The sequence below is a fragment of the Dermacentor variabilis genome, chromosome 1 (genome assembly GCF_050947875.1).
Source record: "Dermacentor variabilis isolate Ectoservices chromosome 1, ASM5094787v1, whole genome shotgun sequence".
In the NCBI taxonomy this organism is placed as follows: Eukaryota; Metazoa; Arthropoda; class Arachnida; order Ixodida; family Ixodidae; genus Dermacentor; species Dermacentor variabilis.
This window is the reverse complement of record NC_134568.1, coordinates 252,707,092-252,770,337: the sequence shown is the minus strand read 5'-3', so window position 1 is coordinate 252,770,337 and position 63,246 is coordinate 252,707,092. Positions and strand designations below refer to the sequence as shown.

Sequence of the window (63,246 nt, the reverse complement as noted above, 5' to 3'; positions counted from 1 at the left end):
GGCTCATTCGCACTATATCGGTGCAAAAGAATGGAATCAATCGTTTGATTTGTTGTTAGCTATGTTCTCCTGTTTTTGCTACATATGTTATTTCTATTGCCCCCTCCCTCACGCAATACTCCAGTTGGAGCCTGTGAGGTATCTCTATAAATAAATAAATAAATAAATAAATAAATACGTATGGCCTTTCGAAACTCCATCCCTCCTGCCACAAGGCTCCCTTCCTATGCCTTCGAGAACTTTTTACTCGCATCCAACTGTATTTGGTTAGTCTGGCAACCTTCCGATTGCTCCAGCGCAAGGCCTGGATCGACCTTGCTATTTGTGGCAAGTAACTTTAATGCTCACCTCCACTCAACCATATGCACAATCGCTCCGCTTCCGCGTGCAATATGTCTTTGACACATCCCATTTCTCATGGTTCTTCCTTGTTACCAGAGGCTGCGACCGTCATCGCGGCGTTCAGCATGCTTCATGCTTATGCTTAACTGCACATCATAGACTGGTAACGTTCTAGGTTGCGCGCACTCATAAATACTTTGATATGTTTTTCCCGGAAAGTTGCCCTTAGGCATAATGTACTTTCGATATGACCTGCTTCATTTGTACGACAAAGGGAGATTATAGAAGTGGGCTTCTCCTCATAGAGACCCTTATTGTGGAGAAGCCAGCTTTGACAGCACTTTTATTATTTACGCTCGCACGCACACGTGCATGGAAAACTTGTAAGGCGAGTCGCAGGTATCACGCGCAGGACAGAACAGCCGAACCACCTCCATATCCTTTTCCGCCAATCAGGTTAAGTGCTGTCAACATGCCTTCCTCATCAGTGCTCCACTGCTCGCTTTCATTCTCAAATTTTGGGTTTTATACAAGAAGAGCCCGTTGAAAACGCAAGCAAAACAAAGGCAGTACCCGGAACTCGTAATGAAGTGATCAAATAGATCAGGTGCACGCATTGTAAATAAAGGCATACATACATACAGATTATATGTATTACGACACCCTCCCCCCACCCGCCCCCCATTGCAAGGCATAAACAAAACAACGAGAGTAATATATACTCGCAACTTAAATGTTATAGCTGCTAACCTCATTTTTAGTCTTCTGCAGAACGACGACAGCTCTGACAGTTGTTAAATCTTGCAGAGAGGCGATTACATAACTTCTCCAACAGGCGCGGATAAAAGTACTTCTTGAACAACGTAGGTATGTGAAAATAAAGATGCATCTTCGTTGGTTTGCAAAAAACGCAAACGTTGACGACACGAAGAATGGAACGCCACGTACGTCCACTAAAAGAAGACACACAGAAACTAACAGCTCGAGCGTTGCTATAGCGCGCCATGAAGATTCTTTTTGGAGTCGTTAGTATTCGAACCCCACTTGCGTCACGATGCGTCACGATGCATCGAAAGGACTCTCGTCTTCATGTGACACAAAAGTGCATCAGCTTAATCTCCTCAGTGTCCTGCGGTGGCGCAAGAAAAAGCACTGGCCGCCATGCTGTCTGAGTATCGCGTTTAAATCGCTGAGCACTGTACAACTGAGTAATGGCACTCCAAATAAGGTTGCACTAAGAATGAGAACAGGGAATATACATGGCGTCCACCAGCGCAGCAAAAATTTTGCTGCGAGAGGCCAGTGAAACTATAATGAAGAGTTAAAGCCACCCATTAAAAAATAAACACTGTCAACAATCACTCTCAGGAAACATTAGGCGCCATTAGTGCGCCGCTGACAGCTGACGATATAAATGTATCTGGAAGATAATTGGGCTATCGCGCAACACTGGCGATGCGTGGGCAATCTGTGCAGGGTTTTGTGAGCCACGCAAACTCCGGAAGTGGTGATATGTGTGTGTATATTTTGGAGGCCGCAGCAAGCGAACTGTATGTCGAATGAAAACCACGTCATGCGCGTTGCGCAGTTTATGAGAAGACAGCGGTGCCCGCTTTTGTAGTCTGCTGCTGTCGCAATAAATGAGCTCAGAACTGGAGGAATCGCTGCCTCTGCAAGTTTTTTTTTCTCTCTCTCTATTACAAACGAAAAAAGCCGCAGTTTTGTCCGACAGGCGAAGCATCGATTGCGATAGCAAATTAGTAGACAGCTATACGAAGTAATGGTGCTAGTTTTATCAGTCGTATAAACTTGTAAACATTCGATTACTAAGTTAACAAGCATGATGTCACGTGCGCACAAGCATACATGAAGACATCTCACCTGATGACCGCGGAAACTCCCTGTCGCAACGCTGGAGTGAGGAAGCGAGGCAGCAGCAGCGAGCGAATTGACCTTCATGCTGCCTCTCATTTCAACGCGAAGCGGCGAAAACAGCGCACACGAAGCTATCAGCGCTCGGCACACTATGTCCCCGTCGCAGATCACTTTCAAGACAGCACATACGTACACCGGCCCGCCGGAGTAGAACGCCCTCCCCCTCCCTCCCCTCCCTCGATGCCTTGCGCTTGACGGAAGACGGCACGCTTCCTCCCTACTTTCCTCCCTTGGGCGTGCGAGATTGAGCCGCCATCGTAGGCTCAATCTCGTACTTTTTCACTCGCACATGCAGCATACGGCGTGCGGCGAGGATGTCATCGCCCTTGGACTTTATACGGAACATCACGGCGACGGCAGAAATGTGTCCGTACTATCCAAATAATTGTTATCCAAATAATACTACAAACTGAGAGCAATAGCTAAACGCAGTAAACATAGGCGGAACTTTCCTGAACGGAAACTGTCTAAGATATGCGTAGCATTGATCACATGACCATGATGATCATGAGCATAGCATTGATCTACTTCCTCCACCCAGTTTTATTTCTTCACGATTTGCCCTTAATAATATAGTCGGTATCAACACATGTCGCATTAAAACTTCCTTCTATTAATTTATCCCACGAAGTTCGGAGGACTGGAACCACCTTCCCGGATCAATCGCCTCCATACATGAAACTGTTCGTTTTCGTGAATCATTAACATCGTATAACCAGGAATTTTCATGTACAACCGAGAAATTCGTGCAAGACATCATTAGCTGTGAATAATTAGCTAATATTGTGTAACCATGAATGTCATTCGTTCTCCTCAAGCCTACCACTCCCCGCTGTAATGTCCTCACGCCTTGAGGGTATAAATAAATGAAAAGAAAACAAATTATATGGCTGTCGGCGTGGTGTGGAATGTGTTATGCGGAACTTATGACATACCACAGGAACTCTCTTCAACAGCCTGTAGCCGGCCTCGCAGTTGTAGGAAACGTTTCGACAGACTGTAACGCTTTATCTCAGAAACGCGGCAGCTACTCGTGTATCGAGCACGGCTGCTCGATACACGAGTAGCTGCTGCTGCGCTGCCCTTTGGCAATATTTTTGTTGTCAGTAAAACATTAGTTGCTTTTCCGGTGTAATACAGGGACTGTCTTAATTCTTATCGGTCAGCGCGAGCTTCAACTCGAACACAAGACAGTGAGCGTTACCTTTCCGGAGCACATATATTGCTAATCGTAGGGAGAAAGTGCACGATCGGCCTCATTACCGCGCTCCCTATGAGTACAACTTACCTGTTTGGCTTACACGAGGGAAAATGCCTGCATGGACTTACGTATATACGTAACGTCAGCAAACAACTTTCATGAGCTCGTGAAAAGCAAAATTGCCAATAAGTTCTCCTTGACGAAGTGCTAGTGCGTTCAGTTTTGGCCATAATGACTGCACTGCAAATTTTTCACTGCCTTCTGTGACGCATAGGAAACGGTATCCATGGCTGGTTTTTCCTTTTCAACCTTTCATTTGTCGATGTAGTCATTACGAATTAAGCTAATTGCTTGATTAGCTGTAGTGTTTTGTCTATAAATTGCGATTTTTCATATATGCAAATAAGAACATCGAAAAACACCTAGGTAACTGTGCCAGAGTAACCCGACTTTCTGCTCATGAAACCTATTCGGATCGCCCATGACTAGAGCAGGAAGACAGAAACCAGCTTGCGTTATTTTCTCTTCGTGAAATAAATGTAATTTCCTCCTCCTCCTCCACTACCACCACTAATACTGAAATCAGCCACCTGGCGAAGCGATGTAGTTTCATGTGAAACGAAACATTTCGAGCCTTACAACCATCTTGAAATATACTGCGATCATGCGAGCTCTCACAACGTGTTCCCTGCCAAAGAAAAAGACGCCAGCTAGGGCTGTGTAGCGTGTTGAGGTCACAACACAAGAACCTCTTTGCACCGCCTACAGCGAAATAGCCGATGTGCTATGCGGTGAAGTGGCTGTACGGAACGACGCATAACGTACGTGGCGTAGAAGCGAACTTCAATAATCCATATCTCGCTAAAAATGAAAACAAATATGATATAATCTCTGAATTCAAACACTTAACGAACGTATCTATTTCGTATTTATACTTATAACACCTCAATATGCAAATTTAAGCTGAAATGTGGTACACAATTAATTTGGGCAATTTATTTGTCAATTTCCCTTTTCTTTTTAGATGTGGCACTATCTTAGCCCAAGATGGTTTTTACTCAAGAGCAGTTCCAGGGCAATCTAGGAACAAGAGAGAAAGTACTCGCCTTAAAATGCGAATTATTTGTGTCGCAATGAAGTAGTACTTTAAAGAAATCTTTCACTGTCAAAATAAGCAACAAGCACTACTGTATATGCAAGGGGAATCTATGTAGATTTTTCAGGCAAGATTGCGTAGCGTAGGGTGCCTCATGATTTCCCCCTCCCGGCGGAGGACGAGTGCCCCTAGCATATAAATATGAATATGAAAGCTAAATATGAAAATATTCTCGATAAATTTTCTTGCAGCACCATCCTTTAGGTACATCAGCAAATTTTGAAAGGCCCTCACTTACCGAGAAATCGGTTTTCGCCAGAAATATTTGTGGGAGAAGGCTGACGCCGGAGAAGACTAAACAGAGACCAATATCTCACCGCGACGCTTGGAATGACCCTGACACAGAGCTGCAGCGAGCGATTGACCTGAAACCTTTGCTTTTCGACCAAAGCGACCATCTGTGACCGTGGCTTTGCGACAGACCTTACACTGCTTTTATCGTTGCCGCGACTCGTCGGCTCACCACTTGAATTTTTGGATGCTCCCTATGGCTCCGCGTAACTGCAATCCGTAACGCTAGATGCCAGTAAAAGCGCGATGCAATTAGGTGCTATGTACCGCTAGGCGGCTACAATTCACGCGAGCGTAGTCTGCTTTGCTTGGTGCGGTTTGTGTGGCGGCGTCGGCGTGGTGTAGCGCTTATGCCTTCATTACTGGAGTCAAAAGTTTATTTCTACTATTAAATCGACCATCAGCTAGGTCCAAGCTTTGTAACAGCGAGGACTGTTGGGTGATGTTTGCTGCTGGAACTTAATATGGAATGTCTGCGCTGTGCATCGCCCGAAATATCGTGAAGAAGCCTCTCTTGAGCGGGATAGGCGACTGCCTTTTTAGGGCAGCCGCGGCACAGTCCGTTCAGCCATCCAATAATAAGCCTGTCGTCCGATCTGTTCACTTCTCAGGTACTTGAACTTTCCAAACGGGTTTTTGTGTGGATCTAATGTTGTCTAGCGTCAGATTATAGTCTAGTACTCGCAAGGTACTTCAAAAGCTGCAACGCTCAGCTGTATTTACAGCCTAGCAGCTCCTTTACATAGTTGCTGATGCATCAACTAACTGCTCATAGTTTCGTCAATTCACTGTTGCAGAGTTGCTCAGAATGGCAGATCAGAAGGACGTCAAGGAAATGACTGAAAAGGACTGGCGTGAGAAACTCACCCCCGATCAATTTTATATTTGTCGTCAAAGGGGTACAGAACCAGTAAGTTACGCACTCTCTGTTTTTTATCCATAAAAGTCAGTTATTTGCAGCCTTACAAGATAATATCAATGATTTTAACGTGTCTGTTGTTGTAAATAGTGCCTGGTGGTAAACTCTGTAAATTTGCGTGCACATGTGTCTGTTGTAATTACGCTGTAGCGTGCTGCTTCAGTACGGCGCTCGTCGGGCGTGGTTTTGACTTGCGCAATGTGCCACGGAAGAGTGTGATTGACCATCGGTATTGTTTTAGTTTTCGACATGTACGCGTGTCTACAAAGCTACAGTGCTATACCTGACTGCATTTCCAGCTTTGTGTTTTTGTTGCGTATATATACCGCAGCTGTAACTTCATTTAAGTTACCAATATTTCCAGGCATACAGGGGCCGGTGGGTCAACCATAAAGCGAAGGGAACGTATACATGTATTGCCTGCGGTGCTGATTTGTTCAGGTAAGTGTGGCATATGTGTGTGTGTATATGTAGCTCTCTTTTAGTGATACATCTCCAACAGCTCGTCCTGGTTAAACATGTCAAGCACCCTGCATGAAACACCATAATTTCTTGCACTGTAGTGTCTTCAATCACATATAGTCCACCAGCTTGTTGTCAGCATTTGCACACCATTTTCATGTGCAACAGATCAGCTGTTGAGTGCTGTTTAATGCATTGCTATTCATGGAGATGCAGCATCATTGTAATTAGTTACTAGTGATGTAATAAAATGATTACGACAAAAAAAATGTTTTAAATATTGCAAGGATAAAGTTAAACTTGCTAATGCAGTAGCCTTTAGGAGCGAGTCTACAGGTAGAACTCGGGAGAAGGCAGAATAAAAAATGAGGAGCTCGTAATTTTTTGTCATTTGTGCTTTACAAAAAAGTGGTGGTGCACATATTTTATCATAGATATATGAATTATGGCCATATCAGTATATGTCTCATAGTCTTGCCGATTGTGAATATGCCTAACTGCAGCTGCTGGAATTGGCAAGAAAGAATTGTTTGAGATGCTGGCCTTTCTCATATTCACGTAGCTGGCAGGCGTACACATCAAACACAGTGAAATAGCTCACGAGAAATTAATGGCTATGCTTGTGTGTGTGCAAAAGCAAGGGAAAGTAAGTATCTGAATTCCACATTAAGAAGTTTGTGCTTTTTCACAGAACTTTGATCACTAATGACTTAAAGCCAGTCTTAAAGCCACCATATATTCATTTCTTCCTCAGCTCCGAGCACAAATTTGTCTCGAATTGTGGCTGGCCATCATTTTTTATGGCCTTAGGTACAGTGGATGGCGATGAGTCAAACTCAAGCATTATACGAAAAGAGGACACGTCACATGGCATGGTACGAACAGAAGTTTGCTGCAGAAAGGTAAACAGAGCTTTCTTTTTCCTTTTCTTGTTTTTTCTTTTTCTTTTTGCAACTTCTGGTCACTGGAATTTGTTGTCAAAGGCACAGCAAAACCAAAGGATTGAGAGGTTGTAACTAGAGTGCAATTGGAGTAGTACTAAAGTTTTAATGCAAGTGTATTATGCTGACACAGTGTAGCTTTTGCTGCTTGGTGCAACATAGTGGTGCAGTATAGTGTGGTGTTAAAAGAAACCTGCCGGAGAACCATTATTCTCTTTGAAATGTAACCTATTTTTCAGCTTCTTAGAATCAAGCAATGAAAGGAAAGTGTCATCCATAGGTCTCCTCAGACCGTACTAACGCTAGGCTCAGGCAACATATGCACTGCTGCCAATGACAAAATGCAAAGCTAACTTTTTCTTGGTGAGATAATATGTTGTAAAGCGTCACTTCAGCAGTAAGCCACTTCACAAGCAGACAAGCAGATAAGCGTTGATAAATGTCACTAAGCAGTTTCAGAATGGTTGTGTACTTCTTTAAATCGTTTTCTTTTCTCTGTCTAGTGATAATCTGTTGGTCGCTTGGTTCCTACAGTTAGGGTAATGAAGTAACCAACGCATGTTTGCTGGTAACGCTAATATCAAGTATTGACAAAATAACCCTGCTTATTTGAAGAAAATGTGTTGGAATGAGAAGCAAGAAGGTCGGAATTGTACATTGATTATGCTCCAATTGCATTCCTTTTCACATTTCATCACTGGCCTAATCAACACACTACCTACATTGCCACTGGTATTTAGCTTGGCTGATACATAAGTGGCAGAGCCCCTAGGAGAACAATGATCTAGTCAGCTCGCCCAAAATAGTTGAGAGGTTCCTGTATATTTTTCAATGGAGATGAAAAAGAAAAGTTATGCTCAGCTGAAAGTGGCAAACTATTAGTTATGTGGCAGGTTATATTAGTTTCATTCAACCATTACTGAAGTAAATTCTGTCCAGTTAATTTGAGTTAGTTGAGATAATATGCACAGGCTGTAAGATAATGCAGACGAGGGGCTGGAGACAATGCAGAATGGAAGGGAGTGAGAGGTTGCAGCCATGTCTGCAACCTCACACCCTCGACTCCTCGCACATGAAGCCAAGTGAAGTATGTACTGTTTTGAATGTCCATTTCATTTGCACATGTCGTTTTGTGAAACAGGGTTAAATTTCAGTTTCTTTTATTTGAACACCAAGAAAATACAATGGTACCAAGATTGCAACAAAAAAGCCATCTAAAGCCTTGACAAAGTTGACGACCCTACATGACTACTGGCGACATGCAGCAGTTGCTTCCATTTGTTATAGCTCAAGTTATACTGCTGAATAATGTGTAGGGGCTTCATCTAGCAGCCTAATTTATTTGCAGTGACCGTAGAATTTTGTTATATGCATTATGCTTTAAAGTTGGGTGCACTTCCTAGAAATCTGTATTTTTAACTGTGTCAAAGATCACTTACACAAAGTAGGTGAAGAAATAGTATCAAAATGGTAGCAAATTTGTGTAAAGTTGAAATGTATGTTGCTCCAAAGGCAGATTGCCCCCCCATGTAGGGAGCAGCAGCCAACAGAGTTGCAGCATAACTACTACAAAACATGTTCTAAACTCAGTGACAACCCAAGAATTCAGTGCAAGCACCATCCACAAAACGACACTGCACCTGGTCCCTGCATTCCCACCCTCTGGAACATAGTTCCTCAAGAGACTTAAATTTCATATAATTATTCTGAAGGTCAATCAGGCAGTGGAGAGGGTTGGTTTGAACATAGACAAAACAAAGCTTTATTACATTCAAGTTTGCCAAAGGTGATCGAGGGCTGCTGTTTTAAATTTGAATGGATCCATGATGGAGATGATGGAGGCAGGCAGGTTCTTCCAGTCCAACGCAGTATTTTGAACAAATGCGTTATTGTACTAGTAATCAGTTGTGTCTTTTGGGATATGAACTCTGTCGTGGTCTCTGCAGTATGAAAAGTACATTGTGGTAGCAAACAATAGCTTCTTTAGATTGTCATTAGTATATCTTGTGGAAAGTACATAAATTAGAAAGAGGCCAATATTGGGAGTTTGCCTCTGTAATGAGGCCACAGAAATGACTGAACCTAGTTCATTGACATATTCTATAGTTGGAAAGCAGTGTATTTGCCTCTGCATTCCTGGGTGGTCAATGACCGTAGTGTGAAATACGGCTCTATTAGCACATGTACCGCAGACATATCTAACATAAGGAAAACAAACGAGAAGAAAGGGGGTTAACCGAGGGGCCTGCTTGTTATTAGTCATATCATAAGAAGCCAACAAACACTAACACCAAGGACAACATAGGGGAAATTACTTGTGCTTAATAAATGAAATAAAGAAACGATAAATTAATGGAAATGAAAGTGGATGAAAAAACAACTTGCCACAGGTGGGGAACGATCCCACAACCTTAACATTTCGTGTGCGATGCGTGTTTGTTGGCTTCTTATGACATGACTAATAAGGAAAACAAATGGCAAGACTGTGATCCTGGTGCCATTTCTTTAACAGCTTTGCACAACTTCGACACAGTGTTCATGCGACACAGAGGTCACAGCACAATTGGTGCATGTTACATCTGCTGTCGTGTGAAGGTAGTGCCTCTTCATGTGCATAAATAGCATGCAATTCATCCCAATCTTTGCAGTGCAACTCTCACCTGGGACATGTGTTCAATGATGGACCACTCCCAACACGTCTTCGCTTTTGCATCAACAGCATAGCACTCAACTTCAGGCCAGCACCCAAATGAAGACGTCCTACAGTCAGCATTAATCAAGCAATATGGACATGCTTTTTGTGTATACAAAAACAAAGGCAGCTAATTTAGCCAGGAATACCGACAGTGTTTTCCTCGCAGCAACATTCTTCACTGCTTTATACTACACAATGCTTGTGAGGTACCTCTACTGCAAATCCATGCATCCAGCAAATTTTAAGTGAGCTCCCATGAAATATGAAAACCTTCTGAATCATGCAAAAATGGATTAGACAGACCAGACCGGTGATTTAAATTCCTCACAGCGGCAAGAGTGCCGAGTGGTGGACAGTACCAGTTGGAATAACTCGCCAGTACTAATCAAAGAGGTAGCTGAGCTCAAGAATGCTGAAATATGTTTGTTTGTCAGTCATAATTAATCTACAGACAATGCTGAACTTACTAGGGCTCTCTTATGGCTGTAAGCTGGCATTTATGAGAACAAAAAATGCACGAAGCAGTGCTCTCGTTTTTTTAATGAATGAGAGAGTGGACCACAAATGATTATAATAAATGAGCTAATATTTTGGATGCGCAAGTAATTCAACTTTGCTAGCAGCAAGTGTATGCTACAGGGTTACATGTGAGAAAGAAAACCTGGTAGCCCAGCTACTGCAGCTGCCTTGCATGGTAATGTTAGATTTCTGGTCAGGCCCATATTATTTATTGCTGTATCAATTGTTTGTTCCATGCCACCAAGAGGTGCAGGCATTGTACTAAACCAGTGAAAAGAGGTGTACAGGGTGGTTCTTGAAACATGTCGCAATGACTTCATCATGTGTTGCATGTTTTTTTTTTGTGTGTGATCAAATTGAGGTGAAATTTTATGCAAGCAAATTTTTAAAAACCACTGCATTAAGGTAGCTCATGACATCTGATGTGCTTCCCAGAACGTAACAGATCATGCTGCTAAATACTATGTATCATTTTTTTGTTTTTTTGTGCGATATGCAGGTCTTCTCAACTTCATATGTGCTGTAGAGCCATCCTGTACGTGTGTACAACAACCAGAGTCCTTTTTCATGTGCCGAAAGACTGCCACAGTCTTGTTTGGGTCCTGTGGCATGTTGTGATGTATAGGAGGATTTAGTTTGGTTGCATGAAGTGATGAATTCGTTTGCACGTTCTGGACGTGGGCACATAAGTATTTAATATAACTCTTGCCATGTTTGAGATGAGTGCTCTTTTTTAAGGGAGTGATAAAGGTGCATATATTGCATAATTGAAGGTGGAGCAGATGCTAGGACTATCTATGGTATACACTATTGCTAGAAAAAGCCTGCCTATGAGAACAGCATTCTTTAGTGCATCTTTTTTTTTTTTTTTTTTTGCCTTAGTGCAGGGTAGTTCATATCTGTATGACTGCATTCAGTGTGTCGACCATGCCAGCCCACCATCTTCCTGTATATGTGTGTTTGTCAGTGCATCAGCCACGAATTGCTAAAGCAATTTTTATTCATAATTTATTTCAAAGGTTATTTTTACAAAAATTTTACCTTCATGTCTTAGCTGCAAATGTTCACTACAAAAGAAACATCTCTGAAGTGATTGCCATGCCATTGAAAATAAAAGTTGTTCAATGGCACATACTGTCCTGTAACCAACTTGACTTTCTGAGCTGCACAGCCACCTACAAATGCTGCCGTAGTATGAATCTCAGCTGCATCATATGTGCGCATACAATAAGAAAAGAATATGTGCTGACGCATACAGGCACACTACCAGCACAATGAACAACCGGAAGCTTTTGATAGGCATAGGGAATGCACCACGACATTAAGTTTGGAAGCAGAACTATGAGCCACTTAGCAAACCATTAGGAACCTTCCAGATGGACATAAAATGTTGAAGATAAAGAGCAGAGCAACCGACTGTCTCTGGTTGGTATGACTTGGTGCATACTGTTAAGAGGAAATTTGTGAGCACTGACAACTCAAAATTTGGTTGCTTTCTTAGGCTTTCCAAGCATTTTCATTTATCCCTTCATATGAAAAGCTTTCCTAATGTCCAGTGCTTCCCCAAACCTGACTCTATATTCAGCTGGCTGGCAACAAAAATTGACTTCTCAATACTATAAGCATTTAAACATAACCCGCCATTTCAGCCAATGTGTTCCCCTCAACTTGGATTCTGGGCAGCCATAGCTGTGTCCCATCTTCTTCGGCACGACACTGTGGGATTTTCCGAGCATTGTCTACTTCCAGTTGATTTGAATGGAGTGCATTTCCGGATTTCTTTTCGACGCAGTTTACCCCCATTACTGTTGTGATGGTGGCCTCAAAATGAAATTCACATGCATTGTTCACGGCTTCTACTGCATGCAATTGCTGCAGTTTACTATTCGCACAAGCTTGTAGTGCAAGATGACGAGTGCTTGCTAATGCCATTTACAATTCTACCACGTCTTGCTGGTGGCCGTTGCCAGTGCACTATTCTTAACTTCTGTCTCTCACTTCCTGTGTGCAGCCTGAGATCTCTAAAGAAAGCTCAGCTTTTTGAAATAAACTTTCTTTCACTCCTTCCCTCACACACGTGTGCAAATGCATATGTGGAAGCAACAGCTGCTGCAGATGATCTGTGTTCTCAGGCAGAAATGCACCATTGGTTTGAGGAAACATCTACTGTATTTACTCAAAGATAAGTCGAACACGAATATAAGTCGATCCCTGTGTATTAAACTCGCCGAGAAATAGAAAATAATTAGAATATAGGTCGACCCATATCTTTAAAAAACTGAACGACTATGAACTTAGCACACCTTTATTAGATCGACAACTAAATCTCGCTAGCCAACACCACAAGCTGCATCTTCGCCGGAGAAGTCGCCCTCGTCGGTTGCTTCACAGGCGTTCTCAGTGCCGTCGAGTGCATTCAATACGTAGCATTTCTTAAAGCCAGTCTGGATGATCTCTAGACCGGCTTTACGGCAGGTACAACAGGGGAGCTCTGTTAGCTCAGTACTTGTGCTAGGTTTGTTCACGAATATAGGTCGAAATTCTTTGGCCATAAATATAGGTCAATAGCTCATTTTAGAAGAAAAAAGAAGTGATGACTTATAGTCAAATAAATATGGGACATTTATTGCATTTATGTTTTTATTTTACAGGTACACAAATTACAATGCATAGATATACTATTGAAAATAATCTTAGTGGAGGCAGCATGCTTCAAGTATTCCTGATGAGATCATGTAGCAAGCCAATTAGAACTGCTCACCCAAGTGACATAACCTATATGTTCTGCATAAAATAGGCTGAGACAGGTGAAAACGTGGCAAGCAGTGCCGCTTCTATCTGCAGTGATGCAGATGTTTAAAACCTAATAAATTCCATGGTTTGCACAGAGCATAGATGATCACAAAGACCTACCCTATTAACCTGGTGCACTTGTGCACAACCTTCAAAATCATTTCGGGGCCCCTTTAGTAATAATGAATGACACACGGCAAAGGCAGCCTAGGTTCCAGGAAGCTGAAAAGCAGTGAACCGAGTATAATTTGTTTCAGTAACTAAACTGCAACTTTATGCACACTTATACTCTACAATATTTAAATGAGAACAGAATAATGGATGCACACAAGTGGGCACTAGCACTAAGCTGACTTCTGCTAGAAAAAAAAAGAAAATGCGTTATATTGCTAACCCTGCTATTTGTTTTCATTGTACAGGCCCTGTTCTAGGCATTAAGAGGAGCACTGTTAAATCAACACCTTCCTTCACAAGCAGCACTGAACACAGAAAACAAAATACCAAAGTCCAACTGAAACATCGAACCATCTTCACACGCTTCTGTTGCACAAGTAGGCAAGTTTCTCTTTCCTAAGCATTACAATGAACTGGCTAGTATAAATATTTCCAATGCAGAAGCTATAATTGATATTGCACTTGCATTCTATCTCAACAGAAAAACTATACTAAAATCGTGTTAACGTCTGTGCTCTCAGCTTAGCAATTATGGCAATGCTATCCTAGCCTCATTGTGCAATGCCAGCAGTTTGTTGGATCCACACACATCACAGGCTATCTGCATTGCACGCAGCTACTATGGAACATATTGCAACTCTTCAAATTAACTTGGGTAACAATTGTACTCGCTGTGAAAGCAATTGACTGTTCTCGGTTGTATCTCCCTACCTGACGAATTCAAGCTTGTTGCTGCAACAGAAAAAAAGATATTCTTCAGCTGATGAAAATCTAAAAAAAATATGCAAGAAAAGTAGCCACATGTACAAAAGTGAAAAGAGAGAGACAAAGGTGTTGAGCTTTTACCCTTTATGTCTTCATGTGCAGCCATGTGACCATAATGTACTTAATGACCATAATAAACATGACAATAATGCGCCCATGTGACCAATAATGTACTTTCAAAGACACATCAAAACATTTATACCATGGCATAGTGGCTCAAGTGTACTTGTAATAACGACTTCTTAACTAATAGCATCCCTAAAAGACAACCCTGGCAATTTTTTTTCTTCAAATTGATCACTACCTGTCAAGTGCAAGATATAGGTTGAGTTGAATGAAAATTTACTAATGACTGTTAATCTGTTAATCACTGTTAAGCACCAAGATCCCACCATGCTGAATGTGTGCACATACTGACCATGACAACCAAAAGACATCTGTGCAAACAAGCCTTATTGTACTGATTACCATTTCAAAATGTGCAGAGCCATAGTCATTCGCAAGCAGTAACATACTTGAGAGTCTATAGATAAAACAATAACTCTAGCTAGATCTAGCAGAAAAATTTGCCAAAAGTTATATTGCTAAGCTTGGCTCATTGTTACTACAAAAAGATGCCTGTGCCAGGTGTCCGTGCCCAAATTGTTGTCTGCTCCTCTATATCTTCACGTCAGATGTCAACAAACAATGTGGCCCATGGAAATCGCCAATCGCAACAGTGCAACTTGGGAGGGCAGACACCACTCTGTAAAATTAAAAGAAAAATATACAACCTTATGTGGCCATTTGCCATAGATAACAGGAATTCCAAGAAGAAACCAGAGATTAATTAGATTGACATTTTTGAACTCAGAAAAAAAAAAAAAAATTGTCGACTGTGTTTTCCTTAAAAGAGCCCCGACCAGGTTTGGCCATTTTAAACAGGCTAGCACAGCGCATACTTCAGGCACTGATCATCATGACTGCAAAATATGACAGTGCTTCACGCCACCAAAACTGCTGAAATTTCAAACCAAATGCCACGCATCCTCCCTATAAAAAAAAGTGCTGCAGCAAGCCAGAGAGTCGAGGTAACTTGCACAAATACCATGACGTAGAACACAGTCATAGCAACACTCGCCATGACATGTTCCTTCCCTATATCGTCCAATGCGGCACGTGCAATACTGCACCATCGGACACGTGCCGTGCCGCAAGAAAAGCAATAAATAAGAAGGCAGGGCTCGTTAAGTGAAAAGGCAGAAGGAATGTCGCTTGCAGACGCTACTCAAGGCAGAGGGAGAGAGTGTCTCTGTTGACAGTCGACTTTGCCTCCTGGCAGTATGGTAACAGGGCATTCAATTTCTTTTAAACCGATCTGAAAAATTATTTTGGCTAAACAATCCCTAGACGGCATTCCACAACTTCCAGTGTACAACTAAAATTTGCAATGGGGCCTGAGGAGGTGCCCTTCAATAATGTTTCAGTCTATGCAATCTGAAGGCTTAAGTTCACAGTCCATTTCAAATTAGTTTGCACTGTGACGCCTTTGTTAAAGGGAAGCTGAAGAGTCTGTCAAATTCAATAAGACGCTCATATACAGATGCGGGAACCTTATAAACCATGTAGGTAAAATTTGGAGTTTTTTTTTCAATTAGGAGCGACGTAATCGTCGGTTAAAATTGCGCTGTAGCTCCGCCCCCCGTCGAATGCTGCGCGCTGCTGCTGACGCTGACGATGCAAGCGGAGACCGGAAACCGCGGTGTTGTGACGTCAACACTAGTGTTCCGTTCCTTCGCAGCCTCCGCGACCGTGCCTGACCGTGCTTGTTTCTGTGTGCGTGCCATCATAATCTGCTTCGATCGACCCTGCATTCCTTTGTTGGTGCGTCTGCGTGTATGTAGAGTGGTAGTATACGGCCAGCCCCGCAATTCGGCCTGCGCAGTTGCTGTATATGGCCACAGAATGAGAGAGGACTACTTGCCACTAGCAGGCTTTCTAAACGCCGCGCGAAAAGATCGGAGCAACGAAAACAAAGACGGCACGAGTGCGGACTGACTGATGATAACTGGTGTTGGAAGGCCTTATGAATACACGAACTCGCCCAAAACTGGATTTTCATTTACTGCGAGCTCCTTCATGTTAGCATGCTGAACGGAAGGTGCATGTTTATCTCCCGCCCTTGACGCAGGTTTCGTCGCAAAGCGCCGCGAATTTTCTATTTGCACGTGTGTTGTAAAACAGCCTGCATGCAGCTACCATAACGCAGTGCAAATGTAGAGTTTGCATGTGCTGGAAAGCCGGCGCACGCCAGGACGCTACGCTCCCCCCTTCTCTCGCGCACAGCGAGAAACCGACCGTCTCACGTAGCCGATGGAATTCGCCACCTTTACGACTTCGGTTACGAGTAGTGTGCGGATGGCGCACAGATGAAGGTCACTACACGTACTGCATGAACCGGGAAGCTTTTCACGCGTTTAAACCCTCTTTGTAGATTGCCGACAGCTTTGGACAGCACACAAATGCCGACGATCGCATCCCCGCTTACGTTCCACAAGGAGGCATGCAGAAACACAACACTACAGTTGTTTGACCAGAAACGAGCTCACTAGATCGGCGAAAGATCGGCGAGATCACTAGATCACTTTGCGAAAAACATACTCACCAAAGAGCATTTCCAACACGAGGAGATCCCAAGACTTTGCTTTCGTTCGCGTCGAAAGCACTGCTCGCAACAGCATCGTTTGCTTCTTCGAGAGGCCGGCTCTTTGCAATCGGCTCGTACATGTAGGAAGTAACGCCGAACTCCTCAGAAAAACGCAGTCTCTCTCAATTTTCCATTACCGTCTCAGAAAAACAGCACCAAACTACCTGGCACCGCGCTTCATGTGTAGCGGCAGCGGTCGGTTCGGACGAACACTAGTGTTGACATCACGAGGCGCCCGACCAATCACAGGCAGAAACGAGATGCGCGAGCTGGGCGTGTCCGCTGCTGCATTTTTCGTCGAAATAAAATATATTTGCGCTTTCTTTCGCTCAATTTCGATACGATATTCGTATTTGGAGGGTTGAAAACCATTATGTACAGATGTTCACTCATTTTTTCTGGAAAACCTTTCAGCTTCCCTTTAATGCTACACTGTCAGCCAATTGTGGTATTAATGAGGCCTAAAAAAATTCACTAAATGTCTAGATTATACACCTTGGTTTTATCTGCAATTCACTCCATTCACAAGTGGCAGCTTGGTACTACAAATGCTGTATGAACCTCAAATCGATCTAAACTCACCAAGGAAGACCTTGTCCTCAAAAAACAGGGGTTTCAAAGGTACAAAGACTTTGGCAGAGCTGTCCACAAATTTAACTAAGTGTAGGAAGAACATAGAAGCTACATATCAAAAGTATTCGACTGAGCTTCAAATCTTAAAAATAATAAATTCTGGGGTTTGACTTGCTGAAATTGCAATCTGATTATGAGGCACGTCATAGTGGGGGACTCCAGAGTAATTTTCACCACCTGCAGTCCGAGTGAAAATTTTGTCTCTCTCTCGTTGGATGAGTTCACCCGACGTAGAAACTTATCAGGTCACTTTTATCCAATGGGCAAGTTACTGTAGCAATCATTGCCTTCCATTATTCTCACGCACTTCACCCTTTCCTTCCTTGAAGCACAATAAAAAGCTGTTTCCATCTCTTTCGCAGTCTTGTATGCTTTATCGCATCATCGCTCGGCCAGTAGCATGCATTTGTGCCGGTATGCAGCAAGAGCCGGAGGCCCAGGTGCCTACAACCGACATAACACCCAGTCAGTTCACTGTGGCCACAGCCGGGCTGCGGCCATGCTTATTCACCCATTGCACACTTGAGCACAGCACAATAGCGGTCATGTAAGCGCCCCATCACTTTGTTTTTGGTATTTTGTGAGCATAATTTTTTTTCAAGAAAAAGCAGGTAAATTTTGACATAAAATAATGCTTGATTCCAAGGTTATTCGGCACGCTACAACTTTATAGTTGACATGTTAGAGATTGAAACAATAACGACAAAGTTGACCGAATGAAAACAATTAATATTTAGTGATGAAAAAAATACTAAGTACACACAACTATTGCTAATATGCTAAATCTGGCAAATTATGCATAGTCTGTAGACTTGTGTAATATATACCTGGGTAAATTATTTTTTTTTCATGGCTTATACTGTTTAACATATTTTTGCAGTCTTCACAGAACACTATACTACCTCTATGCTTTTTTAGTTTGAACGGATTTTTAAAAGATTCCCTTTAGTAAATAGCACTGTTCTGCCTCTTCAGATGGGTTTCTGGAAGAGACAAATTACCTGCATGACAAATAGCAATGAAAAAGGGGCTAATTAAAAATGTTCACTACTTACCCTTAATTATTAACTCTAGGCGCATGTTGCAAATGCGGAATTGAAGCCGAGCAGCTGTGATGTCATGTCTGCTTGGCAGAAATCGTAACGCTAGCACCATGTTTAAGATCATTCGTCCTTCAATTGTGCTACGAAGTACACTGGCCTTTCATTTAGATTGTTCACTCTTAATGGAAACGCATCATCACTATTCAAGCACTCACAGGAGGACCTGAAAAATAATAGAGCGGTTCGCCCGCCTGTGCCGCTGTAACTTGAAAACCATCTGCGATGGGGACAGAGTCTGCCTGTGCGCTATGTTTTTACGCCGTTGTTCGCGTGGATGCGAGAAGCAGCACAAAGGTAAATTTGCTCACTGCTGCTGCCACACTTCCTCATTTCAGCGTTTCGACAGTGAGTTTCCGCATTCATTGAGTGAGATGTGTTCAGCGTTTCGACAGCGAGTTTCCGCATTCATTGAGTGAGATGTGTTCATTTTTGCTTGTGCGTGCCTGACACCACATTTGTTAATTTATTTAGTATGCCTATGTTTACAAGTTTATATGGCTGATAAAACTACTATCCTTACTTCGTATAGCTGTCCACTAATTTGCTGTTCAACTGATGCTTCAGCTTTCAAGTGAAACTGTGACTTTTTTATTTATTTATTTCAAGGTATTGCGGCCCCAAAGGGCTATTGCAAAAGTGGAGATTACAAGATACAAAGGAAAGATCGAAACAATATATAATGCAAAATCAATGGTTAACAATATATGAATGGAATTCAGCAGGCAATAAAAATCGGACACACCGATAAAGCATTCGAGTGTTTTATATCGAGGACAAAAAAATGTATTTAAATGTCTCAGTATAGTGATGAAAAGGTTCTACCGGGTGTTCGAGTGAACATTTTCAAATTTTTTTTTAATTGCCTGTGGCACGTAGCATAATTATAGTCTGTGAGCTGGTGTACTCTAACAGGCGCAAACTTGCACAAAAATTTTTAATTCATAATCGACTAATTAACAAAAAGTCACTAATTACGTTATGGCACATATTACAACTTACAAATTCTAGCTGGGGGTTTCGCTAGGTGGATCCACTTGGAACACATTCTCAGTATGATGGCAGTTTCAAGATATTAATTCCCTAACCTTGTGGAGAAATGCATTGGCGTTTCAGTTACTTTTATGCTTTAATGACAAAAACAACGTTTTGTAAAGGGCCCCTCACGAGGCCCCATAGCAAATTTTGATTATACAATGGAAGTTGTTACGTGTCCTTTAGGGAGCATTCTACCGCAATCATTTTTCATATCGGCACATTTATAGCCAACATAGAAATATTTCAGTGCCGCGAACCCATGATTTCAGGAGACGAACTCCACTGCCAAGTGAGAGACTCTCCACTTGCTCCCTCTAGCCTTCGCAAGCGAAATTCCTTCCCTGCATTCTCCCATACCAGACCTCAAGGATAGCATGACACATACGTCATGGGCCCCACCTTCATTCTTTTTTTTTTTCTTGCTTTTTTACAGTGCAGTGCTTTTCCACTGACGGCGTCGCGCACGAGCTGTTGTGATTGTCTCGTTTCGTGCAGCGCACCATTTTGCACGCTGTGCATGAGGACACCTGACTAGTGGTACAAGTCAGTGCTACACGAATACTGAGGCAGACACAAGCGGATCACAGAGCATGATCCCGGGCTGGAACACGGTAGAAACTGACATAGTTTCGGTGTCTGCACATGCAACAGCACGATGTTGGAACAAGCAGACGAAACGGAAGTACATTTCTCTTGCTACGGTGCAAAGTAAAACAAAAACACGCAGACATTCAGTTTATGTGTTTTATTATTTCTCTAAACACTAATTTGTCTAGTCAAGCAACATATTACACAAATAACAGGTGTTGCCTTGAATAATTCTCGAAGTTGCGTGTCACCGCGAGCGACGTCACAGTGCAAACACGTGTACGTAGGCGCACTAGCATGTGTACGTCATCCTCCACCTTGGAGCGCAGTGGCTGTGAGAAGGGAAAACAGCATTCGGTTTGAAATTTCAGGTCTTTACGCAGCGCTTAGCGATGTAATACTTTGCAGATATGATCATTATCGCACAATGTATGCTCTGCGCTTGTCAGGTCAAAATGGCCAGACCTGGTGAGGGGCCCTTTAAGAAAGTAAGTGGAATGACAGTACACTTTTACCACAAGTTTGACGGCGCATATCTCATAAATGATGTCACCCACACAATTACTTTCAAGTGGATATGCCTTGCAGTCTCACCCACTAAGATTTGTAAATTGCAGTATGTGCCCTAAGGTAATTAGTTAAAAACCTAATTAGTGAATTTTCATTAAAGGGACACTAAAGGCAAATATTAAGTTAAGCTAAAGTGATAGATTAGTAGAGAATTCATAAGGTGTCAATATTATCGTGAACACAGCCTTAATAATCAAGAAATTGAGGTAAATGCAGGACATGGTTAGAGACTTGCCTGGGACATTCAAGTACTTGCCCGATGACGAAAGCACTCCTCAATTAAATTATGGCGCTAGTACTCAACCACTCGTTGCAAAAAACATCCTTGTGTTGTATTATAAGATGAAATGAAATGCTACTTGTCCGGTTCTATTTTATTTTTAGAAAACAAAACTAATTGAAATTGCCCTTCACAACGCCGTGGGCGGTCGAAAGGTTTCGTTTTCACACGACTCTGCGCCGTCCACACTGTCACGTTTCAGTAATTTCGTCATCGCATGCTGCTGCGCTAGTTCTGTTGGCTCGCGAAACTAGCATAAATTGCAAGTAGCAGAGAATTCAACTTCCATGTGATGTCGCGAGATGTCAAACGGTCTACGCCACTTGACCAAAAAGCAGCTGCAGCGACGAATCCACCGCTCTGTCTTGGCTCGGTACCACCATCTGTCGTACACCGTTTTACTTACAGACAGCATCAAAGGGCGGTGATGGCGTATGCAACGTCACCACTCCCCCAGTTCAATGGCGGGCGATTTGAATTTTGAAAAAGGTGTTTGGACCCTTCAGATGCAATTTTCTCGTAAACTAAGTCTTTTCTTGGTATGAAACAAGTGTTACGAGGTTTCTGGAGTGGTATTTAAACAGTCCACGACAATTTAGTATTTGCCTTTAGTGTCCCTTTAATTAGTCACTTATGCATTTCAATTTTTTTTGCAAGTAATGTCTGCCTCTTGGACTAGACCAGCTCACGGACTAGAATTGTGCTAAATGCCACAGGCAATCTTAAAACATTTTTGACAGTGTCTAGTGGATGTAGGTCTAGCGGGTATGATGTAATTGCTGAGTACAGGAAATCGTGGAGTTAATCAGAGCATGAAAAAATTATGCGGATCCCATGCACTGTGGGAATCCATGCAAGCAAAGCTTTCTGTGCTGTTTGCTTTCATTGATGATAATTAACGGTGTGTTGATGGCGAATATTTAATTTCTTCAATGTTTTGTCCAACACGAAAGTGGTGAGTTGATGTTAAACGTTGCCTTGCATGCACCACTGCTGTTTGTCTGCATAGTACACAGGACGCACAGGGGGAGGTGTTTGCTTGAGGCATTGTCGTGTGCCATACTTCATAACCTCTTAGAGGGCTGAGCGTATTCATTGCCTCACATGGCACATCGCATTGTGGCAGAAGCATTCAACTTTAATTTAATTATGGGGCTGTACATACCAAAACCACAATCAGATTACAAGGCATGCCGTAGTGGTGGACTCCGGATTAATCTTGGTACCGTGGTGTTCTTTAACATGTCCCTAAATCTAAGTGCATGAGCGTGTTATATATATATTGACACAACTATATTTGGCAGAACTATAATGCAGCGGGTATGCACCAGTGGGGACAACGCTGAAGCATTGACAGGAGGGAAAACGCGCAGCGTCTCCTTGAAATCCGCGTTCAAAAGCCCAATGAGAGTGTTACTATGTTCTCGGAAGACATGGCCCGTCTTTTCCGTAGGGCAGACCCAGACATGCCAGAGGAAAGAAAGCTGCGATATCTCTTGCAAGGAGTGAAGGAGCAACTGTTTGCCGTCCTTGTGAGAAATCCGCCGACAACAGTGGCACAGTTCACAAAAGAGGCTACAGCCATTGAACGGGCCCTGCATCAACGATACCGCCAGCATGACATGAGCAACTTGGCGGCGAACACTCCCGTACTGGCTGCGAGTAACGACATGTCTCTGCGTGAAGTTGTCCGAGAGGTGGTGCGAGAAGAGCTTCGGCAGCTCGGCTTTGTGGTTGCGCCTACGGAACCGATGCCAGCGTTATCTTTTGTTGCTGATGTAGTCCGGGAGGAAGTCCGGCAAGCTTTTTCAGCGCCAGACTGTGGGAACGTACCGCGGCGCCTCACTTATACGGAGGCTGTTCGCCGTCCACTCAACGCAACTTCAACGCCGTTGACACCCATAACTACAACACCACCTACGCCACAAACAGAGCCGACATCGTCACCCTCGTCGACTCTACCGACCCCGCCGATCATGCCAGCACAAACAACGTCGTATTTTCGACATGCGTACGTCACTCCTTGGCTCCATGGAGAGTTACCGCCGAACTATCAGCGTCGGAAAACCGATTTGTGGCGCACCGTCGACCGTCGACCAGTGTGCTACCATTGTGGTGAAGCTGGACACGTCTATAGAGTTTGCCACAAATGGAACAACTATCGCGCCGCTCAACACCCAAGCTTTCCTGCCAACTATGCTTATTCTCCGTACGACAGTCAACGCGCTTACAACGACGCTCCTGTGAACAGTCAGCCACAAGATACGACGACGCCCCGACCACGTTCTCCTTCTCCATCTCCGGCGCGCTACAATTCGCCGACTCGTCGCAGTTTTGCCAACGTCACTAGGGGCAGATCGCCTAGCCCTCGATGGGGAAACTAGCCGCAGCGACCTCCGGGGGTGAGGTTGCCAATACTCGAACTGCTCCACATCCCCGTTATCGATGAACGACGACGTGAAGACTACATTGACGAAAAAGACGCCCAGCACAACGACGAATACGACGGATAGAAGTACGAAAGACGTAACTGACATCGTCAGCGCCGAGCTCATCGTTTGCATTGACGGCCACGAAATAGCCGCTCTGGTTGACACTGGCTCCCATTTTTCAATCCTAAGCTTACAGGTCGCTGACAAACTAAGGAAGGTGAAGACACCATGGCACGGGCCCAACATAAGAACCGCCGGAGGTCAGTTGATGACACCTGTCAGGAAATACACGGCCCGACTCTTAGTCGCCGGTTCAACCTTCGTCATCACCCTCGTCATCCTTACTGAGTGTTGTAAAGAACTTATATTGGGCATGGATTTCCTACGAGAGTACAGCGCCATGATTATCATCCGTGACAGAAGCGTGACATTTGCCACGAGTTCACACAACAACCTCGCTTACGTATTGCCGCGGACAACGTCATACTTTTGCCGCGGAGTTGCTCTCTCGTACAGGTGCACTGTGACAGCCTGCAAAATGGGGCTGGAGTAGCTGAACACATCAGTGCACTAGCACTGAATTGTGGTGTCTCCATTGCCAGAGCACTTATCAATGTAATCGACGGAAGCGCCGAACTCTTGCTGACGAATTTTAGTAAGGAGCGCCGACACATCGTTAGAGGCACTGCTGTCGCCTATTTCGACGAAGTGACAGAAATACAAGACTGCCACTTAGCACAGGAGTCGGCCTCTACAATCTACACAGCTGCGCCTATTGTAGACGTTAATCCGACGTTAACGGCCGTTGAGCGGAACCGTCTTCTTGAGCTCATCAATCAGTACCAGGGCTGTTTCTCCTATGCGTCAAGAGTTGGTCAAACTCCACTTACCAAACACCGCATCATTACTGATGTCGACGCCAGACCCATCCAACAAAACCCTTATCGTGTGGCCCCAAAGGAACGCAAAGCAGTACAAAAACAAGTGAAGATGATGCTGGAAGATGGCGTTATTCGACCATCTAATAGTCCTTGGGCATCACCTGTAGTTTTAGTGAAGAAGAAGGACGGTAGCCTGCGCTTCTGCGTCGACTATCGGAAGCTCAATCAGGTCCCAAAGAAGGACGTTTATCTACTGCCACATATTAATGATTCGTTGGATAGGTTGCGAAACGCGTGCTACTTTTCCTCAATGGACTTGAAAAGCGGTTATTGGCAGATCGAAGTGGATGACAGAGACCGTGAGAAAACAGCCTTTGTGATGCCTGACGGACTTTATGAATTTCAGGTACTTCCTTTCGGTTTGTGTTCAGCGCCAGCAACATTTCAGCGTCTAATGGACACTGTGCTCTCCGGACTCAAATGGCAAACATGCCTGGTGTACTTGGATGACGTGATTGTTTTTTCCGCAACGTTCGACGAACACTTACGAAGGCTGAAAACTGTTTTTGAAGCGATACGCTCTGCCGGTCTCACTTTGAAGCCTGAGAAGTGCCATTTTGGTTTTCATGAGCTCCAGTTCCTTGGTCACGTCGTCAGTAGCCAAGGAGTCCGACCTGATCCGGATAAAATTGCCGCCGTCGCTGATTTCCCGATTCCATCAGACTAAAAAACCGTGCAACGTTTTCTGGGACTCTGTGCATATTACCGGCGATTTATTGCGAATTTCTCGTGTATCGCATGGCCGTTAACACAGCTCACCCGAGAAGATATGCCTTTTACTTGGGGCGAAGACCAGCAGCGGGCATTCCACGAGCTCCGGCAACGCATGCAATCGCCTCCCGTATTAGCACACTTCTATGAGGAAGCCCCGACGATATTGCATACAGACGCTAGTAATGTCGGTCTAGGGGCGGTGCTAGTACAATGGCAGGGCGACAGCGAAAAAGTGATTGCTTACGCCAGTAGGACACTATCCCGAGCCGAAGCTAACTACTCCACCACTGAAAAAGAATGCCTCACAATGGTATGGGCAGTTCTGAAATTTCGTCCGTATTTGTATGGTCGGTCTTTCACCGTCATTAGTGATCACCATTCCCTCTGCTGGCTCATTAATTTGAAAGATCCTTCCGGCCGGCTCGCACGCTGGAGTCTTCGACTCCAAGAGTTCGACTTTGTTGTTACATACAAGTCGGGAAAACGGCATGCAGACGCCGACTGCCTTTCTCGGTCTCCTGTTGAGCCGGCAGCACAAGACGATGACGACACGGTTTTTCTGGGACTCGTGGATACTGCCGATCTTTCACGCCAGCAACGGGATGACATTGAATTGCTGCCGCTTATTGATTACCTCGAAGGACGAACCAACAGCGTGCCGAGGCTCTTTGCAAGAGGGGTGGCATCATACTGCTTGCATCGCAACGTCCTCTACAAGAAGAACTTCTCGCCTAGCGGCAGCAACTACTTACTTGTTGTTCCATCACCGCTTCGATGTGAAATCTTACGTGCCTGCCACAACGAGCCGACTGCTGGGCACTTGGGCTACACTCGCACATTGGCACAGATTCGGCAGAATTACTACTGGCCGAGACTTACTGCAGTCGTTAAACGTTACGTTCAGACATGTCTGGATTGCCAACGTCGTAAACCGTCATCCGTCAAACCAGCCGGCTTACTGCACCCTGTTGACGTACCGGCCACACCATTTGCACAAGTAGGCATGGACTTTCTGGGCCCCTTCCCAACGTCTACTACTGGTAATAGGTGGATAATCGTCGCCACGGATTATCTCACGAGATATGACAAGACAAGTGCTCTGCAACGGGCAACAGCAGATGAAGCGGCACAATTTTTTCTGGAATCCATCATTTTAAGGCATGGCGCTCCCGCAGTAGTCGTCACGGACAGAGGTACTGCGTTCATGGCCCAGTTTTTAGATATCGTTCTACGTCTAAGTTGTTCCGGCCACCGGAAGACAACAGCGTATCATCCTCAAACGAACGGACTGACAGAATGACTCAATAGGATATTGGCTGATATGATAAGCATGTACGTAGATGTAGAGCATAGGAACTGGGACAAGGTTTTGCCTTATGTCACCTTCACGTACAATACGGCTCATCAAGAGACCACTCGCAAGACGCCCTTCAGTCTCGTATATGGCGGTGAGGTTACAACAACATTAGACGCAATGCTCCCTCATGAATTTGACGACAACGACACAGGTGCTGAAGAGATAACACACCGAGCAGAGGCAGCTAGGCAGCTTGCGCGTCTGCGAATCCACGAACAGGACTGTGACGCCAGACGCTACAATCTTCGGCACAAAGCCGTAACATACAACATCGGCGACAAAGTGTGGGTCTGGACACCTATTCGACAGCGTGGGCTCTCTGAAAAGCTCCTATGCAAATACTTCGGGCCCTACATAGTTCTCCGACGCATCAGTGACGTCAACTACGAAGTAGTTCCAGACAGCTCTCACTGTTCAAAGCGCCGACGGCATTTACCCGAGGTCGTTCACGTGATTTGTATGAAGCCGTACTATGAGGACTGACAAGACTGCGCAGTTCTTTACCGCTGCTTTCCAAGCCTCTATCATCGGGATGATGATCTTTTCTAAAGGGGGAGCAAATGACACAACTATATTTGGCAGAACCATAATGCAGCGGGTATGCGCCAGTGGGGACGACGCTGAAGTAGCGCGGGTTTTTAGGTGAAGCGGGGAAAACGAAGAAGACGTTGTTGTTTTTCCCTTGGACAACTGATAAAGTGCGTTTCTTGGCGGTGCTGCTACGCATACTCGTTGATCCCACGTCGTTACAACATATATATATATATGCCCCTGTCAGAATGCGGCTGCCGCGGTTGGGATCAAACCCGTGACCTCGAGAAATGCCATAGCCACAAACCTACCGCAGTGGGCACAGAAGTGTTGATTTTATGTGCGACCGCTTCCATAGTGTCACCTAGACCCTACGGTGCACTTCAATGCAGCTCTACTTCTGCATGCCCTGCGTAAGTTGTCCGCTTGACAAATTTGCATGGCGTTTATTTTTCAGAAAAAACAGAAACATATTGTATCGTACCTCGCACTTACATTTATCCCATTTGCCTGCAATCAAACTTGTGTCTATATCATGTCAACTTTTTCCTATCACACCCCAACCCCCCCCCCTCCTTGTATAGGAACTGCGAGCGAAGAGTGGCAAGGCTGTTATTCACACTCATTTGCGACTGCATCAGTTCTACCCGTTCTCTGCCTCCTCTCCCCCCTCCTCTGTACCATTCTCTCTAGCTTCCCTCTGGACTTGCACATTAGTAGAAAGGTAAGCGTTGCAATTTCTGCAATGCTTTTGTGGGGGGTCACGGATAATTACAGCTGTCAAAGAGGCTAATGTTGCGACACCCAGGGAGCTGTAGAGGGCATTGTACACATTCAACGCGGTGCAAAGGTCCAAACAAGTTTCTGGGGACTCCTTTCCTCTCTGCCGCGCTCCTGTCAGGTATACACACGATCTGAACCACTCCCTCTACGCGTTATGCCAGTGGGCAGTGGCAGTGGGAAAATCGAAGGAAGAGGCAAACAAAGCTTCGCTTCTAAGTACACATGTATTTTCGCTGTTCGCCCCCAATGAAATGCAGCCACAGTGGCCGGGATTCGATCCCACGACCTTGTGCTTAGCAGCCCAGCCCAACACCATAGCCACTAAGCAACCACGGTAGGTGAGGAAACCAAGGTACTTGTACTGTGACACATTTCCCAGTGGAGAAACCATCAAATAAGTGAAAGGGCATGAGAAAGAGTGCTTACTAAATGAATTGGAAACCATCTTAAGAAAATTAATTTGCATCTGCCAAGTTTCCACCATGAGCAGAATGATGCAAATTAATCGTTAAGGATGTCATGATCATTAGGAAATTTGACAACATGGTACAGAACACAATCATTGGCACATAAGTTGACACAGGGTTACACAGTAAATGAGCTATTAAAAAAACTCAATGTTATGCTAACAGAATTCTGCTTATAAGCAGCAACCTGCTAAACAAAGCCTTATCAGTGCAAGCTAAAGATAGCCATTGCTTTTTTTTAAGCACTGGCACTGCAGTGACTTTGCGACCACAGTGTTCTGCTGCTGAGCACAAGGTTGCAGGTTTGATTCCCGGCCACGGTGGCTGTATTCCAGTGGAGGCAGAATGCAAAAACACTTGTGCACTGAGCACTGGGTGCACATTAAATAACACATATGCTCAAAATTAGGAGCCCTCCACTGTGGTGTCTCTTATAGCCCAGCTGTTACTTTGTGATATTAAACCCCATGAATCAACTAAGCATTTTAACGTTCATAACAAATTTTTTATTCCTAGATATGTATTAGGAACATTAGCTCCCTTATCATTTTTACATAAGTTAATTAGCTAAAACATGTTTATGAAATCCCCACTGTACTCAGATTTTCTGCAATCTTTGTCAAAATTAAAAAGATGGGAGCTGGGCACGAAGTCTCAAGAACAAAATCAGACTCACTCTAAATAGTAATCCTACTTTTGGCTATGGTGTTGGGCTGCTGAGCACGAGGGTTCGGGATCGAATCCTGGCCACAGCGGCCCATTTCGATGGGGGCGAAATGCGAAAACACCCGTGCACTTTGATTTAGGTGCACGTTAAAGAACCCCAGGTGGTCAAAATTTCCAGAGGCCTCCACTACGGCGTGCCTCATAACCAGAAAGTGGTTTTGGCACATAAAACCCCATAATTTAATTTTAATTTTTTTAGTAATCTTACTTATTTGTATATGTATGTATGAGGGGATTTTGGCGTGTCCTGTGGCGTTCGTGCAAGTATTCACCTATCCTTCCACCCATGCTCCTATTCCCCTTGCCATTTGCAGTGAGACAGAGTGGCGACCAGGTTGCCACCCAGCTGTTACTACCAGCTTACTGGACCCTAGAAGGTCCATTGAGCAGACAGTTTTCATTTGCCCAACTTAGGGTGGGAATTTAGCCTTCAGTTTTCTGGCTGTGCACTGTACAGCTGCAAGAGAGAGCTCAGGTGAAACCTCTCCGAGGTGGCGCAAGATGTGTAAATGGTTTCTCCTTGGCTGGCAGCCCCTTTGAGAATCCCTCGGACGCGAGCTCACTTGCAATGTCTTTTGCCTACGACAAGCGTGTATATTCTGTTGCTCCTTTCACAACACTAAGCCAAAGAGCAGTGCTTGGTGCTCATGCATGGTCCTACTACACCAGGCCTCACTGATTGGTGGCAATGCTGACTGAGATTGCTCTACTCTCTCATGACCCAGCCCTCTATCTACTGCGGGAGTCCGCAGCCTAGCTGCTGGGGAGCCTTCCTGCTTTCCTCACTTGGCAGTGTGCTGGGGGAAGCTTTGCTCCCTCAGTGGCATGATATCATTGCCCTACCTGTGTATTTGCCCTAGGCATGGGCACCTTTGCTCCTCCTGCCAGCTTCAACCAGCCTGTGTGCAGTTTTGGGCATTGCTGGAGGACATGTGTAATAAACCTCCTCTTCATTAACCTGGTATACTATGTTTTTTGCAGTGCATAGCTTGCTTCGGAAACTGAGCACAAGGTCGCAGTGGTACACCACTTTACACAAGCTGGCAGCTGACATGGCCCTGCGGCTGGTCAAGCTCAAACTTGCGGTAGTTGGTAGTTTGAGTAATCAAGTGTAGAGAGAACCCAAATATCGTGCTTGTTTTTAGCAGTCCTATTCAGTTTTTGCTGGCTTTATCACAAATTCATGATCAAAAAAAATTGTTAGCCAAGAGTTCAAATAGCACATCAAAATTTTAGATATATCACACAAAGCTTAATGCATCTTGCACTTCATTTTAAATCTGTTTGACTGCAGCAGACAGCGGCATCCCTCAGTCCTCTTTCTCTGTCAGTCTTGTGTGCGCCATTAACTCCATTATACCACCATTAGAGCATAACCAAACAGCCCAACAAGTTCAGTTGTCTTGCACGTAAGCAAGCTCAAGGACATGGGCAACTATCAAGTAAATTTACATGTTGAGCAGCTTTACATAGCGATCTCGGGGGTGCTGTCATGTTGAAGTGTACCCACTCCTACATCAGTCCTTATTTTGAAAGCACACATTGACTGTAAGGAAATCGCCTTCCCCAATGTCCGCTTCCTACATGTCCTCCGCCGCAGCCAGTGGGGGCCCTCTGATGTTATTTTACATAACACCAGAGTGCCAATTTCCACCACCTTGACAAACAGCCTACAGCAACTCCATCCCAACCCTTAATAGCTGGGAGGCCATGCTATGAAACAGAAACCCACAGGTTCAGCAGGAGCTCATCTGGCATGCCCACAACATCACCACGGCCATTTGTGCCCTGTACTAGGGGCCCCACATTCCAAAAATATGACCACAATAAGGTTGTTTCCCCGTCTCCCGCACAGGCAAGGCACATAGGCATTAATCATTACAGCTTGTAAGAAATATGCATAGGCAACAGATCCAAAAACTCCACACTGAACAGTCTCAATGTCAAAAGTGGCAGAACTGTGGTTTGCTGCCAGCTACTCTGTATGCCAGCCACTGGCTGCTACAGCGTAAATATTTGATTTACTGTACTAGCTATTGCTTAATGAGGCAGCTTTCACAAATTTGTGCACCTGCAGTTCTCGGAAACTAAACCAGCTTTTTTTAGGAGGCAGGAGAAGCAGTCAAAAGGTAGCCAATGAGATTTAGGTCTTCTGAAGCTCATGTTTTGCTGTGGCTGTTGAACAATATGATTACTACTTTGTGACACTTAACGTCCGTCTGGTCATGCCTGCTCCATGCAAAGGTGATAAATCAGTCAATACCAAATACCGAGAAATGCCAAGTACTATGTGTAAATTGTGAGAATAATAAAAGCAAAATAGCCTCTGATAATATATGGGGTTTTATGGTGTATGGCCCAAGTATGGCCAAAAAGTAAAATAGCCTCAACACATGTTTAGAAACAAGGCTCATCATTCCCTTCATTCTCACTAAAGTCCTTCAGAGCACAAGCAAGTATTCGTAACAGCTTGCCCTGAAAAGAATTGCAGCATGCATCAATGCACTCGAACTGATACGACAGCAAAAGCGACCTGCCGTGGTTGCTTAGTGGCTATGGTGCTGGGCTGCTAAGCACGAGGTCGTGGGATCGAATCCTGGCCATGGCGGCCACATTTCGATGGGGGCGAAACGCGAAAACACCTGTGTACTTAGATTTAGGTGCATGTTGAATCCCAGGTGGTCCAAATTTGTGGAGCCCCGCACTACGGCGCGCCTCATAATCAGAAAGTGGTTTTGGCACGTAAAACTCCATAAAAAATAAAAGAAACACTGCAGAAGCACTTGGCACATTTCAACTTGCCCTGGCTGTTATCCTCAAGCAATTGTCTTTGAAAAGCTATTTCGCACAATGAGGTACCCAATGCAAAAAGCAGCTTCGAAAAGTATAGGCAAGCATATCATTCTTCAACAGCTCTATCTAGTTCCATCATAATAGGACAAGCATACTTGAAATGCTGGTTTAAAAGATCTAAGACAGAAACCAACTAAGAGATTAAATTATGGGACTTTACATGCCAAAACCACCCTCCAATTCTGAGGCACACCATAGTGGGGTGGGGGGCGCCCCAGGATTAATTTTGACCACCTGGGGTTCTTTAACATGCACCTGCTGCCCGGTACGTGAGCACTTTTGCATTCCATCCCCTTCGGAATGCAGCCACCGCGGCCAGGACTAAACCCGCGACCTCAAGCTCAGGAGTACAACGCCATAGCCACAGTGCTACTGCAGCAGGTCAAACACCGGCTCATAAAATGTAATCTCTAAGACTTATTAGTGGCAAAACAAGCTAATTAAGCCAATTGTATTTAAACCAGCTGTGTTCAAATAGTTCAAAATTTGAGAGAGCACCAAACACTAACAGTGCAAAACACTCGTATTCTTCAGTTGTTGAAAAGTGACATAGAAAGAGTACAAGACCAACAGCTAATAGTTCTTCCTGCTTTGGCTAAAAAAGTACCATGGAAGGATAATGGCCAAGTTAAATATGGTGGCGAGTCCGGTTCTGCAATGTTCAAGAAGAAAATTCTTGAACCAGATGGTGAACCAGCTTTCTATAAGAGTGATGAACCAGGTTCCCAGGTTCATCACTTTAATGCGCAACTGAACCACTACATGAAACAGCCAATGCATGCTTTTGCATGCTCTGCCTTTCGCACCACTACACCCCCCCTTCTGCAGTCACACCACTAGAAAGCCTTATCATTATTATAGTGCTTTTGGAGGACATACTGTGCACATTGCATTGCAAGGCATCAAACCATTGCAGTGCTCTTGGCATTTTCTGTAATTGTGCTAATGTCCACACTCAGTTTTGACCTTTTCCTCCTCTTTTTTTATTGCTGCACCATTCTATTGATTCTTTATCATTTAGGCCATGGAAGAAGGAAGAAAACTGAGCAGGGAGCCACAACGATATCAGATGTGCTGCAAAAAGTTTGGCGCTAGTCACACATCATTCAAGGGGCAAATAGCAGCAGTGTCGTCATTGCTAAGGAAGCTGGTTGCTTTTTGCAGCTCAAACTGAACATTGCTGTGGATAGCATGGCGGCTGGAGTGGTGTTTCCTGTGGCTTTTACAGTGTATGTCATACAGTGATTGTTGCTTGGAGGTCAACAAAGAACTTACTATTTGATGTGGCGTGCCTGCTCATGTAAGCAATATGCCCAAAACAGGAAGCTCTGCTCCCTCTTGCTGTGCTTGCAGTCTCTGTTGGCCATGGTTGGGAGTTCTGTCCATGCACTTGGATGTCGGCAAAGTGGAGGAGCTTTCCTACACATAGAGCTACAGCTGGCCAAATGTTCGGCTGAGCCACACAAGCGTAGAGTTTTCTGTCCTCCAGCACCTTATGACGGAGAGAATTTGCAAGACAGTAAATGTTGCGCTCACCTTCACAAGAGTTTAACAGCAACAGTCTCACAAATTCTCTTTATCATAAGGCACAAGAGGACAGAAAACTTGGTGCTTGTGTGGCCCAGCTATACATTTGGCCAGTATACGCGGAAGCAGCACTCAGAAAGTGGTGTCCAGGCTTCTCCTCAGCTTTTCCATCCTCTATAGTTCATGACTAATCTTGGGAACCTAACTCATTTGAATTAAATGGGAGAAAAAAATTCACCAGCTGTAGCAATGCTTCCTAACGCGAAATTTGAGTGCAGCTGTATACTTGTTTTCATTTCGCAATATTGGCTGGCTTGGACAACCTGTCTCGTGTAGCACGTTGAAAAAATGGAGCTTGACTGCCTCGCTAATCGGAAGACTGTGAGAGGCAATGTGTGGGTGATGCATGAGCGCAATTCACAGCAGCCACCACAGACAGACCTCCGCACAAGCACTGCTTTCATGGTCATCAGTGAACAGACGACATGCGCTACTCTGGCGCCATCTCGCAGCTGTCACTGCCGCAAAGCCCATCTTGCACGGCATCATACTTTCCTTCTCACGATTTTGCCATACTCTTTTCCTCTGCTTTCCTCCTTGTGCTCTCTTTGCTGACGCAGCCTTTCATCCGTGCTCTGCATTCGCTCTTTTATCCTTCGCTGTGATCATTCACACTGTTATAAGGACGCCAATGCTCACTGCAGGAACAGCTCTAACAAGAAATAGTGTTTAATTTATCCATTTCACATATGGTTCATAGCAGTGGTGCCAGAGGAGTCCAGGCAGTGCCAGTGCAGCACAGATGCTGCACCAAGCTGTGATAGGACAATACTTTAGGCCAAAAATTCACTAGGACCATACAACTGAAAACCAATGTAAAAAAAAAAGAAAGGGAGATGGAATCTTCCAATACAGTCTTCTTGTAAGTACAGCTGCCGCATTTCAACTTTCATAAGAGCACACAGCTGCAGTGGTGCAAGCAACCTACACAACCACCACTGCCAGGCAGTCACGCTTTTGTTCTCAAAATGGCCAAAGTTAGGATATGTTCTTAGATACAAGACAAATGAAACATTGGTGCACATTTATTTTTTTCATACTCTTCCATGATGAGAATAGGAAAGGGAGGGGAGAGGAGGATGCTTAGATTCAAGTGGTGCTTAAGTTCAAGAAAATACAATGCTTGCTGGCAACATCCTTCAGAAGCTAAGAAGGTTTCTGCACAGGCATAACAAAACACACTCAAAACATACACTATCTGCACATAATTAACTGATGGGGTTCAAAATCCCAAAGGTTCAGATTCCCCAAGGTACAAAATCCAAAAGCTTCAAGGTTAACTTCATACATCTGAGGTGTTTTTCTAACATACACAAAAATCTCAGTACACAGAGTGTTTTGAGTCTGCATCTAAAATACTTTTATGCTGAAACCTAGGCGGAGCTGAAATCGCATGGCACTGAATAAAGTTATCTGAATTAATTAACTAATTAATTAATTAATTAAATTCTAAACTTCGTAGCAGACATAACATGCACTTCGCTGCAGGATAGGTAAGCAATATTACCTATGTAGGACTAAGAGACTTGACTGCTTTCACTGCCTCCTGAAATTCTTGCTTCTTCATTTCTTCCATTCTCTTCGATTACTAACACTTCAACAAATGACATTAGCAATACATTATAAGAAAGCATTGAATTGAAAGGATATAAGAAATGAAAGAAAATGTTATTGCTTGTCTCATACAATACATACGTTTTCTAATGTAGGCCTTGAAATCCTCCTTTTTTCTGCTATTCCTAGGAACTGCCTGTGGCATACGCTAGAAATAAGAACACGCCATGTGTACCATCAATTATTCTTATAGGAATTAAATATTTTGCTAACACAATATTTCACATGACATATAGAAGTGATAGTGAATCCACTAAATAGTCGCTTAATTAATGCCCGCTATGTAAGAGCACTGCCCAATAAGTAATACCCCACATTTTTTTAACCTCCTCAAATAAAGTTGCATTATAACTTGCATTTTCACAGCTGCAGTGATCTTTCCTGCATATAAGTGAATTGCACCATCTTTAGACTTCAGGCACTAGTATAGCAGCCCAAGGAAATATACTGACACTTGTCAGCGCTAGTGTGCTATGACCAAATTCCTAGTAGTGAAACAACTGCGCAGGACATTCACAAACATTCATGCTAAGCCAGAAAGACAGTTTTTATGCACACAACAAGGCACCTTCAAACAGAAGCAGCTCCAGTATCATTTGATGCCCAACAGAAATTAAGAAGACATTTTGCTCTAGCACAGAAAATCCTGTCATAACACGAATTTTAAAGTGTAGGGGGAACTGCTAAATTTGGTTAAACAGTGCTTCCTTATCCTGCACATAGGTTTAAAGTCTTGGGATTTTCAGCTCTTTAGGCAACTGACAGCATTGCCCAGGACAAGGATTGAAGGTCAAAACATATTTGCACAGTGGCACAGTGAAGCATGGCTTCATGAACAGAATGTGATATCTCGGAGGGAATGCATCGTGCCTTAACTTATTGTTGGTGTGGAGCTGTATTATTTGAGGGAACCCATGTTGAGAAAAACTGCACTCAGCAGATGTGCAGGAACTCTTGCCGCAAATTTAATGTATTCTGATAAACCTTTTTTTTTATGTGGCACAATACTTTTTAAGCAATTCATAATTCTTGGGGACCCTTAAGAACTCATCAAATAAATGCTGGAAAATTGGAATGGATAATATAGTATTGCACCATAAGCTACATCTTAACTTGCAGAATGCACAAACAAGCTTTCTTTCTAAACATGTTCAGAGCACTATGAGGGTTTCCCCAACAATAACCAAATATTTTCCTCATATGTAAGCTGTGCAGTTTATTAAATACACCAGTAGACAATGTAAGCCTATGTCCATCAGTACTGAAGAGCTTATACTGCAGCTACAGGTTCAAGTGATCACTCATTGTTCCAGCCTTTTTTTTTTTTTTTTGTGCATGAAGACAACTTCTGGCAATTCTACCATACATAACAAAAGCTCCCAGTGTGTGCACAATGTCACGCCTTTCCCATTTCCACACCAAACCCCAAAAATTTCCTCTTACCCCCAAATTGCCCCTTTGCTACCAACATGGAGTGCCCAGTGAAGAAGTTTCCAGCTGCACCCCTATCAAAAATTGAGAATTATGCTTTGCCACCCCCCCCCCCCATGCACACACACATAGACAGGAAGATCCTGGCATTGCCCCTGTTTTAATTTGGATACGTCATATTCCATAGGGCAATGACAAGTGAACAATGCTGGAGAGGACCTTCCCAAGAAGTGTGATGTGCCTGCCATTCATCTATCAACACCTTGATAAATAGTTCACTTACGCAGTGCACCCATGCAAAATGGAGGTGTACCAGTGGTTCTGCAAGTAAGAGCACACTGCACTAATGTATAACATACATGAATAGCCTAGACCAGCAGGTGTGAGGATTGAGAACACGGCACAGCACAAACAGATAATTTGAAGAGAGATAAGAGATGTATTTTCTTGAGTTCCTGTCCAAAGATCTTCCTCCATTCCCTTCCCCTCATCATCATTTATCACTACTTTTGTTCCTCTTCCCCAGTGCAGAGTAACAGGCCAGAGCACAGCTACTCAGGTGAACATAGAGCACTGCACAGGCCGTTATTTCAGGCCCAGCCCCAGCCTGAAAGTGAAATGCGTTGTCCTGCCCAAGCCAAGCCAGTGGTTTCAAACCTGGCCTGTACCAGGCCTGGGGTCGAAAGATTCAGGCCCAACCAGGCCCAGTTTGCTTCGGTCTGATTAATTAGCCCTTGGAGCCTATACGAAGCTAGGTTGAGTTCTGGGTTATTGTGAAAATAGCGTCATGTGATTAACATGAACCGGGCAGTCTTCAAGCTGTATCAAGCAGCTCTTTGCCCTGCGTCCACTCTTCCTGACTAATCAGTAACATTGAGAGAAATAAACATTTCATTAGTAGCTGAAACCTCACATATTATTATTCAATATGCAAACACACATACATAATGGAGACAGCAAAGAAAATAGGCTTTCAGAAATACCATAATACACTGCCACTAGAAGATTTTTAGCTTCCTTAAACAGAAATTGGTGACCCACCAGGGTAACGCTCATGTCCAGTCATATTGTCACATGGAGGTGACAAAAGACGTAGTGCATCAGAAACAGGACAAAAAACAAACACAGACGACACACACGTTTGGCACTAACTTTCAACAACGAGTATTTATTGCACTATTACAGCACAGATATATGCCTTTATCCCGCCTGCAATAGGACACGTGCTCCGAGCAACCTGATAGCATCTCTCGTGGCAGAATGGGAAGTCTGTGTTAGAGAATCATGCCAAGCTCATTGATTGTAAGTACCAATATCTGGAGCAGGAATGTGGCAGTGTACTATGCGTTGTATAAGAGTTTTTTAGGCCGCTCAAGATTACCTTCGAGTTACCTAGAGATGGTGCCATAAGGTTTTTAGACCTACAGATTGTTGTAAATTACCTTCAAATATGTTGGTGTTATCACCTGTGTGCTAACAAACCATTGCTCTCATTTCGTTCTTAGCACTCTAAGCTTGTCAAGAGAGGCATCATAAAGATGTACTTAATCAATGCTCTAAAGAAATCGTGTCAGCATCTAATCAATGTAAGCTTAAGCTTCACACAACAAGTGAAAAGCCTTCGTGACTCTGGATACCCTAACCACATCACCATATTGGTAGCTGAGAGATTACTGAAGCAACTTCACTTGAAAGTATCCTTGCCAGTGTGCCCCACTACAGAGAAGAATAGGGCAGCAGTCATACCGTACATGCATGGATTGTCGCATCGACTCAAGAAAATAGCACAACACAATAACATTCCTGTGGCTTTTCAGCGCCTAACAAATTAAGCAGTCTATGTAGAAAGACCACAACAGCAGGTACAAAGAAGACGACCTGCAAAAAGAATCACCAAAATAAGCTTGTAGGATGTATGACAGGTGTCGTCTTCCAGATACCTATAACCTGCTGAGCTTGCTACATCGGCCAGACCGAACGATGCCTTAACAAGAGGCTAAGAGAGCGTAATAGCAATCTAAACAAAGAGCAGGTCAATGGTTTTCTTGCATAGCACTGCAAAAGATGCCCCTGCCAGCCCCTCTTTAAAGATACACTGACCCTAGAAAAATGCCTTAACGAGATGACCAGGCTCATCATTGAAGCATATCACATCGCCACCTTCAGTGGGTCTTGTATCAACAAACCATCCATCTCATTATCACAAAAAGAGGTGGAATTTATGCGCTTGGCATGACTCTTTAAGACAGACTTCCCACTCTGCTGCGAGAGATGCTATCAGGTTGCTCGGAGCACATGTTCTATTGCAGGCGGCAGAAGGATATATATGTATACTGTGATCCTGCAATATATACTCATTGTTGAAAGTTAGCACCAAACGTGTATGTAGTCTGTGTTCTTCTTTTGTCCTGTTTCTGATGCGCTGCGCCTTTTCCCACCATCATGATATACCAACAAGCCAAACGTGCAACTTTTGTCACATGGAACATACCATTTTTACTGCTTTATTCAACTTCATTATATTGGTGTAAATTTTTTCAGTCGACAATTTAGGCATCCTTCTTAAGCAATATGAGCTAATTCTGACTCTGTCTACTGCTGTCTTATCACATAGGATGTTAAGCACAGTGCGTGTACAGTGTAGGTAACACAGAGAGAGAGAGAGAGAGTGAACTTTAATGAGAACCAGCAGTTTAGTCAGCTGGGCCTAGGCCTCCCACGATGGGACGTCAAGGTCTTGCCTCTTCGTCGCTTCGTAGGCTAGCTGGGTAGCCCAGAGTTGGTCGTCGAGATGGGAGCTGCGCAGGGCGGCGTGCCATCTTGACGAGAGGGTCATGGGATTAAGGTCTGGGTAATGATGTTTGCACTCCCATAGCATGTGGGGGAGTGTTGCTGATTGGGTTTTACAGATCTTGCATGTGTGGCATGGGTAGATGTCGGGGTATATGATGTGATAGCGTGTGAGGGAGGGGCATGTGTAACAGGCGAAGGGTGGTTGCCTGTACTCTGTTTAACTTGCGGTGAGGGGTGGCGAAAGTTCTTCTTTTGAGGTAAAATGACTTCACAAGGTCGTTGTATCTTGTAAGGCGGTTGCGTCCTGCGGGTGCACATGCACCCTCTCCGGCACGGTTGACTAGTCCTCGTGCTACAAAGTGTGTAACCTCGTTGAGATTGGTGAGGTGCAGATGGACATCGCCGGCGTGTGCTGGTATCCAGACGAGGGTGATTTGATTTTCAGACAAATGCGGGACTTGTTGTATGATACGGAGTGATTGTTGAGAAATACGACCCTTGATGTAGTTGTTGATTGCTGTGTAAGAATTGCTCAGTATGGTGTGACAGGCTGGGTCAAGAGCGGCGAGGGCGATGGCCACTTCCTCGGCTGTCTCGGCATCTTGGGTAACAATGCTGGCAGCATGTTGGAGTAAGCCGCCTGCTGTAGTAACCGTCGCAAAGCGACGTCCATCTTGGTATTCAGCTGCATCGACAAAGGTGACGCCCACGGTGTTGGCATAAGCTTTGATGAGGGAGGTAGCTCGTGCCTTCCTGCGTTTTTTGTTGTGGTCTGGGTGCATGTTTTTGGGAATAGGGTTGGCGTGTATCCATTGTTGAATGTCGCATGGTATTGGGTGTTTGTCTCCATGTTGGCGGTGGTAGGTGATATAAAGTTTGGTTAGAATGCTGCGGCCCGTTTCCGTGAGGGTAAGTCGCTCCAGTTGGAGGAGGCGGATGCTAAGGACCACTGGTATGGGTCTGCCATCCCTCAGGTGGAGTTTGATTTCTTTGTATTGGCGTTTATTTGTGCGGCCCCGTGGGGGGCGTCCACAGAGTGTGGGGCGGTATAGGAGAAGCTCTGAGTTTTCAGGGGAACAGCGGGGTCCCATGCTTTGAAGATAACTGTTTCTTTTTTTTTTTTTTTTTTTTTTTGTCAGGCTGGGATATGATATGATCTTTTTTTTTTCACACGTAAATTTGCAGGTAACCCACCCAGTGCTAGAAAAACATATGCAAGGCTGTGAACACAAGGGTTGGGCCACTTAATGCATGAAAATAACATTTTAAGAAATGCTATGAGACAGCATAATTTTCTGCATTCCGTTTTCTTTTTCACATCCTTCTCACCAATGTTGCAAAATTCTGCAGCATCCGCATAGGCTTAAAGTATTTATCTAAGAACAATGGACACTTGAAATTCTAAATTTAAGTAGGCCGACTTATTGTGCCGATAAACCATGGCAGAATATTCAACTCTCCTGAGCAAATAGTGAAGAAATATACTGGACACCAATATCCACTTGCACTATGCCTTTACACACAAATTAATCTGTTGATGAATATTCCAGAATTTACTTGATACCCCTTTCAATTTCAATAAAAGCCTGTCTAAATTTATTTCATTATTGTTTTTCTATTAAAATGATCACGTACAAGGCAGTGCCGCCGCACATCAATGACTCCGGCCGAAAATGTACATATTTTTGTGCAGCAACAAAATATTGTAAACGATTCCACTTTTAGGCACGTCTTCTGCTCTGGAAAAATACAAAGGATACTTTGGACAACTGAAGACAGTCTAGGAATTTTTTTTGCAGTAAGTCGCTTACCATTAAAATTGTTTCTTATCTCTTCAACACCATTCCAATGCAAATATCTTTCTAAATTTTCATCATTCTGATCCTACTTTGTGATGTCTTAATTGCCACTTTTGAAATTCGTCCTTCGCCACCACTCCCAATTATCCTAATGCTCTTCAACTTCTTGAAAGGCAGGACAACTGCCAAACTCACAGCACTGCCTGCATTTTTAGTTTTTAAAAAATTATGCTGTTTTAAGTGCCAAAACCACGATTTGGTTATGAGGCACACGGTAGTGGTGGGCTCTGGAATAATTTGGACCACCTGGGGTTCTTTAACATACTTTTAGTTTCGAATGTCGGGTGGTCCATCTCTCAGTATCAACTACCTGCATCCCAAATGCTATTTGGAATGTCACCAGCACAACTGCAGGCTGACAGCATTTGCAAGCAATAAATTGCAGAAAATTCAGTTTTGAGAAAAAGCAGTTATGCAGACACCACTCAGAAGTGTCTGCTGGCAGCTCGAAAATCACCTATAACCTTTGAACGAAGCAATTCAGAAACATTCTTTCCACAACAGATTTTCTTTTTTTTTTTATTGCTGGGGGTGTTACAAGTTAAAAACTGAATTTTTGTTGTTGTTTTCTTCGGAAACACCAAAGGTGGGAGCCGAAGTCACGAACTGTACAAATGTGGCGCGAAGCGGTGGTGGCGGTGGAGCCAGTGGCCAGCGGGAAAAGCGACGGGGCACCAGCCAAAATCCAAGTTAATTTCATCCAGCAAAGAAAACCTAGGATAGGACTGACATAAGACGAGTTTTGTGAGGATGAGATTAATGTACTCACGCGTAGTCGAACTAGCTTCTGTAGTCAATAGAGTTTTATATTAGTTGTGAGAAATGTAACTGCTCTTGACGACAGGCGACGCCACAGGCAGCAGTGTGCGTCCGCTTGTAGTCGATGGTGGGGTGATGGCGTCTTGAGTCACCTCTCACGGTAGGAAAGTGCTTTTGCAACTTTTTCCGCATGCGGTACGCTCGCGAAAGACATGATCTCGTGACTGAAAAAGGCTGTGCGTGAGGAGAGTGGCAAGGAGCAATCAAGCATTATGATTACATTGTCGAAGAAGCTGAAGCAGAGCTCGCAGAACAACAACACAGAAGCTGTGCAAAGCTTGGTGCCTGAGAGCGCCGGAGCTGTGCGCCGGGCTTCCGTTCGAGACAAGTTGCTCGTGCGCGAAGTGCAAGAAATGGAGGCCAACCTTCCAAATACGTGCACGCTTAAGTTTGATGACCCAGACGTTCTCCATCGCTTCGAGCTTATCATCACGCCGGAAGAGGGCTATTGGCAGGGTGGCCGCTTCGTGTTTCTAGTCGAAGTTCCCGAAGACTACAACATGGTGCCTCCAAAGGTGAAATGTATGACTCGACTCTGGCACCCGAATATAAACGAGGAAGGAAACGTGTGTCTGAGCCTTCTGCGTGAAAGCTCCATCGACGGCATGGGATGGGCGCCGACGCGGACACTCAAGGAAATCGTCTGGGGTCTCAACGCGCTTTTCACGGACTTGCTCAACTTTGATGATCCTCTAGACAACGAGGCCGCTGAGCATTACCAAAGAGACAAAGAGGGCTTTAAAGCGAAAGTGCGCGAATACGTGCTTAACTACGCGAAGCGGTAAAGCGTGCATAGCAGGAGTCCGGCGCCGCTGCTGTTCGCGGCGCCAGGCTCTTCGTGGCGGCCTAATCTGTTGCCATTATCTGGTGACCTTGTGCTGTGTGTCTGGATCATTTGCATCTATCAATTTCGTGTGCTTCTCTACAGAGTACAAACGAAGTCTACACTAGCGCGACCTCGTGAATAAAGCTATCTTTGAATTGTCTGCAAATTCAAGTGTGACCGAGAACGAGGGAGGGCTTTCCATCTGGCATGAACGTTGGGGCTTAACCAGAAAAATTGTTTCAAATGGTGTCATGTCAAAAATGCACATGCAAGGTTATTCAAGCAGCAGGCAGATGCACAACTATGATCCGCAGCCTGAGTAGCGTATTCGCGTGGGAGCAAGCGTCAGAAAACAAACCTGTCATTGAAATTTACCGCGGGCATCTGATGCAGGCTGCGGTAGAAACGAAAACGCGTTAGTCAATACGCGCACATCGCGCTTGCAGTTCATTCGTATGTTCGCGCTTGTCTAGTTGCGCTATACGAGTGGAAAAAGAAAAAAAAAAGGTACTGAGCACGCCTAACCAATTTGTGCTGAGTCGTTACATAAACCGTAAAGCATTGGAGTGTTCACTTTGGATGTTGTGTATTGTTCTGTCTGAGCTCGGCACTAGTTTACTTTGAAATGGTTCATTTTAAGTAGTGTGAATCATGCACCTTAGTTTCGAGTTCTCGGCCGAGGGCTTGCGTCTCGGACTGCTCTGCTCAACTGACTACGCTCTGTGTTGTAAGCAAGTTGCCTAGTGCTTGGCGTATGGTCGTTGCTACTGGCTATGAAGAGTAAAAATCATTTATTTTTGTACCAAGGGCTGCCACGTGTAGGTACAAGGCTTGCTTCGAAGAAACTGTCTGAATACGGGATACAGAGGACAAGAAGCGGACACAACGAAGCGTGCTGAACTATTGCTAACAACCATTACTTCATTGCGTGTTCGCACCTTTTATGCAAAATGAGGCTCAAGCGCAGTGAGAAAAGATCTTACTGCTCCATCAAACATGTGTCTATAAAACATGCGAGTGACTTCTTTTGGACGATTACTCCAGAATAGTATGCACAGGCTCTCGTATATTTTGCTAAATTTACTTCGATGAAGCCGCGCGTTAGGAAAGCTACGATAAGACCAGAGTGCTCAAAGCGGACGGTGCATCCGCAACATTTGTGACAAATCATTTAAGCCCCCCAAATCTGAATCTGTGTGATTGTTGCGAGTCTTAAGGCTGGGGGGTCCGTATGCGTGCCGTTACAACCTTGTTGCGCCCTTATGTCGCCAGATGTCGCAACACCCCCAGCCTTGGTAAGGTCCCCTATAATTTAAATGATTGAGGGAGCCTCGGGAAAGCCTCGGTCTCTGCCGGTCTCGGCTGTCTGTGTCGTGTACGACCGGCTTTATTTTAAGTAATAAAGCCGGTCGTGGTATCATGTGGTCGGTACTGGTCGGTACCATGGAGGACGGAAAAGTGTGTTTCCTTCCACCATGTTCGGTACATTGCTTCTTGAATCTAAAACCCCTTTATACATGCGCCACCGCCGCTCGGCGGAAACGCATGGAAACGTATGAAGATTTTCATGGCGAATTTTGCAAATCGCACCGGGGCGCCCCAATGCCCCGTTTCATCCAATCATCGTCGCCCCGGTGCGATTTGCCGAATTCGCCATTAGTTCAATCTGTCCGGTAAAAAGCCTGCAGTTCTTTTCCTTTTTTCTTTTCTTTTTTAACGGCTTGAGCAGCGATTAGAGAGAATTGAGGTGTTGGCGTATTCTCGGCCCGTTTAGAGTAGTTATAGTGCTGGGAATTTATTATTAGCTCGCGACAGCATTCTTGACAGGAAAGTAAGTAGCGAGCGCAGAGTTTTCAAGAAAGTAAATTTACGCAAGCAAGACAGATGGCGATCATTATTTAGGGGACGAGATACACCTCAAAGGGCGTAAACAGTTTTTAAAGTGCATGCTCTTAAAGAATTGCTTACACACTTTAGGGTTTATCTTGTCCCGCAACTATAATAGTCATCTGCCCTGCTTGCGTTTCCTTTCTTGAAAACCCTGCTCTCGCTACTCTCCTGTCGAGAATGCTATGTCACGCTGATAAAGCTAGCGCATGTCATTCGTGACCTGGAAGTAGCAGAGCGGAGCTATACAGGAAGGAAAAGCACGCATGATAGGTGATTACCGTTTGGGGACAAGATACGCCCCAAAGGGAATAAACTTGGGGTGTTTGAAGCAGCTCACTCATGTAACAGAAAAGGCACTGACAATGCTAACATTTTCAGGGGTCATGAACTATGGAACACAATATAACGCCTCAAGCAAACACGTCTGTGTTTTACGCAGACAAACATATCACGCAGTGGTGCGCACGCAAGGTAATCTTTGCCATCAACTCGCCACTCTCGTATGGCACTAAACGCTGAAGAAATGGAAGATTCACCGTTAACATCACCGCTATAATTATCGTGAATCACAGCAAACAGCACAGACAGCTTCGCTTACGTCGATTAAATTCCCACACTGCCTGGGATCCGCGTAATGTTTTTACCCGTGAAATAAGTTTAAAATAAGTGAAATTAAATGTTCAAGTACTCTAGAGCACACATCTCCCTCTATCGCACGCACGCACACACAGCGTGCCTCCTAATCAGACCGTTTTTTTAGCGCGTATAATGTCCCTGAATTTAATTATACGTATGATGGCATTCGGTGTTCCCTATCATACTGTTTACGAGTGTTATCATCCGATGTTTAGACTTCTAGCTAAAAATGGTGCTCTCACATGGTACTTTCAGCGGCAGCATGTATGCATACGGTTAAAAGCTTCTATCTGACCTCTTCAGAACAGAGCATGCGGCCCTGTCAACAATTCACTAAATATTGCTCTGCAGACAGTGCTGGACCATGGAGCTACTGCAATAACCGCTGCGACACAGCTATTTCGAGAGTCCACTAGCGTCTCGTATAGTCACATTACGAACGTTTATTTTTCTACATAACACCGGTTCTCTCTCTCTCTCTCTCTCTCTGTTTTTTTTTTTCTTCATCGATGTCACTGCGAGTTGTCGTTGGAATGTAACTTCGCGCCTGTAAGAATAATTACGTTTTCCCAAGTATCAGAAGTTGATTATTAGTTATTGATGGGCTAGTTGGTGAGCCGTACGTGATATTGGAGCAGCGCACTTAAATCTGACACGTTCACGGACACATGGACAAGTGCATATAGTATGGGATAAAGGGCGCATTTCGGGAAAGATAGGCCCACAATATGCGAAAGATAGGTCAAAGGGCTGGTGTTGATGGGGCGTTTTCGGCACCTGTGCGATTGTCGGGCCTGCGCAAAAGGGTGAATGGCGCAAAAAAGGGAATGAGTCCATGCGCAATCAACCACTGAAAGCCCTACGTCAGAGAGAGTGGTTTACCAGGTCCCTCTGTCCTGTAACAAGGTATAAATCGGACAGACAGGCACGTGATTGAGTACGAGGAGCTGATTGAGCACAATTATCACTGTACGGATAAAGATTCAGGGCATTTAGCCTTTCATTGCAGCAATTGTGGATGCGAACCCGCTGAAAGAAACCGAAGTTATGCGCACGGAACACAAAAAACAAACTAGGGAAATTCTTGAATCAATAGAAATTGACAAATGGAAAAACATGTGTCAGTTGCCCCTTGTAGAGCATAATCAGCACCACAAATGGAGTGCGTGGAAACCGCTTCTTCGTTAATTTCCTACGCACGTTTTGAAGCCCACACGTACGCCGCTTCAAATCTGGCGCCACATATATAGCACGCTGCGACTTGCAGCTCGCATAGGGGGCGCGCAAATTAATATTAACAAAAAGGGCAAGTAAAAAATGAAATGTATTCTGTTCAAAAACCATATCTGTCCAATAAAGTTGTTTTAAAGCGAAAATATATGAGCATGAGAAAATATCAGACAGCCTTATTCACAGTGGCGCTACATGCAACGGTGCTGCCCATGGAGGCTGCCAGTGCTGCCTCTGGCTGCTTCAAAGTTTATAGAGGTGTATGGAGGTGTTCTGTGATTAACCCCTTTGGCTATAGTGTACTAGAATAATTATTCTAGTACACTATACCCTTGGCTGCTTTCATGGAGGATTTCCTCCATAGCTGCTTCGCGCTCGTTTTTGCTGATTTTGAAACTTTCAGCAGCAGTGGTGGCGGTTAGTTCGTGTTCTTGGGGCGCCATTCTGGACATTCCGCCATTTACTTCGGTGCGTGACGTAGGCGCGACGCAAACAAAATGGTGCTGGTGGCCCAGTTTTGCTTACGTAACGTGACGCCAACTTGACGTTTTGCCTAAGAAATTGAAATGAAGGCACTGAATATAGCGTTATCGGTAAAGCAAAACACTTTTCCTCAGCAGTAAAAATAAAGCAGATATCTCAAAGCCTATGATTATTCCGTCGAAAACGCTTCTCGCTTCCGTCGTCTGCTGCGTACAAGCCATCGTTTGCTTCAATAGCTAGGATGCGTGTCCCCGGAAAATGGAATGAGTCATCGCATGTTGGCGCCAACTCGCTTGTTTTCTTGCTTGAGACAACATACGCGACCTACCAGTGGTGATGCGCGCACATTCTAGGCCACGTTATCGCTATCTTGTGAAACGCAAGTGACTCAGCCCGACTCGGCTGGCTGAGAAACGGCCGAATATCACCGATAGCGTTGCGCGCGCCAGAGATATCCACTAGCGCGACGCAAGCGCCGGCGCTGCCATCTCTTGTTCATTTCGCTGGTTCTCGCACCGCGAGAGGAAACTTCAAGGCGCCGCCTTGCGTACATTTCTTTTTATAAATTAGAAAGAGCCCGTTGTCATAACTTTTGATTGTGCAAAAAGTCATTAATCTTGATTACAATACAAATGCAGCAGTGAAAAGTGGACATTGACGAAAGTTTGCTATGTTCAACCAATATCATTTCGTATAAACGCGTTCTTTTAAAAAGTGATGGCCCCAAACACAAATGCCAACCCCACCCGAGAGCGATGCAAATACTATGGGCACGCGTTACGAACAACATATTTTCGTGGCGCCAAACGACGGGGAAAATGTGGCGATACGCATTCCTCTCGGCTGCCATTGCATATGGCTGCTCATTAGCATAATTCGCGCGGCTCGTCGTAGCAAAAATTATGGCGGAAAATCTCAGCTATGGCGGCCCATCGCAACGTCACGCATCGTCAAAATGACGTTTACGAAACAGCCCTTCCTGTGACGCTCCTCACGAGATATTCTTTCAGCCAATCAGCAAGCTGACATGGCGCATATCTTGGATCGCCACCACATATTCGCGCAATTGCACATGCATTGCACTGGTTGTGCATGCTACCGCTCACATTCTTTTTGAAGCGCTAACATCGCAATATAGCTGCCAAGGACCAAAAAAATGTATTAGTCCATAAAATTTGCAGCTCCACGTCACGTTTCGTCATCTTGATGAAAACGCAAAATGACATTTCGCAAAACTTCCGTTTCCCGGCACAAATTTTAAGGCACGTGAGCTCTCCACAGCCAATCAGAGAGTAAACATGGCGGATGATGGCGGCCGTGCATCCGCCATGCGTGTCAAGAATAGCACCTTTGTTGTTCGCTTGCGTAAAGTGATAAGAGCTTTCGAGTGGAGACCATCGGGCCGTGTTTGCAAGAGCGGCAGCAACGACACTGCTTTATTTCGGTAAGTGATTGTATTATATGATTGAAGGGTTCGTTTTTTTTTTTGCCTCTTTGCAACTTGAATGTGGTAGTGGCTCTGAGGCTACGATGGGAGCTGCGTGGTTTAGTTACCGACTCGATATGCGGTTGCGATACTATATTCGTCACTGTGCATTCACTGTATTGAAAAATGATCATATAATTATCACTCGCAGGTTGAGACCACAGGCGAAAAATAAGCGAAACCACAAAAATATCGCTATCGCATGAAAGTCGCCTCAACACCGTTCGTTGACCTCCCAAATCGGGAAAAATTTGTTAGTGGCCCCATATATAGCTCATGGAAGTGTTCCCACTTCACTATTAGGCACGAAGGCAATGCAAATAATACCAACGGCAGGCAGGAAACAAGTGCGGTCGCCGAAGGTAATGGCCGCCTGCAGCTAAGGCAAGCCCATGACATTCCCATAGAGCCATAGCACAGAACACCTATACAAACTTAATTATTGCCATAGGGTGAGAAACTCTATGCATAGAGCCAATGGGCCCGATTTTCGCATGCGACGCTAGCGCCGCCTGGATTCTAACCGTAGTTGCACTAATACCAGAAAAATGTTTACTTACTAATAATAGATAATGTTTTGAATATTATTCACTTACAATCTAAATTTAAAAATGACAGGCGACCTCTGAATAATTTCTAGTTGCATAGAAAGTTAAATGAGTATCGAAAGCGCAATGACGCTTGTGAGGAGTACTGCACAGCAGACGACCGACGCCGCCGTTGTCTGCTTCTGCTATTGCTGTTGCGCTACCCGCTTGCTTTGGCCAGGTGTATCCCAAATATATATATATATATGACAGCAAGTTAGTGTGATCAGCGTCGTGATTTCGCCGAGCGAAATCACGACGCTGATCACACTAACTTGCTGCCAATAAACAGCTTTATTATAACATCATTGATGTTTACATGAAATAAAAGGTCTGTGAATAGCGTTTCCGAAGATATACTGGTGCGTAACATCCATAGCTGTTTATGTGCAAAAAGATACTACGTACAGTTTTGACATACATTTCTGGTGAACACAAGCTGTCCGCCGCTGAATGAAGAAATACATCCAACCACATAAAGCCATCGCACGCTGGTATGTTGCTACTGAAGTTCGTCCACTTTTGTAGCTGAAGATGTCACGCCACTTCGTTCACAATATTGACAAACTGCAACTTGATTTGAGCCAGTGCCTCCTGTTTGAGCAGAAACACGTAGCTTTCACAAGGGCGAATTCTGTCGCGACTGTTCATCTTCTGGTCCACAATGCCTGCTCTCTCTCTTGCAGTGAACCATTCGAGAAGTCACGTTATAAATATTTTAAGCATTTAAGCTGAATTTGCTTCGAAAAGTTTATTATTTCAGGCAGGAATGTTTTTCTGTACGTGCTGGTTTGATGCATTGCAAATAAAGTTTACGTAATCAAGGCTTAACTGGCGTTTCGATTACCGCTGCCGGCGGTGCGCTGTCGTCGTTTCGATGGTGGCGCCACCCCAAGGCTTGGAAGCGAAACACGCCACATGCCACAGGCTTGGCTAAGGCCTCTTTTGTACAATGATGACAGTAAAGAGCAGAAGCTTAAGGTCAGGGGGAGCCACAATGAAGTAAAACAGTATCATCAGCAGCTCATAAGCATACTTATCCAATATGTCATAGAAATTGAACTTTTAATGTGGTTCGAAAATATGGCACTGCATGCTATTTTAAATGCAAAGAAATAATACCACCTTCACGCATTAGTGAAATGAAACTTGCCATTTCAGGTTAAGAAATTTGGTATTGTATCACTCGTTTCATTGTTCATGTGTGAAATGTAAAAAGCCTAACCGCAGATCATGGTGAACTTTAAATTCCTTTTGCGTGCATTGTTTTGGTTGAATGTGTAAAGTTTATTTAAAATTCTGTGTTTCATGTAAGATACTTTAACCATCAATTGGCCTTTATTCTGTTTTGACTCAATGATTTCTGCACTGCACTATCCCATGTGATTGTCAAGACAGCTGTGTCGCTTGCAGTGTTGTCGCAGAGTAGTGTGCAGTCAATAGGTAGTCTGTATCTTTTCCCATTTTTTGTTGCTCCGAGCATATCAATCTTTCTTTTCTTTTTTCAGAGCACCTGTCTTCGCCTTGTCACATTTGAAGTATCGTGTAAGCTGTCACTGTTCATATGACATTCTGCCTTTATCACTGCAAGAGGAAAGCCTTGGATTAGGTGATTCATAGCTGTCATGGAATGCAAACTTCAGGAAATGTCGGGTTAATTTGGTTGCAGAGAGAAAGCAATGACAATAAATTTCCGACAAGAAACAAGGTTAAGACAGGGTCCATTTGGTTTGTTGAATAGTGAGCTATCACATGTCAACTGTTTCCTTTACATAAGCCCGTGCAGCTTAATGCTTTAATAGCCATTGTGTTATTATTTTGTTATTCTAACTTTAGTAGTTTGTGCTACCTGCATCAGCTGATCAATGTTTTCTGAATTTCAGAGGTGGCTAGGAATGACCCAACGTGAGCTAATATGCTGTCACACACTATCAAAACAGTTGCAGACTGTCTGAAGAAACTCCTGTTTGAGTGCCGTCTGCGACTCAAAGGTAAGTATGATTCATTTTATAACCATAATTACATAGAATTCTTACTGTGTTTTCTGGAATATATGAAAGCGAGCTGTGCTTACATTTATTGGTGGGGAACCTTTAGCTTTTTAATTTGGATATACAAGTCTGAACTCTAGCTTGCCAAATTGCATTGTGTAAATGCTGTCAGTAAGGAAAATGGCCTTTCCATTTTGAAGTTAACAATATTCAATGTGAATTTCACATCAAAACAATGATGATGAGGTTTGTCATTGTTTGTGCTGAGAACAGACTACTTAGTTCTTTTTGGGAGTATACTACAAAATCTTTGTCTAGGTTTTATACCAAGAATGGATAGCTGTCAACTCAGTAATTATGCTATAGAGTCTCAGTTGTTTAATAATACAGAAATATTATTAATTCATGCATTACATTTTAGTGCGACAGCTCAAAACATGAGAAGTGTAGTGTGGCTTTGGACGTGAAACAGAAGTCTATTCATGTCACCAAAACTCGATGTGGCAGTTCCATGGTACCAAATACAACTGACGTATACACACAAACTATGACCATGCTGCAAAAACAGAGGTCATTCAACACTCGATGGGACAACAGGCGAGAGAGTCCTCCTGCATTTCAAAAAGAAGTGCGATTAGAAAGCTCAGTTTCACGGCTTTTAGTGACAAGGTCATTATATCACCGTCGACTACTGCATTGTGCCAGCATTCTCATCCTTGAGTTGTTTGTGACACCGCATGAATTCCAAGTATGGTTTCAGTGATGTGAATAATCTCCTGCTTCATGTATAAAATAGTGCTTCACTTGGAGTGCATCTTAGTTAAGCTAGCTGCGTAAAATGTGATGTAATAATTATTTGTGCTGCTCAAGGAATTGAGGCTCCATGTCATAATTGTGAGGTCTGCAACTACCCAAAAAAGCACCAAAGTGGGGCAAAAAAATTTTGTCTCAGTACTCCCTTAATTAATTTCTCCTAGGTATGTTAATTGATTATAAAGTCAGTAATAATTTTAATGCACAATTTGTTTTACATTGTTGATGTCTTGTTTTAACGCATGCAGAATACTACAAGCCATTGACCCTGCCAGTCCCTCTGTAAGCAGCTGCATCTTTCCCTGAGGTGGCACGAAGAAGGAAGTTCCGTAGCTGTGATATCGTCGACTAACTTTCTGGGTGGGAGTCCCAGTTTTCTGCAGAAGATTGCAACAAAGTATTCCAGGGTGAAAATCAAGCCTTTCTGATTAGCAGAAATGGTGGGCCTCCTAATCAAAACATGGCTCCTGGGCCCACAACAAGCTTTTTGTGGTCAGCCAAAGTTCAGTTGTAATTCCAATTGATAACTTTTGAAAGCACCACAAATCAGTTTTCCGTTTGTTGTGTGACAATGGTATAGTCCTTACAGCCATGATTTAGGCAAAATAAGTTTTAGAACATTATTTACTGTAAAGATAGCATTGTGAATGTGCAAGTTCTCTGGAAAGAAGTTGCCTTTACTAAGGACCAGCTGTATTAGTCATAGTCATAGCAACCATAGTGAATCACATTTGTATTTAAGAAATAAACTGCATTTTTTACTGCTCTTTTAAGCATCTATGAGCCATTATGGAAGGTTGTGTCCGTGCAGAGGCATGAAACAGACTTTCTGCATGCTCTTTTATCTTCCTTAAAATGCACTCTCTACACACTTGCACCCAGTTCTGCTGCGATTAGTACTGCATGCACCTGTTTGTAGTACGTTTACCTGAGGTGATAGTAATATTTATTCACTGTGTTTGGTCGTGGCAATGGTATATGTGGTTTTTGCATATGGATCCATGCATTTTCATGCCAGTGCAAGTCTACTGGCATGTAATATGTACATACAGTGAAACCTACTCTTGGCCTGTGGAACAAGGGAAATAGAATCGTACATTTGTTGCACTATTTCTGACAGACATGCTTATTAAATGTATGCATGGTATAGTGTGCTATTACTGATCCACTAGTATCACAAAACAATAGTCCTTTCTGACTCTGAAAATGTAGAACTATTTACAGGCATGGCGCTCGAACGTTGAAAATGGCTGAACAAATTGAGTAGACTGCAATGCATTACCTGCACTCACTGTGTGCTCAGACTGAATTGCAACACATGTTTCAGCTGTGTCTTAAACACTTAAAAATAAAGGTTCATAATGAAAACTTGCTTTTTCTGCCATACATGCGTAGTAGCTGACGTCAGACTGCATAGAAACCTCCAATAATGTTTCGTTACCAGTTTTGGCACGCATTAAGGTTGGTGAGTGCTGATGCCATTTGATCTCTAAAATTACTTATACTTGCACGAGCTTTGTCAAAAACTGTTGTCTTGCAGTTTAAAAGGAAGATGTTGGAAAACAATGTATAGAACATAAATGCATTTCTTTGTGAACGTTGGGATAGCTATCTCAGTACTGGTGCCATATATTGACAAAAAATATTTTGTTGCACTGTATTTGTTACTTCTTTAAATGATTATCAATATTTGGGCAATGTTACAGTAGCATGAATTCAAGGGCTTGGCAGCAGCTCATCTGGTTAGGAATTAATTTGGCACAAGAAAGACACTGACCACAGTCGAAGTTGAAATTTAACTGGTCGTTGCCTTTCTTGTGCTTTTGTGGTGACATGTAAAATAACTCAACCTTCCAGGATCATAAACATGATAAGTAGAGCTAACTATAGCACTTGCGAAGCTGAAACAAGCCTGGACATTTAATGTCTACACCGCAGCTACAGCAGCATGCTTCCCAAGGTGGCTACTAGCGGTAAGTGGAGGGAGCATTAGCTGAGCTACCAGCTTGGTTGTAGAGGTCTTAGGTCTAGAGTACAGCTTACAAAAGACTGCTGCTAGCTGTGGCCTTAGCTAGATCAAGCTGGAAGGTAGACGTCCACTAGCTAGCTGCGTGCTTCCTGCGCGCGCGCGCACACACACGCACGCACGCACGCACACACGCACACACACACGGTACACCAGTATTTAAATCCAAAAACAAACTGCGTGCGCTTTTTTTGTCTTGCCTTTTTCCCGTCCTGCATATCTCAAATACTGTACACAGATACATGCACATTTTTCGCATAATAGCGTGCGTTTTATACCCCTGCCCGAGTTTTTTTATTTTTTTATTTGACACCGTTGAAGGGACTGCGTGGGAATTGTGTGCCATGTCGTAATGATCAGCCGATAAGTACTTTGGCCTGCAGCAGCGCACCGCGCCCCGAACATGGTGACTGCGTCCCAAGGCAGGCGAGTATGCAGGAAAAGCCCGCGTGTCGCGATGAGTCAGGCTGTCGGGTGTGGCGCACGATCTGCGGGGGCGGGATGAGAACGGCACACCGAGTGATCCGTGGCCCGCGCAGTCGGCTCGCTGAAGTCCATTGGTGTAGCCAGAGGGGAGACGAGGTTGGAGGGTCGAAATGCCTCTCCCCTACCCCCTTTACCACGGAACAGAAAGTTTGAGGAAGTAGGCACCGAAAAAGTGACATGGATGAAAAGGAACGCTTGAATGTAAAAGCAAAGCGCGACCAAGTGGCGATCCGAATGAGGGAGGGAGGGGGGGGGGAAGAAGGTCGTCATGGGGGCGATCCCCTCCCATGCACAGAACATTACGGCCCCACGCCTCTACTTCATTCCGGATTGTATTAACCATTACTGATAAGGGGGTGAGGGTGGATCAGCGCTCGAAATTCCCGACACAGATAATCGCGTGCATAAAACTTGGAGGCATTGTTGCTCCCCACCAGGCCTTCGTGTCGTCGAAGAGCTTCTCATTTCCTGTACTTGACCGAATCGACGATCAAGCTGCGCGGAAGAAAAGCATTCCCAAAATACTGCGACTTGCTTGTCTTCCTAGGAAACGCATATTAAGCACCCCCCCCCCCCCCGCCCGCCTTTTTTTTTTCTTTCCTTTATCTCAGACTCATTACGTTAATAAACTTGAGAAGAGCTTGTTGTTAGGCTAGCTCGTACACGCTGCTAAGAATGAAAACGGCATAAAAGCGAGACAAGAAAGACCTACAGAACGCTGATTTGCGCACGGCAAAATATATCAAGGATGAGGATGCTAGACCAGAGAAGCTAAGAAATTGCCACAATAAACAGGTGGTACGGCAGGTATGTGAATGGCCTCGAAGTCCATGCAGAAACAGAAATGAAATATAGGTGTGTTAGGGGCCACCGGGCCGTTCAACAACCGGGTGAATGTCGAGGAGTGTGCCAGTGACTAACGGAATGGAATTTTGAGAAAGGGATCCGGGTAATAGATACGAGGAGGGGGGGGGGTATAAATGGCGTCAAGGACGAACTTGGCGGAATGCGGATTATGTGGACATAGGGAGAGTGTCTCGTCACTTCCCGATCGCTGAACTTCACGTGGCCAGTCGCCCAGCTGAAGCTCGCCTACCCCTTCGTAACATGCGCTGCTTGCTGTGGAGAGCCCATCCTAGCTAAACGTCTCGGTAATTTTCAGAACAGACGGCTGTTAGAAGACACGACACTTTCGAACCTCTTGGAGCTACTGGCCCTTATTTTTACTGCGAACTGCGGATGCCGTAATGTTCACAAAGGCGTTTAAAGGGGAAGAAGCCCTGCTTCGGACTGTCTGCGTCATCAATTCCCGAGTGTGATCAAATAACAACATGCGTTGCGTGATGACTACAATACCATGATCGCAAGTTACCTCCAAACATCTCTTCAAACAAGTCGGACAGCAGGTCACGGAAACTGAGTGAAACTTGCATGCTATGATACTATCGAAGTTCCAGCGCAAAGCTTCGTTCCGGTATTTTTAAAATCGAATAATATAGCATGCCCACAACGCCGAAAGCGCGATTGAGTGATAGCAACTTGCAAAATAGTGCCGCACTCTTACGTACGTAGCCGTGGCCGTACGTAAGGTTGGTGAGTGCTGATGCCATTTGATCTCTAAACATACTTATACTAGCACGAGCTTTGTCAAAAACTGTTGTCTTGCAGTTTAAAAGGAAGATGTTGGAAAACAATGTATAGAACATAAATGCATTGCTTTGTGAACGTTGGGATAACTATCTCAGTACTGGTAGAAGTACTGGCTGGAAAACAACGGTCATCTCCACTGCTACCTCAGCTGCAACAAGTCTGGTCTGCAAGCAAGACGCACGATAGTGCGCCGTCTTCCATTTGTTTCGCCCCGTTTTTAGCGCCGTTCGTTTTCCCCAGTATTGTACCAGCTAGGTCATCGACATAGATTATATAAATGCATCAACTCGTAAACGATATTTTAGTTTATCTTAACATCATCATTTTTAAAAAGAGCACGAGGATGATAGCATAAATTGATGCGAAGTGGTTGCACGTGTTAGCAATGCAATGCAAAAATGTGCATCCTCGGCACCGCATTCTTGTCCGAGGAGTGCAAAGAGTTTTTCCTTGCGTGATATATATATATATATATATATATATATATATATATATATATATATATATACATATATATACATATATATATATATATATATATATATATATATATATATATATATAGAGAGAGAGAGAGAGGGGGGGGGGAGGGAGGGAGGGAGGGAGGGAGAGGTGTGAAGGGAGTGGTAGTTGTCGAAGAACCCTCCTCCCCACCCGAAATATCTAGCTGCGCTGCTGGTACAGTGTGCTACCACTGGTGTCGTCAATCGCTTATTGCGCGTTACTGCCGCAAGCGCAGCGACATCCGCTGCAACGAAACGCGGTGCACCGCGAGTGAGCGCCTGCGTAAAGTAAGCATTGCGATTCTGCTAGAAAGGCGGCGCCGCCGCAAGTGAGCACATACTGAATGCCCTTCAAGAAGAGACAGGAGACATGACCGACAGTCTCGTTACCTCTCTTGAAGTCCATGATTTTGCCTAGCGCAGATCTTGCGTTTGTCTGTTTCCTTTTTTTTTGGTCGCCGTTATGAGACATAATATACGTTGCCGTTCCATACTACATTCGCGAAGGAAGTGTTGAAAATTGCATACACGCAATTCTAAAATTTCTGCCCGTGTAGGTGCGATCGTGTAAACACGGTCCCAGCCTACGTCGAAGCGCGGTAACGATATGTTTTGACTGTGCTGTGCAACTGTGCTGTGTTTTGTTCTGCCGCGCACGTCTTACGCTCCCGTTAATAAGTATTTATTTCATTTTTCCAATCGTTTCGTCACAAACGCAAGGTCGCTGCTTCAGCTGCACACCGATGCCGGGTGGGCACGAACCTAATTGCCTCATTATGCGGCCACGAGCGAGGACCCGACACGCGTGCGAAAGAGGGTTTGCCATTGCCGCTTTTTAGATGCTAAGTGCGGAGCCGTTCGTTCAGAGAATTATTCGCCCGTTCAGCCTTCACTCGGAGACGCTGGCGGGCTCATGGCTAGCTTCTGTTAACCGTGTAAACGGCGCTCACGAGTCGGATTCGATGCAGAGGGCCCACGCAGCGCGCCGTCTCCTACGAATGTTCCTTTTTTATTATTTTTTTTCCAAGGTCCTCACAGTCTCCGAAACGGAGTGTTGTGTGAGGGGGGCGAGGGATTACAATAAGGTTAAACAATGAAAAGGAGCGAGGAAACTTGTACATGAATTCACCATTATGGAAATGGAAGCTACACAATAGTTAATGAAAAAGGTCGTAGCCAGTCTATACAATTCAGGCTGGAGTAAGAAATTTGTGAATGTACAGGTAATTCTTTTTAAAACGCGTTCACATTGCATATTTGCATAATCAATTGAAAATCAACATTTAAAATGCGCATTAACTCCTATCTAAAAGTCACGGGATTAACAATATTAGCTATTGTGTCCGGAAGATCATTCAAATATTTCATAGCCTAGTGGCTTGGCCGAAGAATTAAACGCGTTAGTTTTGCCAAAGAGACGAAAGCTATGTTCATTATGGTAGACGTCTTGAAGAACGGAATGGGCGAGTTGAGTTTAAGGAAAGCGAGTGCTCACTGTGAATTATTTTGTGCAATGAACAAGGTAGCGAAATAGTTCGACGTTTTTCTAAAAGCGAGAGTGTTAGTGCTGTCTTGATGTTCGTTACGCTAGAGTGCATGTTATAATCTCTTAGGATGAATCGAGCGGCTCGGTTCTGAATAGCTTCAAGGTCATTGATTAGATAAGTTTGGTAAGGTGACCAAATGGGCGCAGCACATTGAAGTTGAGGGTGAACGAATGTTTGAAATGCTAGCTTGCGCTTGCGCGTAGTTTGAGGAGCATCGTAATGATTACGCTTCAGATAACCTAATGTACGTGATGATTTTGCTGTAATTGTGTTGATATGAGTTTACCTTGAAAGAGTTGGTGTAAGATGGACGCCTAGATACTTATACGAGGATGTGCTGGAAAGAGAACGGTTGTTAAGCGTGTAGTTAAACGAAGAATTCATACGTTTGCGACTAAAGTAATCAACTTGCATTTATCTGTATTTAACGTCATTTGCCATGAGGAACACCGATGGGAGGTTTGATCAAGGTCTTCTTGAAGAGCGATGTGGTCATGGTGCCCTTGAATTTTTCGGTATATACGACGCAGGCATCCGCATACAGCCGAATGGTCGATAAAATGCCCGAGGGAAGGTCATTTATGCAAATGAGACATAAAAGTGAACCCAGCATGCTACGCCGAGGTACACCGGACGTAACATTAGACGCATCAGAAGAGTAGTTGTCAGTGACTTGAACTGTTTACGGAATGACAAGAAGTTTCGAAGTCATGAAACGGTTAGGGAGTCTAGGTTAAGACAAGATAGTTTGGCAAACAGAAGTCCGTGCGCAACACTGTCAAAGGCCTTCGAAAAAATCTATGAATACGAAGTCAGTCTGGGAATTATCATCCTTGCCTGCGTGAAGGTCATTAGTAAATTCAAGTAATTGTGTTTCACAGGAAAGACCGTTTCCAAATCCATGCTGGTTAGGAAAGAAGAAACCGTTTTTTTTTCCTTCTAAGTGTTGTGCAATGTTAGATACAATTATGTGTTCAAGAATTTTTCCAGATACATTTGTTAGAGATACAGGGTGGTAGTTGTTAACAGGACTTTTGTTACCAGATTTAAATACAGGAATAACGCCGCAACTCCTCAGCAAGGGACAGTTGCGGCGGCACTCGCATATATTGTGCAACAATTGTACTATAGATGTTTGTAGTGAAAAAAAGTCTAAAGGTGTAGCTAAGAAACGTATAGAGAGGACCTGAAAGGTTCAAGTGGTCGGACCTTCCGCACTGACAACCGCGGTGGGCACTGCAGAGGCGTCAGTACAACCAAGCCTCGGTGAAGCTTGCGGGCGATGACACACGAGCGCTTCTAGCAGTATAGTATGCCCCAAGTTTTCCAAGCGACAGCTTTAATTCAGACCTCACGTGTTGCTGCGACAGGGATGCGGCATTGTGCGCCTACAATTACGTATGAGGAGAGCTCACGACTCCGAAACGTGCAGTGCTCGTATATGCAAATTGTTGGAGCGCGCTCCGACATCATGCACATTTCCACAAAGAATTGAAGCGCTATATATAGCTAGTTCGTTGGCGGTATTATAGCATTATACGATACGCCGGAACAACGTCTGTGTATGGTCTGTCTCGAGTTTAACTCGTAACTGAAGCTGTGCGCTTTTTTTTTATCAGTGCGAATGACCTTGTAGCACGTGCCGGCCTAAAACGAGGCGACGCACCAGAGGCGACTCGCGTTTGCGGGCGCGCCGACGCTTCACCGAGGAGCGCTTGAATGGCTTGCCACGTCAGCGCCCGCCGCAGTGCCCATGCATGACTCACTCAATCGTAAGCGATGCAAGCGTCGCGCGAGCGTCGCGCGGTCGACATCGTCACCATGAGAGCCGTCTGTTTCCCCTCGCGTTGGCACACCTGTTATTCAATCAATATTTCGATATTCGCGCACACGGCGCAACGTGTGCGCATATGTGTGTGCGCTCAACAGCGACGGACAAAACGAGTGAGATCGGAGCGGCGGTATGGCGGGACGATTATGTTATATACAACTCCAGACAATCTGCGTGCGCACGACGATTCAACCTCCTCCGTCTCCATTTCGGCGTTCCACGCAGGCCGCCTCTCGATTACCGCCCCGGGCCGGATGGCGCCCGTGTATGTCCCCGCTCATCAGCGAGGCCAGTGATGCGGCGCTCCACTTCGCTGCCGCCGACCTGGTTGCGCAGCCCCGAACCACCACGGCCTCTTGTTTTCGTCGTTCCGCGCCGCGGCCCAGCGCAGATGTAATTTCCAGGAGGTGAAAAACAGGCGGTGATCAATATCGTCGCCGCGCGCTGCCCGTGGCGCTCGTCCCCAAGTGGGCCGCGCCGCTGCCTCCGCGGGACCGGAGGCAGCCGCGCACAGCTCGACCGCCGCTGGGCACTTCTGGTTGCTGCGCCCTGCTCGCCGCCTGCATGACGAGCGCTGGTGGCGACAGTTCCACTGCGAAGAGTAGCGATTGCGGTACGCTGTATAGCGCATACGTCGCGCTTTAAAAATACCGCGGGCTTCAAAACTATATACGAGGCCCCATATAGAAGCAGAATAAAAAAGAAATTCTGACAGACTTGGCATTCAGCCCCAAATTTATATATATCGCGACCACAAGGGTGCGACTCCTTTAGCCAAGGAGCCTTTGTGCTGCACTGATTACAAATACATGATAAGTAATAATAGCACTCCATATCCCAGTTTTAGACATATCATCCGTGCCTTCGACGAACTGTGTCGAGGTCCAGGCACGGCCAACACCTGTACTGCCCGCCGCGCCCGCGCTGCCTGTCCTGCACTGTCCTGTCTTTTAGTGCTGCGAAGAAGGCTTGCAACGTATTTATGTACGCGTACCTCTACCACGTGACTGGCTTCTCACAATTCACATACACTTTTTTTCCACATTGACATTCCTAATGCTAACGCATTAAAAAAAAGCATATTATGATGTCTCTCGCGTTACCGCACAGTGTTTTAAGTCGGAGGCGATCTCACCGCTGCCAACCAGATGTTTGGATCGCACCGCTGGCGCGATCGGTTGGGAACTCGGCGCTGACGCCCGTGGTTGTACCTGGGTCGCAAGCCCCAAGGGTAGCGTTGGCCTGGCGGCCTGGGGTACAACTGGAAGCATCCGAAGGTCCCGGCAAAGCATGAGTCGACTGGTAACAGCAAAACAACTTGTTTATTTTAACATCGCAAAGAGTTGGCGGTCAGGTTGACCGAAGTAGAGAGACGGGAGAGCACTTTACTCAACAGAAGAAATCGGAGCCCTCCTTTTTGGCGTCCGGGGGCAGCTGTCTTTATACTCTCGCAGTTGAGGGCAAGAAGGAACCCCTCAATAGACGAGCACGTGAACGTACAATGTCGTAGCGCTGTCGTAGCACAATGTCGTAGCACAATGTCGTAGCACAATGTCGTAGCACACTGTCGTATCGCTGCCGGTCGGGCACAATGACTGGAATGAGAGGGTGATCCCTGCTTTCGCATCGCCTGGTTCGGGCACAATGACTGGAAGGAGAGGGTGCCCCTGCTGTCGCATCGCCTGGTTCAGGCACAATGACTGGAAGGAGAGGGTGATCCATTGCGGTCGCATCGCCGCAGTCGCGCCTGGAAACACCTGGCGGGGAGCGTTGCGGCGACGACGATCGGGCCAAAATGTCTGCCGCCCCGCCGCAGTCGCGCCGGCAAAACCACGTGTCGCAGGCGAAACGCAACAGACCGCCCCGCCGGGGAAAGGAGATCCCGATGGACAGGGGACTGCATCCGCTGTCCGGAGGGATGTCGCTCGATGATGCTCATAACCGAAGTCGGGCGTCCCTCGACGTTTCTTGAGCGCAGCGCACAGAGAAGGCCTCGTTCTCTCGTTCAGGTTCGCACGGGACACTGCAAAGTGACTTCGGGAGAGTTCACATTTTTGTTCTCGTTCCCGGCAAGCGTTAGAACTACGCTGAAACTCAACCGCTCAGTCAGCAAGCACGGCACAACCCTCACTAAGCCCTGCCAGGCTCTTTCCCCTTTTTATACCACTGCCTAGTTCCTTACAGTAGTCTAGCATCACTCAGAACGCGTCCACAAATTGGAAAATTGCACTAGAAAGCATATCATCACTTTGAAACACTAAACAAAAGCAATATGTTAAAAAACATCCTGCCTCAGGAAGAAAAACATCAGTAACCAACAATTTTGAGGCTGATTCCTACGTTAGGGGCTTCGACTTAAGCCATCGGCGTTACCGTTGAGACTCCCCTTTTTGTAACGCACCTCAAAGGAATATTGTTGTAAAGCGAGGCTCCAGCGCAGGAGGCGGCCATTTTTGGGAGAGATGGTCTGCAGCCATTGGAGAGGGCAGTGATCCGTCTCAATGATAAACCTCGAGCCGGCTAGATAGCATGACAATTTCTGAACGGCCCACACGAGACACGCACACTCTTTCTCGGTGGCGCTATACGCCTGCTCACGACTGGTCAGCTTACGACTAGCATACAGGACGGGGTGTTCTACTTCTCCATTTTCCCGTTGGCACAGTACAACGCCCATGCCTCGCTCACTAGCATCGCACTGAACAATGAACCCTGTTGTATAGTCTGGCGATCGTAGCACAGGCTGGCTTGTTAGGGCACTCTTTAGGGCGCTAAAAGCTCTTTCCTTTGTCTCGTCCCAGACGACTGTTTGAGGCTTTGTTTTTCTTAGAGCATCCGTCAGGGGAGCCGCGATATCAGAGTACCTGGGAATGTACCTCTGATAGTAGCCGGCGACACCTAAGAACGACCGAATATCGGTCTTCGTGCGCGGTTGCGGAAAGTCTCGCACAGCGGCCACTTTTATTTCAGAGGGGCGGCGACGACCCTGACCAATGACGTGACCGAGGTAGACAACCTCGGCCTGTGCTAACTGGCACTTAGGAGCCTTTACTGTCAAGCCCGCTTCGCGCAGGCGGGTTAGCACTGCCCGCAAGTGTGCCATATGCTCAGACCAGGATGCGGAGAATATCGCTACGTCGTCTAGATACGGTAAAGCGAATTCTTGCTGTCCCCGCAACACTTTATCCATGAGGCTTGAAAAACAGTATGGCGCGTTCTTCAAACCAAAACTCAACACTTTAGGACGGAATGTTCCCATTGGTGAA

General features: G+C 44.8%; 3 protein-coding genes and 1 long non-coding RNA gene across 6 annotated transcripts; 3 read left to right on the top strand and 1 right to left on the bottom strand.

Annotated features, from left to right (window-relative positions):
• Positions 1 to 5,213: 5,213 nt before the first annotated feature.
• Positions 5,214 to 17,869, top strand: LOC142560982 (peptide methionine sulfoxide reductase MsrB-like). 3 transcript variants are annotated; one of them, XM_075673417.1, is made up of 5 exons: positions 5,214 to 5,536; positions 5,723 to 5,835; positions 6,209 to 6,285; positions 7,061 to 7,208; positions 13,674 to 17,869. In XM_075673417.1, exons 1-5 carry the CDS (start codon positions 5,395 to 5,397, stop codon positions 13,683 to 13,685), a joined length of 492 nt encoding a protein of 163 aa, XP_075529532.1. In that variant the 5' UTR covers positions 5,214 to 5,394; the 3' UTR covers positions 13,686 to 17,869. The 3 variants fall into 3 exon arrangements, with proteins under 3 accessions (XP_075529532.1, XP_075529531.1, XP_075529530.1); XM_075673416.1 differs by lacking the exon at positions 13,674 to 17,869 and adding an exon at positions 10,961 to 12,535; XM_075673415.1 differs by lacking the exon at positions 13,674 to 17,869 and adding an exon at positions 9,896 to 12,535.
• LOC142561049 (uncharacterized) lies at positions 13,066 to 35,239 on the bottom strand. The gene is made up of 3 exons (XR_012823585.1): positions 35,175 to 35,239; positions 34,987 to 35,073; positions 13,066 to 14,938 (listed from the first exon to the last, which is right to left on the bottom strand). It is a non-coding gene; the product is annotated as an uncharacterized LOC142561049 (long non-coding RNA).
• Positions 13,683 to 29,980, top strand: LOC142560969 (uncharacterized). The gene is made up of 2 exons (XM_075673414.1): positions 13,683 to 13,805; positions 19,222 to 29,980. The coding sequence occupies exon 2, from the start codon at positions 22,507 to 22,509 to the stop codon at positions 23,470 to 23,472; it is 966 nt and encodes a 321-aa protein (XP_075529529.1). The 5' UTR covers positions 13,683 to 13,805; positions 19,222 to 22,506; the 3' UTR covers positions 23,473 to 29,980.
• Positions 35,240 to 42,030: 6,791 nt separating the features above from the next.
• On the top strand, positions 42,031 to 42,987 carry LOC142561018 (NEDD8-conjugating enzyme UBE2F-like). The gene has a single exon (XM_075673418.1). It carries the CDS (start codon positions 42,208 to 42,210, stop codon positions 42,778 to 42,780), a length of 573 nt encoding a protein of 190 aa, XP_075529533.1. The 5' UTR covers positions 42,031 to 42,207; the 3' UTR covers positions 42,781 to 42,987.
• The last annotated feature ends 20,259 nt before the right edge of the window (positions 42,988 to 63,246 follow it).

Bases quoted from the DNA above. Each gene is read 5' to 3' on its own strand.
- LOC142560982 (XM_075673415.1), top strand. From the start codon at position 5,395: ATGTCTGCGCTGTGCATCGCCCGAAATATCGTGAAGAAGCCTCTCTTG. The intron at 5,836-6,208 runs GTAAGTTACGCA...CAATATTTCCAG, and splicing joins GTCAAAGGGGTACAGAACCA to GCATACAGGGGCCGGTGGGT. The intron at 6,286-7,060 runs GTAAGTGTGGCA...TTTCTTCCTCAG, and splicing joins TGCGGTGCTGATTTGTTCAG to CTCCGAGCACAAATTTGTCT.
- LOC142560969 (XM_075673414.1), top strand. From the start codon at position 22,507: ATGTTCTCGGAAGACATGGCCCGTCTTTTCCGTAGGGCAGACCCAGAC.
- LOC142561018 (XM_075673418.1), top strand. From the start codon at position 42,208: ATGATTACATTGTCGAAGAAGCTGAAGCAGAGCTCGCAGAACAACAAC.